Source organism: Cervus canadensis, chromosome 24 (assembly GCF_019320065.1).
Source record: "Cervus canadensis isolate Bull #8, Minnesota chromosome 24, ASM1932006v1, whole genome shotgun sequence".
Lineage (NCBI taxonomy): Eukaryota > Metazoa > Chordata > Mammalia > Artiodactyla > Cervidae > Cervus > Cervus canadensis.
The window spans coordinates 45737916-45810004 of record NC_057409.1 but is presented as its reverse complement, the minus strand read 5'-3'; the positions used below and the strand labels follow the sequence as shown (position 1 = coordinate 45810004).

The 72089-nt window shown below is 39.2% G+C and overlaps 1 long non-coding RNA gene and 1 other non-coding gene across 2 annotated transcripts; one reads left to right on the top strand and one right to left on the bottom strand.

Moving 5' to 3' along the window:
* Window positions 1-2865: 2865 nt before the first annotated feature.
* Window positions 2866-2972, bottom strand: LOC122426989. The gene has a single exon (XR_006265332.1). It is a non-coding gene; the product is annotated as a U6 spliceosomal RNA (small nuclear RNA).
* Window positions 2973-36641: 33669 nt separating this feature from the next.
* LOC122426857 lies at window positions 36642-54142 on the top strand. The gene is made up of 3 exons (XR_006265250.1): window positions 36642-37029; window positions 46512-46580; window positions 51703-54142. It is a non-coding gene; the product is annotated as an uncharacterized LOC122426857 (long non-coding RNA).
* The last annotated feature ends 17947 nt before the right edge of the window (window positions 54143-72089 follow it).

Genomic DNA, 72089 nt, shown 5'->3' with positions numbered 1-72089 from the left:
GCTAGACACTGGAGCTAGATTATATAGTTTCAGATCCAGACTTTACCTTTAACTTCCTAAACAAGCCAGGACAAATCTTTTCATCTTCCTGTGCCTTGGTCTCCTCATCTGTAACAAGGGGCAACAATATTACCTACCCTCTCCCTAGAACTGATATGAGGACTAAATGAGTTAATAGAGATAAGGCATAATATCTAGCACATAGTAAATACTATTTAAATGCAAATTACTGCATTGTAAACAATTATTAAAATGATAAATGTTCGTTAATTTCCACCTAAAATCATCTTGCAGTACATGGTGATGGCATCATCGGCTCAGTGAACATGAGTTTGAGGAAACTCTGGGAGATGGTGAAGAACAGGGATCCTGGCGTGCTGCAGTCCATGGGGTCGTGAAGAGTCAGACACGACTTTGGGACTGAACATCAACAAATATTCCACACTAACACAGGTGATAAATGACTCCCTTCCTCATACTTCTCCTTTGAAGATTGAGATTCTTCAAAAAGTTGTGCTAGGGACTTGGTTATGAACTTGGTTATGACTTGGTTATGAACCAATGAACATGGTGGTTCATTGGTTAAGATTCTGCGCTCCCAATGCAAGAGGCCCAGGTTCAAGCCCTGATCAGGGAACTAGATCCTAAATGCCGCAACTGAAGACTCTGCAGTCTGCAACAAAGAGCCTGCGTGTGGCAACTAAGCCCCAGCGCAGCCAAAAAATAAAAAGCTACATTAGATCTTTAAGCTGCTAGAATACAATTCAGTTTGAAACTTCTCTTGCAGAGGAAGCTCAGTAACTGCTGTCCCCCAGCCTTCAGAGGTGAGTGGGGAGAAACATGGGTTTACAATATGCAGTGAGGAGCAGAGAGGGAAAGAGAACTTGATGCTTGGAATTTCTCACTGGCCCAAAAGAGCTCTCAGGGAAAAAAATAAGCATAAAATGTCTACCTCTTTTTGTGTTCATTTCTCCTTAGCTCTACTTCTAAAACTTAAATAGAAGTTACACTCCAAACTGAACGGACCTTCTAAACATCAAGTTCAGAGTACAGGTTCATTATAAGCTTGAAAGAGATACTGGCGCATTGTTGAGAAGCTGATTCCTGGAGGCAATTTTATACAGAGAGAGTCTGGTCCAGGGTCTTAATATAATAACTATTACACATTAAGTGTGCCTAGTTATCTGTAACGTAAGAATAATCCTATGATTTAACTGCTGATAATACTTGTTTTGTGGATGAGAGCCATGTTACAACTGCGTCTGAAAAGAATTTTAAATGAACCCTACTGTGGGCAGGGCCGTTGGTGGGCACTTGAGTGCTGGTTTGAAGGGAAAAAATGTGTATAAGAAGCATGTGATGTTTTTGCAGTGGTTTGAGGGCTGGGTTTGGTAATTATACTCTCGAATGCGAAAATCCAATGTGGCCTAATGAAAAACACACCTCTGTTCTGCTTCCAAAACTCATTCCACACACAGGACAGTGTTTGCCCAGGCTGATTGTGTTCTGTGAAGGGTGCGTTCACTCCACTTCTGTCTGTGAGCACACCAGGGCAAAAATAAGATGCCATAAAAATGCGTGCTGCCTCCTCCCTTCGGCTCCAGTTAACTCTTCCTTTAAGGTACCTTCTTCATTTCTCTTATTGCTTCATCGACTTATTTGAAAACACAGACCAAATCACTCTTGACAGAAGGAAAAGTGGTCATGTGGGTAACAAATCAACTGTGTAGTTCATATCATCATTACAATAAAATATTGTTGAGTAAATACCCCACAGAGATATAAAAAGGATAATTTGTATTGGGTAGGAATAAAAATCCAGCAAGGAATTATGCAGTTTAATGTGAAAGTTCTTTTTTTTGCTACAGAATTCCTTTCCACACCCACCCTGCGACATTAAACATTTGACTACAAGAATTCAAAGGAACCAAAACTTACCTCATGGATTTTGAACTGAATGTAATGAACATGCATAACATCTTTCTTCCTTATCTAGTAGAATTTGCTAATCAAGAAAGGGGAGACACTTACAATCTTTTTTGTATGAGAAACACTCCATGTAAAAATATCAAGTACTGCTCTTAGTTGCCCACATGCAGGCTTGTATTGTTGACTGCATGTTGCTGAGGGCCTTATCAACTAGGTCATAGGGCATTGTTCTCTTTATGTTACTCAATGGAGAAATTTCTCTTAGAATTCAGTATCAGGAGTGATTATAATTTTCATGAACAACTTCTGTGAAAAGGCTTCACTCTTTTTGCTCTCTTTACTAAGACGCTAACATTCCTACCCTTATTTCACAACTTGTACTGAAACTTTAGGTATGCATTTTGTGTAATAATGTTATCTCTGGCTTTATCTTATTTATCCTACTTTAATCTTTCCCTTTCCATAATTTCTTCATCTACTCTTTTAATCTTGCACTGTATTTTTTTGCATGTAAGCAATCTCAAGTCCACTTTTGGATAAGGCATGGTTTAAATTTCTAAATAAAGTGTCCAGAAAAAGAAGTGACTGTACTTCTTCAGCAGTTATGCTGACCAGAGAAGAACCATTGCTTTCCTCATCATTTGGTACACTGGTCAGCCTGGTTGTCTGAAATTCCCACTAAATCTAGGCAGTCACCATGGCCGACAGGCTGCTGCATCTGCTTGCTGACATAGGTCCCAGGATCTCACTTACTATTGCTGGAACCTAGCCTGACTTCAGTGCCTAATAAGAATATCATATGGTACAGGTGAAAAGAGAGTGGTTACAATCAAAACTACATCCTGGATATATTTTGGTTTATCTTTTCTCTTTTTCTGTCTTAACAACTGTTACCATTTATTGAATTCTTACTGTGGTCCAAATACTTTCCTCCCCCCAAATATGGAATGCTTCACAAATTTACACGTCATCCTTGAACAGGGGCCATGCTAATCTTCTCTGCATCATTCCAATTTTAGTATATATGCTGCTGAAGCGAGCACTATTTTGATTTATCTTAAACATTCCAAGTAGGTTCTAACATCAAAAATTTGTTTTGCAAATACAATTCCTTTTGGTTTGGTTGGTTAGTTTCTTCCCTGATACATCTTGATAGGATTTATGTTCCTCTTAACCTTAGTCCTCCTCACTTATATTTCTCTTACCTCTAAACATTAGGTTTTCTTGGCTCTTCTTGCATATTACCTCGAAACCAAAACCATAAAAAGGCAGCTAGATAGAAATTTTTAAAAAAAATTTTTTTGAAAGAAACAAAAAGGCAGACATAAGGCCAAACCAACCAAACAACAAAAAACAAAACAAACTTGCAATCGCCACCAGCAGCACTATAATAAAGTTAGAAGACAAAATCAAATGAGGAAAAATATCTGCAATATATGAACACAGGTCAATTTTGTTAATATATGAAGCTTTCTTAAGAGTCGATGAAAAGAAATAATCCCAGAAGAAAAATGAATTAAAGGCATGAACAAGCAGTTAACTAATAAGAATATAAATGAACAAAAAACATGAAAAAATATTTAATCTTACTAGTGGTTTTTAAAATTTTTTATTTTTTAGCTTATTTTTATCTAAATAGGTAGCTAGTGAGAACCTGCTATAATTCACCTGAAGCTCAGCTCAGTGCTTTGGGACTACCTAGATGGGTGGGAATGGAAGGTGGTAGGTGGGAGGGAGGTCCAAGAGGAAGGGGACATATGTATACATATAGCTGATTCAAGCTATGACAAACCTAGACAGCATATTAAAAAGCAAAGCCATCAATTTGCCAATAAAGGTCTGTATAGTCAAAGCTTTTCCAGTAGTCATATACAGATGTGACAGTAAGACCATAAAGAAAGCTGAATGCCAAAGAATTGACACTTCTGAACTGTGGTGCTAGAAAAGACTCTTGAGAGTCCCTTGAACAGCAAGGAGATCAAACCAGTCCATCCTAAAGGAAATCAACCCTGAATATTCATTTGAAGGACTGATGCTGAAGCTGAAGCTCCAATACTTTGGCCACCTGATGCAAAGAACTGACTTATTGGAAAAGACCTGGATGCTGGGAAAGATTAAGGGCAGGAGGAGAAGGGGGCCACAGAGGATGAGATGGTTGGATAGCATCACAGACACAATGGACATGAGTTTGAGCAAACTCTGGGAGATAGTGATAGGGAAGCCTGGAGTGCTATAGTCCATGAAGTTGCAAAGAGTGAGACATGACTTAGCAACTGAACACAACAAAAATATAGCAGAAACCAACACAACGTTGTAAAGCAATTGTACTCCAATACAAATTATGAGACAAAGTTAAATGCACATTAAGATGTGATGAGAATTTTTTGCTTATCAGATTGGAGAAAAAGTACAAAAGAATTATAAAAGCTGATGGGAATGTGACTGGATATTCCTGGAAAAAATATTGATGATAAAGATAAAAAGCTGTACAATATGCTTCATTAACTCTCATGCAGATCCATGCAGAAACTAGTACAGTAGTGAGCAGTGGGAAGCAATGTGGAGGTCCATTGTTAGTGTAATAAAGAAGCAAAATGAACTGGAAATAGAACTGCCATATGACCCAGCAATCCCACTTCTGGGCATACACACCGAGGAAACCAGATCTGAAAGAGACACACCCCAATGTTCATCGCAGCACTGTTTATAATAGCCAGGACATGGAAGCAACCTAGATGCCCATCAGCAGACGAATGGATAAGGAAGCTGTGGTACATATACACCATGGAATATTACTCAGCCGTTAAAAAGAATTCATTTGAGTCAGTTCTAATGAGATGGATGAAACTGGAGCCCATTATACAGAGTGAAGTAAGCAAGAAAGATAAAGACCATTACAGTATACTAACACATATACATGGAATTTAGAAAGATGGTAACGATAACCCTATATGCAAAACAGAAAAAGAGACACAGATGTACACAACAGACTTTTGGACTCTGTGGGAGAAGGCGAGGGTGGGATGTTACGAGAGAACAGCATCGAAACATGTATATTATCTAGGGTGAAACAGATCATCAGTCCAGGTTGGATGCATGAGACAAGTGCTCGGGCCTGGTGCACTGGGAAGACCCAGAGGGATCAGGTGGAGAGGGAGGCGGGAGAGGGGATCGGGTTGGGGAATACATGTAACTCCATGGCTGATTCATGTCAGTGTATGGCAAAAACCACTACAATATTGTAAAGTAATTAGCTCCCAACTAATAAAAATAAATGAAAAAAAAAAAGAACCAAAATGCATGCATACAGTGGAATGCCATACAGCGATTATAATAAATTAGCTATATTTTCATATAACGTGATCATATCTCAGATTCACAGAATTTAAGTCTAACATGTGAAAATCAAAATGAGATTTTTAGCACAGCATCACTTATATTTCTTAAAAGCACATATACACATCACCACAGTTTTCAAAGATACACATATTTCTACACAGAAAAATGGACAGTGAATTTAAAGGAAAGATATCTGGGTATCTGGGAGAGAGGAAGATGGGGGTAAAGAGAATAACATGAAATGACATATAAGAGATGTCTTACTTGGACTCGTGAGCCATGAACTGAAGTGTGGGAGAAACTCAACTAGGGGCAGCTGAGAGGCCTGTCTACAGAACCAGAAACTGTACTTCTGATAGAATTTATTCTAATTGACAGTACGCTTTTTAAAAAGCTGGAGTAAAACATATTTCACAGTCAAAAGTCATAAATGCAAAGCTTGATGATTTTTCACACAGTGAACACACTCACGTAATCACCTCTGTAATCAAAAAATAGAACATTTTCAACTCCTAGAAGTTTTTTGAACCATTAGTGTCCCCCATCAAAGGTGACCACTGGGCCGTCCCTGGTGGGTTAGGAGTTAAGTCTCTGGGCTTCCAATGCAAGGGTTGCAGGTTTCATCCCTGGTCTGGGAACTGAGATCCCATATGCTTCACAGCATGGTCAAAGAAACAAACAAAAAACCAGAAAATGTAACCACTGTTCTGATCGCCCACACCACAGATCAGTTTCACCTGTTTTACCTTCCTATAAATGGTACTTCTTTTGTACCATTTTTGTACAATTAAATGACTTTTTAATGGCAAAATTAACTCACCAAAAGAAATTGAATAGTAATCTTGTACTATTTATATTAAAGAAGCTACCCTCTGCTGTTCATGCACTGAGGCATTAGAGATGGCTGTATTGTGGTCAGTTGATAACTAGAAAGATACACAGTATAATATTTTAATGTATAAACATCACAAGTTATTCCTTCTACTATTGATGAACTTCAAGTTGCTCTCTGTTTTTATTATTATGAAGTAAGCTGCTGTGAACATTCTTGACTGTGTCTTTTTGGACAAATCATACTTTCTCTTTGGGGAAGAGGCAGACCAAGGAGAAGAGTTGGGTTGTAAGGTTTGTATACGATAAGCTTTAGTGAACACTGCTGATCAATTTTCCAAAGTGACTGTACCAAATTTTACTCCACCAGCAGTCTATGAGAGTTTCGTTTGTTCCACATCCTCACCATGCCAGTCTTTTTAATTAAAACTATTGTGGTAGATGTCTTATTCTCAGTATTTTAAATTTAAATCAGCTCCTGGATTTAATTTCTCTTAAAATTCAGATTAGATTTCACAGTCTAACACTTCCATCTGTCTCTGGATAGTCCCAAGACCCAGTGTCATCTTATCCCTACTATTGGTCAAATCTCAAGTGCAGAGCAATCATTTTGCCTTCCACCTCACCTACTATTTACCCCTGAAGGGAATTCTGTAATGGTACAGATTCGTACCTTTGTATATCGGGGGCCAACCTTGGGTGGGCTCTCTCCATCCCCACTGCTACCCTCCTAGTCCAGCCCATCAGGACTCCTAGTCCAGCCCATGTATGCTTGAGCAATCTCCCGGCTCTTCTTTCATCTTTTCTGGAGAAGGATCTTTACAAAGCACAAATGTGATCACAATATTCTCTGAACTACTCTTCAAGGGCTCCCATTGTCTTTAGGATGAAGTAAGATTTATTTCAGATCTCATCTTTAACACTTCTTGTGCTGTCTCCCTGATACCTTCCTGACATTATAGTTCAGTGTTTCTCACATATTTTTGACTTGGTTCCTACACATAATGAAACAAAAGCTTTTAAAACAAGGTTTAACCTTTTTACAGTGATACACTCTGGTATTCTCCATTCTGTTTTATTCTCTCTCATTTTACATGAAACTTTGGTAATAACTAAAGGTATTGGTTTCATAACTAGTGGGTTGCAACCAGCAGTTTGTAAAACATATTAGTTCTACTGGAGCCTCTTTCAGATTCTGTCAGCCAGTTCAGTCAGTCAGTTCAGTCGCTCAGCCGTGTCCGACTCTTTGCGACCCCATGAGCCGCAGCACACCAGGCCTCCCTGTGTTAGTGTTAGCACACTAACTCCCAGAGTTTACCCAAAGTCATGTCCATCGAGTTGGTGATGCCATCCAATCATCTCATCCTCTGTCGTCCCCTTCTCCTCCTGCCCCCAATCCCTCCCAGCATCAGGGTCTTTTCAAATGAGTCAGCTCTTCGCATCAGGTGGCCAAAGTATTGGAGTTTCAGCTTCAGCATCAGTCCTTCCAATGAACACCCAGGACTGATCTCCTTTAGGATGGACTGGTTGGATCTCCTTGAAGTCCAAGGGACTCAAGAGTCTTCTCCAACACCACAGTTCAAAAGCATCAATTCTTCAGTGCTCGGCTTTCTTTATAGTCCAACTCTTACATCCATCTATGACTACTGGAAAAACCATAGCCTTGACTGGATGGACCTTTGTTGGCAGAGTAATGTCTCTGCTTTTTAATATGCTGCCTAGGTTGGTCATAACTTTCCTTCCAAGGAGTAAGCATCTTTTAATTTCATGGCTGTAATCACCATCTGCAGTGATTTTGGAGCCCCAAAAATAAAGCCAGCCACTGTTTCCACTGTTTCCCCATCTATTTGCCATGAAGTGATGGGACCAGATGCCATGATCTTAGTTTTCTGAATGTTGAGCTTTAAGCCAACTTTTTCACTCTCCTCTTTCACTTTCAACATGAGGCTCTTTGGTTTCTCTTCACATTCTCCCATAAGGGTTGTGTCATCTGCATATCTGAGGTTACTGATATTTCTCCCGACAATCTTGATTCCAGCTTGTGCTTCCTCCAGCCCAGCATTTCTCATGATGTACTCTGCATATAAGTTAAATAAGCAGGGTGACAATATACAGCCTTGACATACTCCTTTTCCTATTTGGAACCAGTCTGTTGTTCCATGTCCAGTTCTAACTGTAGCTTCTGTAAAACCCTCTATTTCTCCTCTGCAGGAAGCTTTTGCCATAAATCTCTATCAGTCGTTTTTCATCTTTCAGGGCTCCAGTCCAGAAGTGCTTTTTGATCATCCCTTTTTTGTACTCCAATTATGCACATACTTTCTTATATAATTGTCTGTTTACTTAAACTTTCCAATGCACTATAAGATCCTTGATGCCAGGAGATAGGATTTTTTTTTATCATCATCATAACTCTAATGCTTGGCATATAGCAGGTACATAAATATTTATTGAATGAATGAATGATGTGTGTATATATATGTGTATATGTATATACATATACACACACCTATATATTTATTATGGCATTGTTTTTATATCTATATCTATATATACACACAAAAACACATATGTGAATCAGTACTTACTCTTCTAACAGTATAATATTGGAAACAGATTAACTAGTCAACATTTGGATATTTAAGAATGATAGAATATTATTGTGATACACTGTAGGAAATGATTTAGATGAATACTTATTGCTATGAAACAATGCAATTGATCTACTGGGAAGATTAAATGAAATAGAGCAGACAAAGTGGTCTTGGCACTTTGCAAGCACTCATCTAAGATTCAACCACTTTTGTTGTGAATTAATGAGATATATTTATAGCTGACATAGGATAAAAGAAAACTTGGCAGTAAAGAAAGGAGGTCAGCTCCAAGAGTCCAGGGAAGAAAGAGGAAGGAGGGAGAGGCAACATCTCTGGAAGATGTCTTTGTGATTTTAGCTTTACATGCCCATTATACAGATGGGAAATAGAGTCCAGAAAGCATAGAGAGTCTATCTTTGGACATATGACTAAAACCTAGGTCCTGATTTCCAGTCCGAGACTCATTAAAATACCAAACAGAAGAGTACCTGTGAACATATCTTTCAAACAAAAATTATTTCTGAAAGTGACTGAGAGAACTGACAGGAACTTCTTAGGAGGGCTTTGCAGAAATTTCATCTTTATAAAAATACAGAGATTTGCAGGATTCAGCACATTAATATACCATATTACCTTACTTGTACTCAGATAGAATACAATACAATTATTTTTACCCAGGCTTTCTTGATTACAACCGCACTTTAGTCCTGCCTTCTTGGAGGTCCCTTTGATTATGTTTTACATGCTCTTTTTAAGAAACTAATTAATCTCTTTAATTTTTTTGGCCATGCCATGCAGAATGTGGGGTCTTAGTTGCCCTACCAAGGATTGAATCCATGCCCCCTTCAATGGAATCGTGGAGTCTTAACCACTGGACTGCCAGAGAAGTCCCTGCAGGCTCTTTGTATTATTATTATCTAAAATGATTTTATTTGTTTACTCATTTTCGGCTGTGCTGGTTCTTTGCTGCTGCACGGGCTTTTCTCTAGTTGTAGCGAGCCAGAGCTCCTCTCTAGCTGCAGCGTACAGGCTTCTCATCGCAGTGGCTTCTCTTGCTGTGGAGCACGGGCTCTGGGTGCACCCACTTCCATAGTTGCAGCTCCCAGGCTCTAGAGCACACGCTCAATAGCTGTGGTGCATGGACTTAGTTACCGTATGGCATGTGGGATCCTCCCAGATCAGGGATCGAACCCGTGTCTCCTGCATTGGCAGGCAGATTCGTTACCACTGAGCCACCAAGGGAAGCCCCTCTGTATGCTTTTTAAATCACATACTTACTGACTTCCATTGGGACTGGGTTATCAATGACTCAGCTTACCTTTTACAATTTGATTTCTTCTAATTTCAATCTGAAAGCAGTCTTATTCTTCATTTCAATTTGTAATTACTTTGTCAATGCCCCATTTATAATACAAACACTATAGTATAATATTACCAGTGTTGTTTTTACACAGAGCTTGATAAATGACAAAGATTATATCTTTCTATCGACACGTGCGTATTAGACATTTGTATTTCTGAGCCTAGAAATGTAATTAGATCCACGAACATAATGTGTGAAATATTTAAGCTGGGTATTTTAGTTTAGTACGGTTTTTTGTTTTTAATTTTGGCAGGACCTATAACACTGGTTTACATAGCTTTTAAAATCCAATCTGCAACTGAAAGCAACAGCATTCAGAAAATGTAGGAACGTTTAAAATTAGCTTTAAAAATGATTTAAGTTCTGACTGTTTTTTATATTATTACAGTAATATAATAGGAGCCAACCGTAGCCCTATGAGAGGGGTAAGGTCGAATGCAATCACTGTTTAGTTTCAGTGGATGCACACAGTGTCGGCTCTGAGGACACTTTCTCTTGCTGCTCATAACCCAGGACTGGTTTGTGTCAGTATCTCCTTCCTGCCCCCCTGCCCTTGTCCTCATCTCCTTTGTTTCCGCACATCCATTCCTTCACTTCTTGTTTTGTCTTTGTACTTTTTTTTTCTTGTTTCCTCTTGATTTCTAAAATTTCCCTTCCTCTTCCTTCTGTTCTCTCTTCCACTTGTTCTGCCCCTCGTCTCCCTCCTGACCTCCCTTGGTGATTTGGCAGAGCCCTTGTTTGATCCTTAATGCAACCCTAACCTAACCCTGGGCTCTTATCTCAAGTTCTGAGCCCCCCTCCCCTCAGCAATCCACTTTCCTTGTTCAGATATAAAGACAGGTGGTTTTTCCCTTATGAGAAGACTTCTTGACACTTCAGGATGAAACAGTTTGGCAGACAACCATTTCATTCTCCATGTGGGTATTGTGAATGCGGATGAAAAAGCAGTTTAAGCTCTCAGGCATGTGCCCTAGGACTGAGGCAGGATGGTTCATTGCTCATTGCCTTTCTTTCTTTGGTTCCTGGCTGAAACATGAAACTGCTCTATTTAAAATAAGAACTATTTTTTGAATGAATGATTTCATATAAATGATTCTGTATAGGATTGATTCATTTACTTAAGTAGCCAGCCAAATCAGTTTAGCCAGTCAATATCATTGATTTTGTGAAAAGTGAAAGAAGTGTTCGTGTCTCAAGTACGTCCTGAGCTCCCATGGACTGTAGCCCCCCAGGCTCCTTTGTTCCTGGAATTCTCCAGGCAAGAATACTGGAGCAGGTAACCAGTCCTTTCTACAGGGGATCTTCCTGGCCCAGGGATCAAAACCAGGTCTCCGGTATGGCAGGCAGATTCTTCACTGTTTGAGCCGCCAGGGAAGCCCCGCCGATTTATTTAAATATAATCTATGAAGTGAAAAGTCAAAATGAGGGAGGGGATAAAAAGATTTTCATTATTGTACTATAGTGAAAAGATAAAAACTTCCAGTTCTATGAAGAAAATTCTTTCTAAACTTTTGAATCCCTGAATAGCGGGAAGAGGGGTGGGTAGAAACTCTGAAGACAATAATTTGAAAACAGAAAACAAACTAGTCCTTTAATTATAGCATAATCACCAGATTTCATACTGTGAATTCACTTTTGCTTTGGTCTTTTAAATAAATTATGCATGTTTTCCATATGGGGCCCCTCACCAAAACTCCTTTTTAATCTGGGAAAACATTTTCAAAATCCAAGTTAGTATCCAAGTTCTGGGATATTAATTTGATTTTGGATTCTTCCATAAACTTTCCATGTTTAGCAATCTTTTTGAACTGCCCCTTGGGATACATATGTTTGTATTACACATATTCTATGTCTTTTAATAGCAACATTTAGAAATTCAGTAGGAAAAAATCATGTCCTTGTAAATTTGATCTTTTTCAAACATCAGAACATGAAGTGCTCATTGGCTTACCCCCCACTAAGTTTACATTAATAAACCATCTATTAGCTCAACCATCCAATTGCAAAGAAACTTCCAACTTCAATATTATATGCTGTTTAATTGTTGTACATTTGACAAAGGATTAAGGCATAACTCATTTTTAGTAAACTAAAATATTAATGGCAAAAGGCTTTTAAGAGAAAGTTTTTAAAGAATTACTCATCATAAGCATGGTTTCAATAGAATTTGTTTATAAAGCTTAGAGAAAAAAGAATGAATAATTAAAACTTTTTTAAAATGTTCCCTTTTATATGAAATAGTTACCTCATAGATAACAGCAAGAATACTCTTGAGGGTGATGTACTAACTTCCAAGCACTGAGATTTTCTATTTTTCCCCAAGTTTTTGTGAAAGAGCTTGTATTAAATGCGTACAGCCTAGACTGTGTTTAGCCAACCAGACTCCTTAATGGACCACACAGCACCATCATAAATGCCTTTCTTAGCAGCCACTATGAATCCTGAAACTGCAGCTAATGAGCTGATGAAGAGTAACAGAATGTGAACCAGAACATTGATCAATTCAGTACTCTTAACTCTACTGTCTACACTACATAAAGTAAGGTCAAGATTTTATCCTTTGTTGGTGATAGCATTTCAACACTGGCAATGGAATAATTTTTCATAGCTTTGAAAAATTTGAAGCCAATTAATCCAATTAGAGTTATATTTGGCTAAATTTTAATAGAAATCGACCAACAGTGGCTTAGCAATAAAGCTTTGTTTCTCATATAAATTAGAAGTCCAAAAGGAAGCATTATAAGCATTAAATGAATCACTGAAAACTGAGGCTCCTCCTAGTTTTCTGTTTCATCTTCCATGGTGTTTGATTCCCATGATAACAAGATGGTGGCTCCTTTTCTAGGCATCATATCTGTGGTCTTAGCTGGAAGAAGGAAGTGCATGTGAGCTGAGTTTGTCCATTTTTAACAAGGAAAACATACCATTCCTAGAAGCTTTACCAGTAGAATTCTGCTTATATCTCAGTGTCCAGAACTGTCTCACATGGGCTACCACTGGTGGAAAGGGTAGCTTGAAAAATCAACTTCATTTATGTTGAATGCTTTTGCTTCCCCAAATAAAATCAGCTTTTCACCGATAAGGATGAAGGGAGGGAAAAAGACATTGAGTTGACAAGTAAGAGTGCTTGAAGGCAGGAGTGCTTGATGTGACTTATTATATTGACCAAATAAATGACCCATTTTCTACTTTACTTCATGTTGTATAGATTCAGCCTCAAATACATTCTCTTAAAATCAGAAGACCCAAAATACTATTTATATCACAACACCACCTTTGACTCTCAAATCCTCCATTCTTTCTCATATGCCTAGCCACAGCCTCAGGGACTTCCCAGGTGTTTGCAAGAGAGTTTGCAATAAAGGCAGAGCTTGTCAGAATGGGTCAAAAAGATGTTTTTGGCTCATTTGTCTTAGTCATTCTTACTCTATAGCCTGAATCTCATCTCATTTGGTGCAACATATGGAAAGCCAATAACTACACACTCCTAATTTCTGGCCTACTTATGTTTCTGCATTTACTAGAAAACCTTCTTTATCCCTCAGTGCTTCTATATCAGGTACATCCACAATATTCTTGTGGCAATGAATGACCTAGACAGATTGCCGACAGATTAAGGGTCTGCAAATTAGAGTCCAGAGTTAAATCTGGCCAGTTGCTTTTTTATAAATAGAGTTTTCTTAAAACATAGCTGTGCCCATTCCTTTCTGTTTTGCAGATGGCTGCTTTCATACTGCCAGAGCAGAGCTGAGTACCTGCAACAGAGACCATCTGGTTTGCAAAGCCCAAAATATTTACTATGTGGCCCTTTACTGAAAGAGTTTGCTGACTCTTGATCTAGATAGCCAACCTATCAGTTCAGTTCAGTCTCTCAGTCATGTCCAACTCTTTGCGACCCCATGGACTGCAGCACGCCAGGCTTCCCTACCAATCACCAACTCCAGGAATTTGCTCAAAATATGTCCATCGAGTCGGTGATGCCATCCAACCATCTCATCCTCTGTCGAACTCCTCCTCCTGTCTTCAATCTTTCCCAGCATCAGGGTCTTTTCCAATGCGTCAGTTCTTCACATCAGGGACCAAAGTATTGGAGCTTCAGCTTCACCATCAGTCCCTCCAATGAATATTCAGGGTTGATTTCCTTTAGGATCGACTGGTTTGATCTCCTTGCAGTCCAAGGGACTCTCGAGAGTCTTCTCCAATACCCCTCAATTCAAAAGCATCAGTTCTTCGGCACTCAGCTTTCTTTATGGTCCAACTTTCACATCCATATACGACTACTGAAAAAACCATAGCTTTGACTATACAGACCTTTGTCAGTAATGTCTCTGCTTTTTAATATGCTCTCTTGGTTTGTCATAGCTTTTTTTTCCAAGGAGCAAGCATCTTTTAATTTCATGGCTGCAAGTCACCATATGCAGTGATTTTGGAACCCAAGAAAATAAACTGTCACTGTTTCCATCATTTCCCCATCTATTTGCCATGAAGTGATGGGGTTGGATGCCATGATCTCAGTTTCCTGAATGTTGAGTTTTAAGCCAGCTTTTTCACTCTCCTCTTTCACCTTCATCAAGAGGCTCTTTAGTTCCTCTTCACTTTCTATCATAAGGGTGGTGATTAAACGAAACAAAACAAAACACCTCACTAGTCTACTGCCCCACTTAATGAACCAGTGGGAGAAACAGATGTCAAGACAAATTGTTACAGTATAATCTACCAAAGTCTTCTAGGAGCCCAAGGAAGAACATGTTTAAATCTTCTTTGTCAGCCTATAAAAGTAAGCAAATATTTGTATTGTGTAAGGATCACATCCTCCTAAACATGTGACAAATACTTTTTTCTTCCTGTTTTCTCCCCTACCCACTACCCAGGAACAGAAGCAAAGGACTATGATGCAGCCATGGACAAAAATATTGGGAAGTGAAGCATGGAAATTAATTAGCTAGAGAGTTTTGAATGGATGACTCAATGAAAGGAGAAGTTTTGAACAGTTGAGACTACCCATTTCAGTCACTGGAGTATTATGGTCAGTCCTCGTTTACAGATTAGGAATATAATTAAGATTTAAGCCCTTTTGCAAAATATAAAGAGTGAATTTCCAAGATTATAACTTCAAAATAAAACTCTCCCAAGGGGAAATAATTTAGCTTTTCCCTGCAACTCCAAGCAAATTTAAGCATTTTCTTCCTTGGGCTCCTAGAAGACTTTGGTAGGCTATACTGCAACAATTTGTCTTGACATCTGTTTCTCCCACTAATTCATTAAGAGGGGCAGTAGACTAGTGAGATCGTTTTTTGTTTTTTGTTTTTTTTAATTTCCATGGCCCATCAGGGTGCATGGGTTATAGTAAGGGCTAAAAACATAATTTTTATCAGAATAATTAACTATTTGAAGTCTATTTTAGTGATTTATGGATAGTGCAAAAGAGATTTGGTTATCAATAGTCTGTAGTAAGGGATTAACTTTGTCCTAACAAAGATTTGGCCTTTGTACACAGCTCTTGGGAAGCAGCCTCTAGCCTTGGAACGTCCTGCTTGATGAGTGTTTTTGTTTATTTGGTCCCTTGAATCACAACAGTCTCTGCTAACAACATAATTTATGATGAGGGCCCTTTAGCCAGGCAGTACCAGCTCGACCTCTGAAAAGGCTAGAGGTTAAGGTCAGTGATGGAGCCAATCAACCATGTTTATGTGACTGATTCCTAATAAAATCTGTGGACACCAAAGCTCAACTGAGCTTCTTTGGTTGGCAATTATTCTGTGTGTATTTCCATATATGCAGAAGGAGAAGGGGGCATCAGAAGATGAGAAGGCTGGATGGCATCACCAATGCAATGGACATAAACTTGGGCAGGCTCCGGGAGATGGTGAGGGACAGGGAGGTAGAGGCCTGGCATGCTGCAGTCCATGGGGTCACGAAGAGTCAGGCATGACTGGGCAAATGAACAACAATAATTGCCGTATATAGTTGCTAGAAGAAATAAGTACTGTTGTATAACTCCACTGGGAGAGGACAACTGGAACCCTTACCCTGGACTCTCCTTGATCTAAGCTATGCATCTCTTCCCTTGTCTGATTTTAATCTGTATCCTTCACTGTAATAAACTGTGAGTATAACATCTTTTCTGAGTTCTGTGAGTCCTTCTAGTGAATTACTGAACCTAAGGGTAGTCCTTGGGATGCTCAAACTTGCAGTTGGTGTTGAAAATGAGAAGGTCTTGGGAACTCCTGAACTTTGTAAACGATAATAGCAAAGACTTGATAGCTACTTTCCATATGCAAGGGATGGAAATTCAAACTGCTTCATTGATTTCATAGACTTAATTTACGAGTTTGACCATTTGACCCTATTTTATAGATATAGGAAAATTGAGGCTTAAAGATCAAATACCAAATCCAAAGTCTGAGGAAGTAGAGATGGCTCCAAGGTCAGGCTCCCTGACTCAAGAGCAAGTCACAAGTGTGCCAAGACTGTGCTTCTTCCTTCATGACACAGAGAAGGGAAGCCAGAGTTCACCTTTAGCTAGGTCTCCATGCCTTCTGCACACGGACGGGGACCACAGTGATTACAGTGAAGGCCATTGGCTTCAGAGCAAGAATGCTCTTGTTTTTTTTTTTGGTGGTGGTGGTGGTGGTTTGATTTGGTTTGTTTGGTTTCTTAGTTTTTTTTTAATTGAATCATAGTTGTTTTACAACATTGTATTAGTTTCAGGCATACAGTAAAGTGATTCAGTTATATATATTTTTTCAGATTATACTCCACTTTAGGCTATTATAAGATATTGAATATAATTCCCTGTACTATACAGTAAATGCTTGTTGATTATCTATTTTATGTACGGTAGTTTGTATCTGTTAGCTCCATACTCCTAATTTGTTCCTCTTTCCCTCCCTTTCCCCCGTGGCAGCTGTAAATTTGTTTTCTATGTCTGTGGGCCTGTTTCTCTTTTGTACAGAGATTCATGTATTATTTTTTAGATTCCACAAAAAAGTGATATCATATAGAATTTGTCTTTCTCTGTCTGACTTATTAAGTCTAATATTCTCTAGATCCATCCATGTGGCTGCAAATGGCACTGCTTCACTCTGTTCTGTGATTGAGGAATAGTCTAGTGTCCACACTGATTTTGATTTTTGACAGCTCCGTCTCTCTTTGGCCCTAAGATCATCTATGACAACTGGTTAATAATTCATCCTAATCAGTTGTCTCTTTTGTAGAAATAATGTTTCTCCTTTGTAGAAAAACAATAGCCATTTAGGAAGCTGGTCTCATTCTTGCTGAATGAATATCCCGACAGTCCAAGGTGGAAGGTGAAGAATTTGCCTATCCAGGCTGGGAGACTCGGGACACCCGCAGTCATAAAGTGGGGGCTTGATGAGGGGGCGTGATTATTTTCTTCTCCTTTTGGTAACTTCCAGATCGCGGTGACTGAAGAGGAAATGGGGCTGGACTCCGCTGACCTGACCCTCAGTGCAGCCCTGTGTAGACACAGGGCTGGCCCTTGAGCCAACTACAACAGATCAGCCAAGGATGCCCACAACTCTGCACTCAAAAACTACCAGCTTAGAGTTACAACCTGTAACGGGCACAGGCGCGCTGCTATATGCATGCTGCTAGGAGACTTAACTTTCCCGTTCTCACCCTGGGAACCCAGGGGTTTCTCGCTCAGCATGTGAGTCAGAGGCAAGCCCACGTGACCCAGAGTCCGAGCAGATCACAGGTGCATGAAAACAGCTCTTCGAAGAGCAAATTTCAATAGCACTTGGGCTCTAATAAAATAACTGCTCTGTAAATCTTTAGGTTGAAATACTAAGATTTACTCCAATTCTTTCCTCCACTTACATGGAGCACAATGAATCTTATGCCACCCAAGACTAACAGACAAATTCAAAACAAGAGGACATAATAACTGCTATTCAGGTAGTCTAAAAAGCAAAATGTGGGGACCCTGATTTTCATATCCATTTATAATTCACTTTTAGACCAAATGGATTTCTCCTCTGTTGTTACACTGAAATTCAAATATTGGCCATTTGGAATATAAACCTAAGTGGCAAATTTCCAGTGTCAATATGCCTGAGTAGAAATTTGATCATCACGTTTTCCTGAATGAATCTTTTCTAGCTATCCAGGAAGAAAGGTCTTTGATTTATTAGGATTGAGTCAGCCACATAAGGCCCAGCAACCATGACAGACACAGGCCCGATGGATTCATACTTGAGATGCTTCCAAGGCTGAGGAGTTCAGAAGCTGTCATCAGATTGGCACCCTTCGAACAAACTTTGCCTTGAGTCCTCCTTCAAAACATTTATAAGGGCTTCTTCAGTCTTGTCTTTGTGCCCTTGAGAACTATTTTATTCAGTTTCATCTGTCCAGAGCTATGGGTTTGTCAATCTCACCACGAGTGATGGCTTTGTTTACATTCCAGAAACCTGAGATTGTACAAACACCATTCCCACTGACTCTTGCTGTGCACATGGGGTGGTCTCCATCTAAGTCATTGGTCGCTTTGGGTCAAACGTCTGACTTAATATTTTTTGAATTACATTTCTAACTCGTATGCATTTTTTAAAATGGCACAATTTAATTAAAGATAACTTGTACTTACAGTGGCCACACTGAAGAACTTTGGACTTGAAACAGAAAAGGAAACCAAATCTTAACTACCTATGGGTCTTTGTTTTTTTAATTGACATAGGAAAACTTACAAATGCAATTAGGATTCTAAAGTCGTCTCTAAAGGATTTTCCAATTGCCAAAATTTTAGAGGAAAAGTTTGCTTAAAAGTATAGACTTATCATGGATATATTTTAAAGCTGCTCTGAACTCTACAGAAAAGAAAAAGGAACTTGAAGCTTCTCTGGGAAAATAAAGAGGCTTCAAGCAAGACCAGCACCCAATTTCCCAATGAATCCCTTAAACCAGCAAGGAGAATTATCTCTAATGACAGGAGAACAGAAACAAACCTTTTTAGTAGATTCAGGCACTGCGCTTTCAACTAGAAGTCCTGCAGTGATGTCTATACCTGTAATCTCAACTTGTATACTTAGCTAATGTTGTTTTTTGTTGTTGTTTGGTCGCTTAGTCGTGTCTATTTGTGACCTCATAAAGTATAGTCTGCCATGCTCCTCTGTCCATGAAATTTTTCAGGCAAGAATACTGGAATGGGTTGCTAAAGTCGATCTTCCCAACCCAGGGATCAAACCTGTGTCTCTTGCATCTCCTGCATTGGCAGGCAGATTCTTTACCACTGGGCCACTTGGGAAGCCATACTTAGGTAATAGGGACTTTTAAACCATTCAGATCCTCCCTTTCAATACTGTGATTTCTGCCATATTTATCTGTAACTGGCTCTCTTTCACTTATTTTTTTTGCCTGTCTCCTTGGAAACTTTAAACATTAATTACTTTTAGAAATTGTCATTATGTGTCACTCTAGTAATATTTACTTTAAATGGACCTAATCAAAAGGAAAAGATTTTAGAAATTAGGTTTAATGGTCCAAGTTCTTATTGACTTTTAAAAACAATATTGATATATTTAGGTTTTGAAAAAAATCCCAAACTACATGGCCTTAGCTTCTGGGTAGCAAGAAGGAAAGCAAAATGCCAAGAGCATTTAACTATGATTTATAATATTCAAATTTTTGGCTATAAGTACACATTTGCACACATTTGTAAATTATATTTTAAAATTTCCTGTAATATTCCTATCAAAATTATTCCTTCAGCAAATAGTTGATTTAATAATTTCAGGTTTAAAAACTGCTTTATGTTTTTCCCCGATTTCATTAAAAACAACATTAGCAAAATATTCTAGTTTATACCAGACTTTATTTTTTATAAAAAAGTCTAATATGAGGGACTTTCCTGGTGGTCCGGTGCTCTATGCTTCCAAATCAGAGGGCCCAGTTTCCATCCCTGGTCAGGGAACTATATCCCAAATGCCACAACTAAAAAATTCTATGTGCTGCAACTAAGACCCAGCACAGTCAAAAAATAAAGTCTAATTTACATTTCCTAAATTTCCTTTATTGGTTTTCCTAGTTAGTCCTTTGAGATTATAAAATTGAATATTGTGTATTTAAGTACATTTTATCATAATAGGAAGAGGCTTTATGAAAAGAGATAAATTTATATAAAGCTACAAATCATAAGATTTCTTGAGACTCTCAGTTTAAACCCTTATTATTATTTTGATTTTACTGAGAAATAATCTTTATATACTTAAGCACATAATTTTGACATATTTGTGTTATTATTTAATACATGCAGAGCAGTCTTCAATTAAGAGATTAAAAAAGATGCACAAATATGTTTGATTTATTTTGACATACATGTTTGTTTTAAAATAAAAGTATGCAATGGTGGAAGATGTTTCCACAGAGTAATGGATACATTTTAGTTTATTATTTTTTTTTAAAAGAAATAATTTTACTCTAAAGTAAAAAATATCTGGTTATGTCAGAATAAAAAAATAATAAAAGACAGATTTTAAGCATATTTTAAAAGTGTAGAAAATCTCTCTTGAAGAGTAAACTCTATGTGCTTGGGATTAGAATATCTATAAATACGGAGTCAGAAAAAAAGTGCTAAAAATTTTGACCAAGCTCTTTAAACTGATGGGTTTATTCAAAAGAGAAAACTATTTACAGATCTTTATCTGATCATGGATGATATTTTTAAAAGAGCAAACTAGAATGGATTTTCTTTCTGTTAAAAATGTCTAAGTTATTCTATGCTTAGTCAAAAGTCCATCTAGTGAAAGCTATGATTTTTCCAGTAGTTATGTGTGAATGTGAGAGTTGAACCTTAAAGAAAGCTGAGTGCCAAAGAATTGATGCTTTTGAACTGTGGTGTTGGAGAAGACTCTTGAGAGTCCCTTGGACTGCAAGGAGATCCAACCAGTCCATCCTAAAGGAGATCAGCCCTGGGTGTTCATTGGAAGGACTGATGCTGAAGCTGAAACTCCAATACTTTGATCACCTGATGCAAAGAACTGACTCATTGGAAAAGACCGTGATGCTGGGAAAGATTGAAGGCGGGAGGAGAAGGAGATGACAGAGGATGAAATGGTTGGATGGCATCACCAACCCGATGGACATGATTTTGAGCAAGCTCCAGGAGTTGGTGATGGACAGGGAGGCCTGGAGTGCTGCAGTCCATGGGGTCGCAAAGTCGGACACGACTGAGCGAGGGAACTGAGCTGAACTCCTTTTGCTGTTGATATATTTTAAATAAAAGCTTTTGGGGCTTCCCTGGTGGTCCAGTGGTTAAGACTCTATCTTGCAATGCAGGGGACACAGGTTTGATCCTTGGTGGTGGAACTAAGATCTCGTACACTGCAGAGCAACTAAGCCCAGGCCACAGCTAGAGAGTCTACGTGCCATAATCAAAGATCCACGTGATGGAAGAAGGTCCTGTGTGCTACCACTAAGAACTGACAAAACCAAATGAATTGTATATATATATATATATATATATATATATATATGTATATATGTATGTATGTATATATAAAAGCTTTTACTTTTGAAAAAGTTTAATTTCTTAATGATGACCTTCACTTATCACTGTTTTAAACTTATTGCTTGTAACTATTACTTGCCTTAGGCATGTCTTGCCTCCTGTGACAACACATTTTGATTTTGTCTTTTTCAAATTTAGGCACCAAATTAGAATAATAAATATATCATGATAGCTTTTACCCATGAAATATCTTTGCATTTCCTAAGTAGATACAGGTAGCATAAAGATTTTCTCCTTTATCAAAGTAAGGATAATAGGAACGACTCCATTTGTTCACCAGTTTTAATTAACTCAAAATTATTGAGAGCTTTTTTCTTTCATAAAGTGAAAGTGAAAATTGCTCAGTTTTGTCTGGCTCTTTTCTCCAGGCCAGAATACTGGAGTGGGCAGCCTTTCCCTTCTCCGGGGGATCTTCCCAACCCAGGGATCCAACCCAGGTCTCCCACATTGTAGGCAGATTGTTTACCAGCTGAGCCACAAGAGAAGCCCTTTCTTTCTTAAAACTAGGGCAAATTTATTTTAAGTTGACTAATTCAAAGAAAAGTTCAGCGTTTCTATGTTATGTATAAATAAAATTGTTCTAAATATATATCAATTACTGTGTACTCCTCACATTAAAAAACATATAGATACAGTGTAAATGTATGTATCTAGAGATACACATAGATACAATAACAACCCACACAAAGATTTTGTCAGATTTACATAGGAAATGTAAATTGGCGATTTTCATACTATTTATTTTGGGTTTCCCTGGTGGCTCAGCTGGTAAAGAATCCACCTGCAATGCGGGAGACCTGGGTTCAATTCCTGGGTTGGGAAGATCCCATGGAAAAGAGAACGGCTACCCACACCAGTATTCTGGCCTGAAGAATTCCATGGACTACAGTCCATGGGGTTGCAGAGACACAATTGAGTGACTCTTACTTTAAAACAACTGGACATTTATCACTGTCCTCACTGTCATATGTTCTTCTTCCTAGGAAGAAGACTAAATCTCTATAGGCTAATTTTTTGTGCTATCCCAAACAAGAATTCTACTCTCCTCCATTTAAATACTGTAGTGTATGAAAAATTACTGTTTACTTTTCATTCTTACCACCAAAAGATATCAGCAGGCTTCTTTGCCAGCTACCTAATCAGCTTCAACATATTAGATAAGGTGATTAGGTATCTTTGGAAATACCATCAGATAACGACTTCACTTAAACTTCATCAGAAAAGAATTTATCATGTACTATTAACATCTAACACAGCATTAAGATTCCAGTGATAGATTTTCCAGATGAAACAACATCATCCATTATCCAGCATTAAGAATTTTAAAAACTACACTTAATGGAAATGTAAAACTGAAGAATCTCGGAAAGCAGATGGTTTGTGAGAACAGCTAGCTAGATCACGATTTCTAGAAAAAGCATATTTGATTCAAAACCATTCCTTCCCACTAAACCAGGGGCCACAAGCCACTACTACTGCGTTTCTTTACACATTCGTTCTATACCCTCAGGGGTTCCCTTGTGGCTCAGCTGGCAAAGAATCTGGCTGTGATGCGGAAGACCTGGGTCTGATCCCTGGGTTGGGAAGATCCCCTGGAGAAGGGAGAGGCTACCCACTCCAGTATTCTGGCCTAGAGAATTCCATGGGCAGTCCATGGGGTCGCAAAGAGTCAGACACAACTGAGTGACTTTCACTTTCACTTTTTCACTTTCTTTACCCTCTAAGTCATTTCATTCTCCCTTGCTGGTTCTACTCCGTTATTTGGGCCAACAACCTTATCCTTGATAATTTCCAGATACTGGACCACTTCTTCACTTACTGGAAAAACTAAACAACCCATATTCAAATTAAAGAGGAAAAAAAACCAAAAACACTTGATCATCTAAGGAAGATCCAAATAGTTTGTGGGACATTTGGGACATGTTTCAACCATTAATAATAATCCTCGTGTCCATGCTTCTCTCTGTTATCGTTGCCAGTGTGTAATCTGCAGAGTCTCAAATAATGCTGCATAGTCACTGTCATGCCAGATGATTCAATAAACAATTATCCAACAAAAAATAACTAGGGGGTATAATGCCTACAGTTTTCCAAACAACTGCCATTACAAATATTCAATCTTTTTTAATAAATTCAGATACTATACATTTTATTATTTTTTTATTTTAAATTATTTCTTGTCATTCTTTCTTTTTTAAAAATTGAGATATAATTGAAAAAATTATATATGTTTAAAATGTACAGTCTGATGATTTGTTGTGTATATACATTGTCAATTGATTACTACAATCACTTCATGGCAAATAGAAAGTGAAAAAGTGGAAGCAGTAATAGATTTTCTTTTCTTGGGCTCCAAAATCACTGCAGACAGTGACTGCAGCCATGAAATCAAAAGACATTTGCTCTTTGGAAGGAAAGCTATGACAAACCTAGACAGCATAACAAAAAGCAGAGACATCACTTTGCTGACAAAGATCCATATAGTCAAAGGTATGGTTTTACCTGTAGCCATGTACAGTTGTGAGAGTTGGACCGTAAAGAAGGCTAAGCACTGAAGAATTGATGCTTTTGAATGGTGGTGCTGCAGAAGACTCTTGAGAGTCCCTTGGACAGAAAGGAGATCCAACCAGTCAATCCTAAAGGAAATCAACCCTGAATATTCATTGGAAGGACTGATGCTGAACCTGAAACTCCAATACATCGGCCACCTGATGCAAAGAGTGGACTCACTGGAAAAGATCCTGATGCTGGGAAAGATTGAAGACAAAAGGAGAAAGAGGCAGCAGAGAATGAGATAGTTAAAGAGCATCACCCACTCAGTGGACAAGAGTATGAGTAAACTCCAGGAGATGGTGAAGGACAGAGAAGCCGAGTATGCTGCAATCCATGGGGTCACAAAGAGTTGGACATGACTTATCAACTGAATAATCACAATACCACAATTGAGTGAATTATAGACATCACGGTTTTGTGTTTTTTTTTTCTTTTTGAAGAGAACATGAGATCTATCTACTCTCTAGCAAATTTCATTTCTCCTCTTTTTTCTTTTGAAATATAGTTGATTTATTTTTTTTTTTTTAGCAAATGTCCAATATACTATACAGTGTTATTAACTATAGTCAACATGCTGTACGTTAGATCCTCAAAACTCATTCATCACTTAGCAAGTGTTTGTTAGATACTATACTTTCAAGAGAGGTGCAGGACTAAATTGATCATATTTCCAAAAGAAAATGATCTATCACCAAGAAAATGAAAAATGTCCTTACTGGTAGTTAGACTGGACTGGAGGGAGGGAGATACTGAGCACTGAGACAGAAGGTACACCTTTCAAAACTGCAAAACAAGCTGCACCAAACCATCTTGGGCATCACAGAGAGTCTAGGCTCAGACTTTCTTACCACAAGATCATTCAGACCCGTACAATCTGAGATAAGATCGTGGACAAACTTATCTAGCAGTAACTTCTCACAGACTCACGGGTTTAAAGACCATGGACTGTTTCAGCCACTTACTCTGTCAAAGCCATCTTTTGATTAATTCAACCCCCCACTTTTTTTTTCTTAATTTCCAAAGTTTAAAAATCCATACAGAGGAGTACAAATATTAAAGCTATAATCACCATAAGAAATAAAAACAAATTATTAAAAATAATTGCCATTGAGGAACTAGACAATCATTTGAAGGGAGATGTTTTTATTGGTTAATAAGCTGCTCTGGTCTATTTTGTCTTTAAATATGTACACATATTCCTTTGAAAAAATGAAAATAACACAATTGTGTATATTCATATCTATTAAGCTAGGCTCTATTCGTTTCATAATTTACCTTCATTCTGACCTTGTCACTACAGGTTTCTTTTTTAAATTTCTTGTCTTTTTGATTACAGCCATGTAAACAGGTATGAGGAGGGTGGTGTCTCTTTGTGACTTTGATTACATTTCCATGACAATTAGTGATGTTGAGCATCTTTTTGTGTACCTGTTGGCCATTTGTAGGTCTTTCTCAGAAAAATGTCTATTATTTAGCTATTTATTTTGCACTATTGAGTTGCATGACTTCCTTATATATTTTGGATATTAACCCCCTTTTTAGATAAATGGTTTACAAATATTTTCTCTTAGTCCAAAGGTTGCTTTTTCATTTCTTAGACCATTTCTTTTTCTGCACAAAAGTTTCTCAGTTTGATGTAGTCTCACTTATTTATTTTTGCTTTTGTTGCCTGTGCTTTAGTGTTTTATGCAGGAAATCACTGTCAAGGTCAATGTCAAGGAGCTTTTATCTACATTTTCTTCTAGGAATTTTAAAGTTTCAGCTCTTATGTTTAAGTCGAATTCATTTTGAGTTTATTTTTGTGAATGGTATATGACTGGGATTCAGCATCATTTTTCTGCATGTGGAGGTCCAGTTTTCCCAATATCATTTATTGAAGGGCTGTTCTTTCCCCACTGAGTATTCTTGGCTATATCCCATGTACTAGATCTGCATCAATTCCAGACATATTTGAGGAGCAATTTTTACCTTGTGTTTTTATAAGAAATTTTGCTCTGTTTTGCAATTTAGCTTCATATGACACATGTTAGGGACCTCCCTTCCATGACTCAGTGGTAAAAATTTGGCTGTGATGTAGGAGACACAGGAGGCAAGAGTTTGATCCCTGGGTCAAGAAGATCCCCTGGAGGAAGGCATGGCAACCCACTCCAGTATTCTTGCCTGGAGAATCCCATGGCCAGAGGAGCCTGATGGGTTACAGTCCATGAGGTTGCAAAGAGTCTGACAAGACTGAAGCGGCTTAGCATGCACACAGGGAGCTTGAAACTGTCTCCGGATTAACCAAAATGATGAAATTTGGAGCCTAAGGGTGGGGAGGGAGTTGGCATTTGTATATCATTAATATCCTTGGATGTTTAAGCAGGCACATCTGTATAGCATAGGAGTTAAGAACAGTGACATTAAGCCCTGACTTGAAAGTCAAACTAGGTTCAAACCCTAGTTCGCCCAGCTGAGAGACTTTGGGGAAACTACTTAAAACTCCTTGTGCCTCAGTTTTCTCAACTGCTAAAGGAGATCTTGATATTAAGAGCACCCTTACCTGATAAGGTTGTGAAGTTTAATCCTCCTACCAATGCAGAATCCTCCTGCCAATGCAGGAGATGCAAGAGATGCAGGTTCAACTCCTGGGTAGGGAAGATCCCCTGGAAGAGGAAATGGCAACCCACTCCAGTATTCTTGCCTGGAAAATTCCATGGACAGAGGAGCCTGGCAGGCTACAGTCCATGGGATCACAAAGATTCAGATATGACTGAGCAGCTAAGTACACACATGTGTGTTAGTGAGATCAGTGACTAGTAGCAAGCATTTGCTATTATTATGCTCCAGGCTTCAACTTTAAAAAGCCTCATATAGCTTCTTTGCATACAAGAGTTTAGAAAAAGAATCTGAACACTTATTTGCATTATACCCTGTTGAGCATCATGTCCATGAAGGACTGTTGAACAAATAACTTTTGATAATAAAACATTCTAAGACTTTGCTATCTTATTAAAAGAACAGAGAGTGCTGACAATAAATATCACAAGGCACTCTAGAAGCTATTTTTGCTCTTCTTCTCAGGGCAGTTGTATATTCTGAGATCTCATTCATTCAAGGTGGATCCAAGCATCTATTCAGAAGACGTGGAACTTAACCCTCTGTCTCTCTCTGTGGGTAATACTGACAGGAGACACAAGCAGCATGTTCCAGGCTGTTTAAAGGGGAGTGTTTGGCAGGATGGGTAAAGGATTTAGGCATTTATGAGCCACCTTTGTTTGACAACGAGCCCCTTGGAGTAGAAGCACTAGGGATTTGAAGAATTCTTAATTATTTTAAGAAAGATCTCCAGCAATCTGTTTCCCCTTTCAACCACACAATCGTACATTTGTGTAAAACTTCAAAGTTTTTAAAGTAAAAGATCCATTGGCATCAAGATCTTTCCTTGTTCCTTTCTTCTTCCCCTTCCCTACTCTAGAAAAGTTTGAGGAAAAGAATATAATGACGAGAATGATAAAAGGACAACTCAAGCTATAGGTGAATAGACAGAGCTCTAAGAAAACAAAACCTCCACCCATAAAACATGAGTGAAATTGAGCACATTTTGTGGAGATTTAAATTACTCATGTCCAAAAGAGTTTCTGAGGCCAACGGAATTACAGCTTCTAAACGTTTAGCTAAAGAGTATAAAGAGCATATATTCTCTTGTTGAAGGAACCTTTGAAAAAGGACAAGGAATATGTCTATCATTTTAAAACTTCCCTTTTGCAATTGGGTTGACTTGGCCTAATATATAAATCCCTCCATGTGGGGCTAGATCATGGCATATTGTGAACTATGAATTGAAAAACACAGACCTATGGGGCTGCCTACAGACTCTTTAGTAGGGCTAATCTGAAGGCCTGAGGCTGTAGTTTGCTACTCATTACAAAACTTCAAAGGTCGGCGTTTCTTTGCTATTGCTATGCTATTCTGGTGAACTTTCTTTTTTCTTTTTATACATCAACATTCAAAATACATACATTGAGATTTTACTGTATTTGAAGTTTTATGAGACTTCTCTTTGGAGAATGCTTTAACAGTTCAAAGTTTGATTACAGCTTTTTTAGGGTCATAAGTAGAATATCATTTCCTAGTTTGGATTTCTCTTGACTGCTATGATGGCCTTTTACTTGTTTCCTGGCCTTGAATCCTGTCTATCCATGCCATCATCATCTTTCATTCTGTTGTCAGAGTTCTAAAGGACGGACTTAATCACATCACTGTTTTAAGTATATTTCTTGTCTCCCTGTGGGCCTGTAGGATGAAACCCTCATTCCTTAGGAAGATATCCAAGGCCCTTTGTCCTTTCACTTTTCTCCAGGAAGTCTTCTGTCGTCTGTGCTCCATGCAAGCAAGAAACATGGCCATTTTGTTCAGCATTTACCCTAGACAACAACAGTTCAGAGGTGGCCAGGTATGTAACCAGAAGGAGAGGAGAGGGGGATGGGGGTGGAGACAGTAAGGGGAAGGGGGTGGGGGAGGGGGGTGGACTGGCAAGCTCATGCCTTTTTCACAGAGGGAGGAGGCATAGGAGCTGCTACTCAGCTCCAGTCATTTGTTGCCATGTGGGAATGTGGGCCCAGTGTTGCCAGATCTTCTGGGTTTTTTTTTTCCAAGAGAAGCCAGAAATCTGGAATTTTATGAGAAATCTTCCAATTTTTAAATCTTGGCAACTAATTCAAAATATTTTTAAAACACTGTGTGGGCCAAAAGAGGGAAAAAAAAAAAAAAGATCTCTGCCAGCTAAGACTGTGACCTCTTTGGGAAGAGCCTGAATGTATTATCTACCTAGCCTTTTGGTCCACACACATGGCACTTCCTGCCATTCGCCCAAGCGCATCATGTGCTTCGTACCCTTCTTCAGCGTTGATCTTGCTGCCAGCAATGCCCTCCTCATTCCTCTCATAAACTCCTACTCATCCTTCAGGACCCAGCCCCAGTGTCGCCCGTCCCTAGGGAGGTTCACCTTGCCTGAGCGGCGCAATCAGACTCTGCCCAGACTCTATGGCAACACGCACCAGGGATGTGGCTGTCCTTACAGCCCGGCAGGGGCTCTCTTAGGACTCTTCTCTGGCACACAGAACAGGGCCTGGCACATAGTAGGATCTCAGTCGACGTTTGTTGAATGGATGTGTTCCCATCAGAGTGAATATATGTGATTTCCTGAGGAAATAAACACGTTTCATTTCCTCTCCTCTTTGCCATGTTGATTTCAATGTGGTAGGCAAATCCATCTGTGGATGTTGGTGTCCTTTTTCAGTTCTACACTATGTGCAGACTGTACTCTTTTTGGAGCTCTCCACTGTTCCCATGCTCATTGGCTTAGGGTTAAAGCGTATGTAGGCAGATGGCTATACCACTATTTGTCTGAAATGGGCTAAATTATTCAGACTGGTTTTCAAGAACTTAAGGTATAGAAGAGTTGTTCTTTAATGACCTGGGGGTCAGTTTTCTAGACATAAAATTATTACATGCGGGTCAGGTAGTTTCCATTTAAAAAGCATACACACACTAATGTAGTTTTGTAAGCTTACCTTCTTTGTGAGAATTTCATTCCTTAAAACTGTTTTGAATTCATGTTTGATGTATATTATGAGACTAATGCCTGCTTAAATGATTTCATATGAAAATTGAAAGGCACTTCGATCCATCCTTACCTCTGTTAAAGTAAAACCATAAGGGCTTCTGATTCCTAATTTCCTGTATACACCCCATACTTCCCCACAAACAAACCCATCCACATAATTTGACCACATATCCACCCACACAAAAAAGCCCACAGAGTCCATACACATACATACATATAAACAGAAAAATATACCAAGTAATTTACATGTGATCATTCCATCTACACAATAATATTCAAAGTAGACTTTCCTCTCTGGAATTTGATGCTCTCAGATGTTGATTAAGAAATTGCATTCTCCTGGCTCCATAAATCCGTATACTTGTTATTTTATTTTTCTGAAACTTCTACTTATTCCAGAATTCAGACATAACTTGTCTGAAAATGTGAAAAGGTTTTGGACAAAGGATAAAATGTTTTTCTAAAGTTATCAACAAAAGTGTACTCTCTTATTCAGGAGCTGACTAATTAGCCGAATCAGGTAAGGTTTGAAAGGATATGTCCTTATCATGACTACTGTCATTCCTATAAGAGCTCAAAGATAGAAAATCAGTTTCTAAAAAAAGACAAAATATTTTTTAAAAAAGATAAAGACAGTTCAAATCTAACATGATCCAAAGGATGACTAAAATTCATGAAGCAGAAAATTCCAAATAGCAAAACATGAAAAGAATAAAACTTTCAAATGATTTGTTTTCCAAGTCAGTATGATATATCATTTTTACACAATGGTTGACAATAGATTATTATAATATTAAGTTTACCCTACATGATTATGGAGAAGGAAATCGCAGCCCACTCCAGTACTCTTGCCTGGAAAATCCCATGGATGGAGGAGCCTGGTGGGCTACAGTCAATGGGGTCGCGAAGAGTCGGACATGACTGAACGACTTCCCTTTCACTTTTCACTTTCATGCATTGAAGAAGGAAATGGCAACCCACTCCAGTGTTCTTGCCTGGAGAATCCAGGGATGGGGGAGCCTGGTGGGCTGCCGTCTATGGGGTCGCACGGGGTCGGACACGACTGAAGTGACTTAGCAGCAGCGGCAGCACGTGGTTATGGAACATAACTACTATATTTTCTCCGAAAAGACACCACTAATAGGATTACTCAATTAGGGTCTTGAGAACTCCAGACAAAGGTCAGGGTAACACACAATGCTTTGCTTGGCAGTGAAGCCAAACCACAATCCCAGTCTCCCTCCTCTGCCCTTGCATGCAAAACTCCAGAGGCTAAAAATATGCCAAGTCATCAACTAACTTAAATGGCCTCCACAATAGTAGGAATTCAAATGAAGGAGGAAATGGAAGCACTAGGCAATGAACTCAAAGGTCAGAAGTTTGAACTTCAAAACTGAGGAGACCTCAGTCACTGGCTCTCACTAAGCATCAGTTGCCTACCCACTTGTTTATGCTCTCTCATAGTCTCCGTGGGTGCAAAAGTGATTAAGATGTAGGCTCTCAGAGCTCAGGGCTCCTAATCTGAAGAAGAGCATTTTTAGGAATCATTGAGATGGCAAAAACATCACTAATGTCTACCGTGTCAAAGAGAAAATATAATATTGTACCTGCAAGTCAAGGGTCAGAAGGAACAAGGATGTAGTGGGGTTAGGATGAACTTAGCTATCAGCGAAAAAGGAAAAGTCCTCTAACTAGGAATCTTGTGCTCTCAGTTAATTGGTGCTTGGTGCTTGTCCATAGTTTTAATTTGCAGAGACAATAGGGGAAAACCGACAATGAAGGCAGTTAGAATTTCCAGATGGGAAACTATAGCAGGTCATTTTTAGACTAAAAAACCTTGCATCTTTCCTTTTAAGGAAAAATCTTTTGATATGGTGCAGTGGTAGACATGGCTCGCCATTAGGTTATAAATTTTTAAAACCTTATTAGGATCCCCAAACCAGGAATATAAAAGTACAGTTTATTCCTTTCCCCCTACAAACATATTTATTGGCATCTACAACCAAAAAAAAAAAAAAGACTTCTGAAAGTCCTAAATGTATCTAAATAAGCAGTTAAGAATACACAATGTGCATATGCCACATCAAAAGAGGTATTGTAATTTAAGGACTGTAGGGTAAAAATAAAACCCAAATCTGCCACAGTTGCATAGAAATGTGTTTAATCCTCTGTCTGAGTTATTTGGTAGGAAACATTACCCCACCCCAACAAACCTTGACACAGACTTCTGTGGAAAGTTAGCCAGGCCACTGGTTCCTGCAGGCTCTGTGGTAGGGTTGGCCAGTCTACACACCCCTCCCAGGGCTACCATGCTTTAAATAAACTCATCTGACTTTAAAGGAATGTTATGCAGACAGACAGATTGTTTGTTTTCCCTTGTATTTCTGAAATGGAGATGCTTCTTTTCATCTTGTTGCAGCAAGACACTTCACTGCAAAGAACAGTCAGGGAAATCTCATCTGTAGCTGGTACAGAGTCCCTGGGAGTCCGCATCATAAGGCTCCCTTCCTCTGCACCTACAGTTGTCCTTTGGCTCAGTCAGGAACTCTGGGCCCATGAGGCCTCCACATGGTACTCAAAGAAATTAGAGGCATTTCCTGCAAAATTGTATTAGTCATGCTTCGGTGCCAAACGAGTGATTTTTTAGTTCCAACTGCACATGCATATAATGATCATAATGCTAAGTAAAAATTATTGACAGCACTAGAGCTAAAATTGGTCTTTTCCACACTGTCACGTGTTTATTAAACATCTACTTCAGGCCAGGCCTTCTTGCATGCTCAGTTACTCAGTCACGTCTGACTCTTTGTGAGCCCATAGACTATAGCCCGCCAGGCTCCTCTGTTCATGAAATTTTCCAGGCAAGAATACTGGAGTGGGTTGCCATTTCCTCCTCTAGGGGATCTTCCCGACCTAGGGATTGACCCCGCATCTCCTGTGTCTCCTGCTTTGGCAGGCAGATCCTTTACCTCTGAGCCACCTAGGAAGCCCAGGCCTTGTATCGACTCAAACAGAAACCTGAAAAGAGCCTGCACGCAGGGCATTGAATAGTTCGCAAAGCTCTAGACAGTGAGTGTTGGAAGGGAATGCAAACCACAGGAGGCAACTCAGAAGAACCGCGAGAGAATCTCAATCTAGCCCAAAGGCAAGTGTTTCAGTCTGAGAGCCAGAAAGCAAGGCAAAAATCTCAGTAGATTTCATCATCTTTGAGGTCTTTTATAAAGTGCCGTGCTGGTGCCCATGTGCCGTCTCTCAATAAATCATTCTAGACATAAAATCCATAAATTCGTAGAGGTGGCTGTTTTCCCCATTGAGCACCAAGTGAAAAAAGTAGCTTACATTTTGAACTCACATTGCACAAGAAATACATATATTTAAACACTATCATTCCATTTAGTGTGGTGAGATGGCCATCCCATGAAAGCAGGAGGAAACCCTCAAGTGAAGGAAGAGAAGAGTCATACCTCCTCTGTCATTCACTCTGGAACCTGGTATCATTTGGTGAAATAGAACCTACGTTCTGTCTGCAGCATTTCAGTATTTAAATTGTAATTTCTATCATCCTCAACTTTTCTCTCAGGTACTAACGGTTGATGTCTAGAAAATTAAAGGTGCGTGTGTGACCATTATTACTTGGCTAAGAGTCATTAAAGGTGTTTAGCATGACCAGATTAATGTGGTTTACTGTGGTGGATAGTGGCTTAGAAGAGGTATCTGAGGAAAAGGTATAGAAGATATGCGTGGATACTGTTGCAAAGGCAACATGAAAAAGGCAGAGGTAATGGAGATGAAAAGAAGAGATTTCAGAGAGAAGATGTGGATGGTAGAATTGACAGGGGCTGGTGATTACTAAGATAAAAAGGATAAAAAGTAGGAGTTATAATAAGATTGAATTTTGACAGAGTACACAATAAAAATCTGAGGGTTTCCCAGATGGTGCTAGTGGTAAAGAACCTGCCTGCCAATGCAGGAGACTTAACAGGCTCAGGTTTGATCCCTGGGTTGGGACGATCCCCTGGAGGATGAAATAGCAATCCACTCCCATATTCTTGCCTGGGAAAATCCCATGGACAGAGGAGCCTGGCGAGCTACAGTCCATAGGGTCACAAAGAGTTGGACATGACTGAAACAACTTAGTCCAAATATCCGATGTCATTTCTATAAGCAATTTATAACATGGGCTAATAACCCAATATGCATGTGTAATCAGTCATTCAGTTGGGTCTGATTCTTTGCAACCCCATGGACTATAACCCGCCAGAGGTACACATAAAAACTTAAGATCTATGGTGTGGACTTGGCAAGGTTTTCCCTATATCTCTTCTGTGATGTTCATATAAATGAGGATTTCCTGATTTGTATCCCAAATTTTTTATGTTGCTATTACCTAAAGCTATGAAATAATTTTTTTTTAAAAGAGACAGATTAATATTGATAACAAAATATCAAGCTGTTTCATGGAGGTACAGTGCTGGTGACTAAACATGTTTCCCGTGAAAGCCTGTCATTGACAAATCAGGGAAGTATGGATTCCACCAGGGATAACAGAATACTGTTATTAGCAAGAAGTAATTAGGGTCAAAGATTTTAGATGGTCATTTAATACAGCACTTTTCATAAAAGCAAAATTGTCAACCATGAATCTAATTTAAGGAGACATGCCATTACAGACGTTTTCTTTTACTGTGGTTTATTTCTAGCATGATACTGAATCCTTTTGGATTAGGATCTGATATTTGTACTTGTGACTACAACATGCAGAGAATTTAAAAAAATCAATAAAATTCTATCTCAACGTTCTGACCAGTTAAACTTAATATATTACCCATATTAATATATTATATCATATTGATGGGAACTATCTCCTCATTCTTCCTGTATATGAGCCCATTTAGGAGAGAGCATGTGTGAGTGTTTGTGACATTGTCCATTACAGTCAAAGTAAAATTAATTTTGTTTGTTCAATTTATTTCTAGGTCTTTGGTGATTTTAGCTAAAGAGACATGAATGACTACATCTTACATTAAGCAATAATGGTGCATGGCATTGCTGAAATATTCAGGTTCTTGTCAGATTTCCTTTCACAGAATTTTGTCTGAGGTATTCCATAATTTCCCTAAGGTAAAACTTGCCATGTATTTACCCTTCTGATTATTATAATACTTCATATGGCCTCATATTTTAAATTCCAAGACTCAGATCTTTTTAGAATTGAGTGACACTTACTATCAAATCTTGCTACAAAAACTCTTTTAAAAAAATACTTCATCTAATGGTGATTATAATAATAGGTAACATTATTCCCTAAATTAATCAAAAAAGGCTAAAATTTAGGAACAAAAGCAACAGCAACAACAGAAAACCTTAACCAGTGAGGAATATTAAGACCTGAAATAACTGCATCTGCTATTTTGATGTATCAAACTGTTTTCTCTTCATGAAGGCATGAATATATTGAAATTTATTTAACACAATGGAAAAAAAAATCTGTTTGGCTTTAGTAAATACACTATATTCACAACCCAATCAAAGAAGACCTAAATAGACATTTCCCCAAAGAAGACATACAGATGGCTAATAGGCACATGAAAAGATAATCAACATTACTAGTTAGTAGGGAAAAGGAAGTCAAAACTACGATAAAGTACCACCTCACACAGGGCTGGATGGCCATCATTAAAAAGTCTCAAATAACAAATACTGGAGAGGGTGTGGAGGAAAGGGAAACCTCCCACACTGTTGGTGGGAATGTAAATTGGTTCAGCCTCTGTGGAAAACAGCATGAAGATTTCTTATAAAACTAAAAATAGACTTGCCATGTGATTCAGCAATCCCAGTCCTGGGCATATACCCAGAGAAAAAACTATAATTAAAAAAGATACATGCACCCCAATATTCATAGCAACACTGTTTGCAATAGCCAAGACACTGAAGGAAACTAAATGTCCATCAACAGATGAAAGGATATAAATATATACAATGGAACACTGCTCAGGGATAAAAAGAATGAAATAATGTTATTTGTAGGAACAGAGATGGACCTAGAGATTAGCAAACTAGGTGAAGTAAATCAGAGAAAGATAAATATCATATGATATCACTTATATGTGGAATAGAAAATACGACACAAATCAACTTATTTACCGAGCAGAAATAGACTCACAGACACAGAAAACAAATGTAGGGTTACCAAAGAGGGAAGGGGTGGGGGGAGGGATAAATTAGGAGTTTGGGATTAGCAGATACAAACTACTATATATGAAATAAACAACAAGGTCTTATTGTATAACACAAAGGAACTATATTCAATATCCTGTAATAAGCCATAGTGGAAACGAATTTTTTAAAAAAGGGTATGTATATATATGTGTGTGTGTATATATGTATATATATATAACTGAATCACTTGCTATATACCTTAAACTAATACAGCATTGTACATCAACTATTGTTCAAATAAAAACCAACACACAATGAAACCTAGTTGTGAACAACATGTAAATGAGAGCACGGCTGACAAAAAAACCACACTACATTCAAATAAACATTCTCTTTCTATGATAGAAAATGACATTGTCTTAACTCCATAATGGATGCCAAATTAAAATATTGTATATACTCTATACGCAATTATTCTCAGGTACAACCAATTTTTATTTTTACTTTTTAGAAAGAATATGTCTCATGTCTGAAATATTGAATAAAACCATCTCCAGGGGGAAAAAGAATGTGTTTTTGGAGCATTTAAGTTTGGTAGGAGAGCTGGAGAAATGTCTAGAATCTGCTCAATAGTGGCACACCCAAAAAGAGGAATCTTAGTTTTGACTAAGCCCTTATTATGAAAAAAAGAAAAACCAAAAACCCCAGACATATGTAAGGAGAGAAACAAGCTAGAAACATGTGAATATAACTGAAAAGCTTTCCCTGTGTGTCTGGCCCCTGGCCCTGCAACCCCCGAGGCCGCTCGAGAGGATGCAGAGAAGCCTCCCAAGGACAGCGCGTGGGGCCCCGTTTCTCCCGAACTTCGGCAGGTCGTGTTTTCCCTGGAAACCGGGGCCCAACTCTCAGCTGGCTCCTCTGAGGATCCCATGCCCTAAGTTTTCTCTGCAATGCTAGAAGCTGGCCTGGATTTCCAACATTTCAGCATTCCTAATTAAAGGAGGATTGTCTTTATCGGGCTGGCAGATGGTGTTCGGCAGTCTGCTAAAACAGAAACGTGTTTGTGAGGCCTTCTCTGTCGAGTTTCATCAGAAGTAAATGTAGCAGGCGTACCTTGCCTGTTAGTAACTGGGTGAGTAGACGGATCCTGAAAGAGGGAGAGAGGGAAAGAGAGAGAGAAAGGGAGCGGAACAAGGTGCAGACAGAGAGGGAGGCGGGGATAAACATAGGACTGATATGACAACTTCAAGGTCTTTCCAGCTTGAGGCCCTCTTACAGTTCCCTGCAGGAGCCAGTTGAAGGTAGGAGCTAATATCAGAGACCTGAAGTCCAACAGACTTTACCTTGAATCCTTGGTCAGCCACTTACAGAAGGGCAAGGTCTTTAACTTCCCCACATGTCCGTTTTCTGATGCATACAATGGGGACAGCCCAACTCCCCCAGAGGGATGTGGTCAGGACCACCCGAGGTATTGTATGTGAGCAGGTTATTTTACAACTAATGTTGACACTATGAAAAATTTTATACTGTTAAATGTAAGTGAATTGAGTTTACCTCTATCTCAGATATTGGGGATGTAAATTAACTCATTTTTATAGAGTGTTGGCCCAAGTATTGATTTTGCTAGAAACAGAGATGTAGCTTACCAGAATGTGCTGTTAACACAGCATAAAAATACTGGATTGATTGGTTTCTATCTGGGGTATAGCCTTAATTTTTTCCCTTGCAGTTTTATTGAAATAAAATTGACTACAGTATTATATAAGGTTATAGTATACAGAATAATGATTTGATTTACCTACATGAGATGTGATTACAAGTTTAGTGAACATTTATCATCTCACAGAAATATAAAATTAAATAGAAAAACTTTTTCTTGTGATGAGAACTCTTAGAATTTTCTCGTAACAACTTTCACATATAACATCCTGCAGTGTTAATTATATTTATCATGTTGTACATTACATTCCTAGTACTCATTTATCTTATAACTGAAAGTTTATGCCTTTTGACCCCCTCCACCTTCCTCCTTTGGTAACCAAAAATCGGATCTCTTTTTCTACAAGTCTTTGGTTTGAAGTATGATTAACCTACACCACCATTGTTCATGCCTGATAAGCAACATAGTGATTTGATATTTCTATATACTTCAAATCAATCACCACAGTAAGTCTAGCTACAGCGTCACCATAAAAAGATTTTGCAGAGTTATTGACTGTATCCCCCATGCTCTATGTTTCATACCCATGACTCATTTCTTTTGCAACTGGAAATCTGTACCTCTTAATTTCCCTCACATTATTTCTTTCCTCCTCCCACCTCCCTCCTCTCTGGCAACCACCTGATTCTGTCTTCTTCCGTATAAACTTACTTTTGGACCTAGCAGCCAGATGTTCTGTTTTCAAGAAAATTCACTCTGTTCTTAAAAGATCGGTTTCAAGTCTAAGTTCTCTAGCAGTCTATCTTCTTTCTGGCTTTAGTGCACCTTGATAGACCAAGGAAACATTCTAGGAAAAAAGAAGCTATAAAATGTTGAGGCCACAGACTGGCAGTTAGCCCAAGGGTGAGATGATGGTGTTCTTCTTCAGCCCCACTCCTGACATCTTTTCTGTGCCTCTCTTTGGAATTAAAATCAAGTTCTCAACCATCACGTCATTCCCAAACTGTCAGCTATGGTGGAACTGAAAAACTAGGTCTTTGTTTTTCAATAGTATCGTTTTGAAGAGCCAAAGACTTCAGGAGGCAACGGAGGTCATCTTCATTGGCAGCAAACCTAGATTAGACGACTATAGTAGAATAGTAGACTATGGTAGAATTGAGGGTCCTAAAAAGGCAGTTCCTCAAGGTATGTGACTGTTACTACTATGGTAATCCACCTAAGGATGGCAATACTGGTGCAAATGGAAAGCCCGAGAAGTCTCAGGGGCACTGAAAGATATAAAAGAAATAGGGGACCAAATCCCTCTTCTTGCCTGACCTTCTAGCTCTTATACACATAGAAGAAAAGTAACTAATGGTGATGCACCTAAGGATGGCAATACTGGTGCAAATGGAAAGCCTGAGAGGTCTCAGGGGCACTGAAAGATATAAAAGAAATAGGGGACCAAATCCCTCTTCTTGCCTGACCTTCTAGATCTTATACACATAGAAGGAAAGTAACTAATGGTAATGCACCTAAGGATGGCAATACTGGTGCAAATGGAAAGCCTGGGAGGTCTCAGGGGCACTGAAAGATATAAAAGAAATAGGGGACCAAATCCCTCTTCTTGCCTGACCTTCTAGCTCTTATACACATAGAAGAAAAGTAACTAAACTCATTTCTTAAGAAAGGCATTATTAGCAGCAAGTGTTGACAAGGATACAGAGCTATAGGAACTCTCATATAGAGGTAGTAGAGACATAAATTGTCACAGTCACTTGGAAGATTGTTGGGCATTTTCTGCTAAAACTAGACTACACATACCTTATGACCCAACAATTCTGCTCCAACAGTAAGGCAGACATGCTGCTCTTGCTGTTTAGTTGCTAACTCATGTCCAGCTCTTTGCAACCCCATGGGCTGTAGCCCTGCCAGGCTCCTCTGTCCATGGGATTTTTCAGGAAAGAATACTGGAGTGGATTGCTATTTCCTTCTCCAGGGGATCTTCCCCACCCAGGGACTGAAACCACAAATCCTGCCTTGGTGGGTGGATTCTTTACCACTGAGCCACCTGGGAAGCCCTAAGGTACACATCTGCCCACCAGAAACACATAAAGGAAAGTTTCCTTCATGCATAACAGATAAAAAAGGAAAGTAACTTAGATGTCCATCAACAGTAGAATGAATAAATTGTGGTATTCATAAAATGAAATACTGCATGCCCCCAAAAGTATTGCTATACACAACACGACAAATGAATTTCATGAACATAACTGAGGGGAAGAAGTCAGAAACCAGACGGCACACACATCATCTGACTCATCTTCCCTGAAGTTCAAAACCAGGCAAGGCTAATTTATGGTGCCAGAAGCCAGACACCAGAAGGGTGGCCCCTCTTAGTATAATAACGACCAGAAAGGGACACAAGGCAGATGAGGGGGTGATATTTTGTTTCTTGACCTGGGTATTTGATCACATAGGTCATGCAGGGTTACCCTATGTGAAAATGCATCAAGTGTACACTTATTTTTGTGTACATTTATGTTATTTTTGGGGCTTCCTTGGTGGCTCAGATGGTAAAGAATCTGCTTCCAATGCGGAAGACCTGGGTTCGATCCCTGGGTTGGGAAGATCACCTGGAGAAGGGCATGACAACCCACTCCAGTATTCTTCCTCTGAAGAATCCCCATGTTCTGAGGACCCTGTTGGGCTACAGTCCTTGGGGTCACAAAGTCAGATACGACTGAGCAGCTAAGCACACATACACACATGTTATATTTCAATAAAATTTATGTAACAAAACAAAACAGTCTCTTGTACAAAAAAAGTGGAATACAGTTTGGAGAGATGCTTTGCTAATTCTTCTGGTTTTCTGAGTAAGAACATGAGAAGTATGGTCAACAGTCCATCAAAAGATTTGAATCAATTGTCGTTCCTCTCTTGACCTCACTTTCCTCTTCTGAAAGAGAGAGGATATCACCAGAGGTCCCTAAGATTTCTCTTGGCTCTAACAAAAGCAGTGACCTTTGAGCCAGTGTACTTCCCACCAGACCTATTGCCTGTCTAGACAGGATAAGAGGCAGAACCCAGTTTCTAAAGTGTTCCCAAAGGTGAAGTTTGCCTCTTCCTCAAATAGATTCTTAGGCAGTTTGATGGAAAATTACACTAGAACAAATCTGTAGAAAAAGATGTTTTATTGCCCCCACCCGGGTAGCTTGTATTCTGTCAGTATTGGGTTTCATTAAGAAATAATACTCTAAAAAGAGTTTATACTTAATCCTAATAGAAGTGAAAGTGTTAGTTGCTCAGTTATGTTTGCCTCTTTGCAACTCCATGGACTGTAGCCTGCCATGGTCCTCTGTCTGTGGGGATTCTCCAAACAAGAATACTGGAGTGGGTTGCCATTCCCTTCACCAGGGCATCTTCCTGACCCAGGGATCGAACCCGGGTCTCTTGCATTGCAGGCAGATTCTTTATAGTCTGAGCCACCAGGGAAGCCCTAATAGAAGTGAGAAGGGTTAAAGCAAGAATTAGAGTTGGGTGGCTATCATGGTAAAGTATTTGCCTGCCAATGCAGGAGACACAAGGGATGCGGGTTCAACTCCTGGGTCAAGAAGATCCTCTGGAGAAGGCAATGGCAGCCCACTCCAGTATTCTTGGCTGGAAAATTCCATGACAGAGGAGCCTGGCAGGCTCCAGTTCATGGGGTCACAAAGAGTCACAACTGAGCAAGTGAGCAATCAACCTTAAAGACCTTAGTAGGCTGTTCTGAGACGGGTTATGTTCTTGAAGCTGCCAAACACAGCATTTGAGTTTTGATTGCCTACTGCCTCTGACCTCCTAATAAACCGGGGTTATCAACCTTCCCTTGCCAACCAAATTCTAATGAGGAGGTCTGAACCTAAATTAAATGCAGATAGTTTCAATGAGGTTTCCTTTATTATGCTAACCATACCCTTCACTGGGCCAAAAGCTCCCCTAAGCTGAGATCCTTGCTTTGTGATGGCATTTCCCCAGCACCAGTGAGGGGAGAGGGGAGAGGCCCAGTTCATCTGATTCCTTCCCCCCCGGGGGCCCTCTTCTCCTACCTTGAGACAATCTAGAAAAGTTATTGAGATGGAAAATGTTTAGCTGAATTTTTTTTTTCTTTTTTTGCCTATCATTTCCGAGAATTTTCCAAAATAGCAAAGGGATGCTGACTTCCCACTAGGACTCAATAGACTGTAGCAAATCAAACAATTTTCCAAAAGGCATTTTCCTACCACTCCTCTGACCACATTTCCCACCCCACCAGAGAAGCACTGTGGTTGCAAGGGGAATTCTGTCTAAGATCCTCAGAGTGAAATAGGTGTATTTTCACATCGTGGAGAGAGAAATCTCAGTACTGAAGATTTTTGAGTAGGGTGGGAGTAGATGACAAAGAAAAGACGAGAGTGTAATCAGAAAAGAAAAAATTCACTTGCTTTCTGTAACTGGGCAGAGGTGGAGATGTCGGCGCCTTGAAGAGTGTGGAGAGTTGCTTCTTGAGCAACCCAGAGAACAGTTTCAGATTCTGCTCCCAGTGATCTGCGGGTCTCGTCTAATCAGGGAAACTTTATTTTTCATCATTCCTTGCTGAGCTGTGACACATGAAAATAATTACTGAGGTTAGGGATGGAAAATATTTATTAGGTCAGCTCGACCATCCTTTCCACTATGTAGGCCGGCTCCCTGCTGGGCCTGGAAGACAGAGCTATGACAGCAAGCTGGCATGTCCCTGTCTCCCAGCACCTGAAAAGCGGGTTATCTGTCCCTTCTTAATCTCTGCTGTGTCTATGAATGCCAAGGAGGAGAAAAAAGAAGATAGCAAGATGTTCTACAGCAACAGAAGGGCCTATCCAAGCCACTGACCAACTATTAACGCAGGGAGTTGTCAGTTTTTCTTCAAAAGGTTGAAATCCAACTCCTCCTTGAAGAGTCCATTGCTGTTTGTTCACAGTAGATGCACAGGCCACTGTGAAGGTTGGGACATTTTCTTCTCATGGGTCTCATCCTATGCTCAACGCTTCTCCCGGGTAAGGCCTGGCTCCTCAGAGCTGAAGCTCGGCAGATCTTTGCAAGGGGCCTGCATGCCCCACTGGCTGTTTCTGAGCCAAGGAAGAGAGGCTGGTCCCCTCTCAGCTGGCCTGGTCAAGGCACTCCCCCTGAGCCTTCTTCCTTTCTGCTGTTTTTCTTCTGCATGACTTCCAGCTTGCTGACGTGGAACCTGTCCTAAAGAGACCAGGGCTGGGCTCAGCAGCCTAAAGGTGGTCTCCTCAGAGCCATAGAGACAGGGCTACCACCGGTGCTAGGCCCCCCAAATAAACGGCCCTCCTCAACCCCCCACCAGCTGCAGTCTATGCGCCCTTGTTTCGTGCGGAAGTCAAGGGCTGGTTCTCTACAGGACTCAGTGCACAGAGGCACTTAACATGTGTAGAATAGCACTTTCTGCCACACCCCCGGCCCCCCACCACCAAGCGACCAGGTAGCGTGAAGGCCAAGGGGGCTTCCATCTCCTCACACACCAACAAACAGCTCAAGGGCCCCACACAGAACAGGTCTCAGGAAAGAGCCCGAAAGAATTGATTCAAATTCCTATTCACTTTCCTATTCAAGCCCCAGAACATCTAAGGGCCAAAATGGAGCAAAGCTCGCTATAAAATCAAGGAAGTGACTGAGGAAAAGGTTATAATGATTGAAGATATTCACACTGAGGGCCAGGGTTGCTTGTACAGGTGGTGTGGGTGGGAGTAAGCACACACGGAAAGACAAATGATCCATACAGTCTACTTGTCCACGCACAAGAAGGGCCTATACGGGATGTTTTTAAGGTAACTGAAAACCATCCACAGTTCTCCTGGGCAATTCCCTAGGTCTGTGGAGACGGAGATCTTTTCCTAGCACCAGATAGGGCCCTAGTATTAACACAAGCTGTTTACATCTTCCACGTCTGCCCGGCAGGAGCCGTGATAATTGAGCCCTCAGCTCTGCACTAAGACGCTGTGTTTTGTGGTGAGTAGGGTTTTACTGAACAGATTTTCTCACAGAACTTGGAGTATGCTGAATTTTAATCAAGTCATGTCACTGGCCTCCTCACTCACGCGTCCCACATTGACTGCCCAAACACAATTCACCCAAAAGCCTTCGAGTCCTGTCCGCACTTCAGCCTGGAATGCAGCGTCCTCAGAGGACGTCCTCCTTTGTCCTCAGAGGACGTTCTCCTGGCCAGAGAACTGAGCCAGGGGTGTTGAAGGCTGTGTCTACCTTTACTAGAAAGACTGATTGATTTACTTTTAGAAAGTGAGAGAGATCTTCTTTGCTATTAAAAAAGCAACTTATTTTTACTACACTAATTAGTTAAGATTGTTAATAGGTATTATGATCATGTAGACATTCTGAGAAAAGCATAAATATGAATAAGATGCCAAAAGTGATTGGATAATGTGTAATTAAAGGTAAAAAGTTTTAACAGTTTCTCAGATTCCAGAAATAATTTAAAATTTAATTGTATTTCAAGAGTCTTCAACTTTGTGTCAGAGTTGAATCGTATTTCTTTGGTTTTACCTTTAAAGTCTTTTATTTTTTTAATTTTCATTGCTCCATATACACTGTGGGGAATATGATATGGGACTTGCTAGCTTCATTTCAGTATATTTTTCTTATTCATTTTAATATCCATAAACACTTCAATTTTCTTCCCTATTCCACTGGAAAAAAATTCATGCTTTTTACTTTTTGGAAAATAAATTAACCAAAATGTAATATAATATTTAAGTGAAGAGTGCCAGTGACATTCAATGGTCCACGTGGCATTACATTATGTTTTCTGTTTTATTCTATGCATCTTTCTAATACAGGCTAACGCTGATGTTCATGTAAATTGCTCTGATTTTATAGAAGAGAAGGCTGCATTCTTTTTGAAACCCAGGGCTTTCGTGCAGTAATAGAAAAAAAAGACAGAAACAAAACAATGGGCACTGGCAATCAAACTATCATTATAGGTACATTATGTGCAGGGTGCTAAATTGGTCGAAGTCCTTTATTTTTAATTTCTGCTCATCTGTTCACCATTATTAAGCGAGCTTACACACCAGAGGAGATTTAAGAGTGACAGAGGGTAATTATACACTTTAAAAAAAGATATTTTTCATCACAGGGTTAGAACCACACTGAGAGAGAAAGCTCCTTCAGAATTTCACACAGAGCCCCAATGTACTTTTATTTTTGGACAGGTACATAATTTTCACTTTATATTCTAGGTTGAATTCCACATACTGCTAGTCCTATTAGATTTTTATAGTATGGCTATATATTATTTTATATTTGTTTTTAAAAGACATTTTAAAATAAATAATTGTTTATTTGCACTCTATATTTAAAAATAATTCACAGTGCAGTTAATGAATTTTCAGTTTTCCACTTATGGTTAGTGTCATTGGGATGAAAATGTGAGCATTTGAAACATGATTGGAGACTTTGGTTAACTTGAATGATTAAGGGCACAAAGTCATAGGAACTATATAAAATTTTTTAGTGACTTCATGATGTATAACTGACACAATAAACAGCGTTTATTTAAACTCCACATGTGTATAAATTTGGGTATATATATTTGATAAATAAATGATATATGCATAAATATATCATAGTGAAACCATCACCACAATCACAATCAAAATAGTAAATGTAGTTATAACTCCCCAATTTTTCTTCTGCTCCTTTCTTGGAATCCCTCTTTTGCATCCCTCCCTACACTCTGCTGAGGTAACAACTTATCAGTTGTCACTATAGATTAGTTTGCATTTTTCCACAGTTTATTTAGATGGAATCAAATCACACATTATGTACTCTTTTTCTGGCTTCAAACATTCAGCATAGTTATTCTGAGATACATCCATGTTGTTTCATGTATTAATAGCTCATCCCTTTTTATTGTTGTTCCATTGTATGTATATCACAGTAAGTATGTCTATTCACCTCTTACTGGACATATGGATTATTTCCAGTTTTGGGTTATTACAAATAAAGCTGCTTGAGACAGCCATGTACAAATCACTATATGGATATATGCTTTATTTTCTTTGGGGTAAATAGTTAGGAATGTCATAGATGATTCATATGGTATGTGGCTGCTTAAATTTTAAGAAATCGGCCAGCCGTTTTCCAAATAGTTGTACTATCTTATGTTGCTACCACGGTCCATGAGAGTTCAAGTTGTTCCTCATTCTCAACACTTGGTAAGGTTAGTCTTCTAAATTTTAGACATTATATTGGTGTATGGTGATATCTCACTCTGGTTTTAATTTGCATTTCCTTAATGGCTAATGATGTTGAGTGTCTTCTCACATGATTATTTGCCATCCATATGTTTTCTTTGATGACTGGCTGATTGATACTTTTGTCCATTTTTAAAAATAAGGTTGCTTGTTCTCTTACTATTAAGCTTTGAGAATGTTTTTCATTAAATAATCTGGATACAAGTCCTTTGTCAGATGTATCCTTTACAAATATTTTCCGAGGTTTGTTTTTTCGTTCTTTTAATAGTGTCATTCAAAAAGAACTTCTTTGGCTTCTCAGTGGCTCAGTGGTAAAGAATCCGCCTGCCAAGGCAAGAGACATGGGTTCGATCCCTGGTCCGGGAAGATCCCACATGCTGTGGAGCAACTGAGCCCGTGCCCCACTATTGAGCCTGCGTTCTAGGTCCCGGGAGCTGCAACTACTTGTGCCTGCAACCTTAGAGCCTGTGCTCTTCAACAAGAGAAGCCACTGAAATAAGGAGCCCTTGCAACCCAACTAGAGCAGAGATCCTGCTCATTGCAACTAGAGAAAAGCCTACCCAGCAACAAATACTCAGCACAGCCAAAAATAAACAAATAAATAAAATTACAAGATGAAGGTCTTGATTTTGATGAAGCACTTTTATCTTTTTTTGATGAAGTCTTTTATTTCTTCTGTAGATCATACTTTGGGTGTTATACCTAAGAAATCTTTGACTAATTCATGGACAAAGGTGAAAACTTTTCAAGGTAAAAATTCAAAAAAATGTGTTAATGATACTTTTCTAGAATTTTTTTTATAATTTTATGTTTTACATTTAGTGGTCTGAGGTCCATCTTCAATTAATTTTTGTATATATTATGAGTTTGGATGGAAATTCATTATTTCGCATATAAATTTTCAATCGTTTCAGCCTGATTGCTGAAAAAACTCCATGTTCCCTGATGAATGCATTCAGTTCAGTTCAGTTCAGGCGCTCAGTCATGTCCGACTCCTTGTGACCCCGTGAATCGCAGCACACCAAGCCTCCCTGTCCATCACCAACTCCTGGAGTTTACTCAAACCCATGTCCATTGAGTCGGTGATACCATCCAACCATCTCATCCTCTGTCGTCCCCTTCTCCTCCTGCCCTCAATCCCTCCCAGCATCAGGGTCTTTTCCAATGAGTCAGCTCTTCCCACCAGGTGGCCAAAGTATTGGAGTTTCAGCTTCAACATCAGTCCTTCCAATGAACACCCAGGACTGATCTCCTTTAGGATGGACTGTTTGGATCTCCTTGCAGTCCAAGGGACTCTCAAGAGTCTTCTTCAACACCACAGTTCAAAAGCATCAATTCTTTAGCACTCAGCTTTCTTCACTGTCCAACTCTCACATCCACACATGACCACTGGAAAAACCATAGCTTTGACTAGATCGACCTTTGTTGGCAAAGCAATGTCTCTGCTTTTTAATATGCTCTCTAGGTTGGTCATAACTTTCCTTCCAAGGAGTAAGCATCTTTTAATTTTATGGTTGCAGTCACGATCTGTAGTGATTTTGGAGGCCCCAAAATAAAGTCAGCCACTGTTTCCACTGTTTCCCCATCTGTTTGCCATGAAGTGATGGGACCAGATGCCATGATCTTAGTTTTCTGAATGTTGAGCTTTAAGCCAACTTTTTCACTCTCCTCTTTCACTTTCATCAAGAGGTTCTTTACTTCTTCTTCACTTTCTGCCATAAGGGTGGTGTCACCTGCACATCTGAGGTTATTGATATTTCTCCTAGCAATCTTGATTCCAGCTTGTGTTTCCTCCAGCCCAGCGCTTCTCATGTTGTACTCTGCAACATCTTTCAGGACTTGAAATAGCTCAACTGGAATTCCATCATCTCCACTAGCTTTGTTTGTAGTGATGCTTCCTAAGGTCCACTTGACTTCACATTCCAGGATGTCTGGCTCTAGGTGAGTGTGAGTGATCATACCATCATGATTATCTGGGTGGTGAAGATCTTTTTTGTACAGTTCTTCTGTGTATTCTTGCCACCTCTTCTCAATATCGTCTGCTTCTGTCAAGTCCATACCATTTCTGTCCTTTATTGAGCCCATCTTTGCATGAAATGCTCCCTTGGTAGCTCTAATTTGCATTGTGGTTTAAAAAAATTAATTGCTCATGCATGTGTGCACCTATTCCTGAGCTCGCCCTTCTGTTCTAATCATCTGTTTATCTTTACAGCAACACTGAGTCTTTGACCCCATGAATATGGTTTGTCTCTTCATTTATGTAGATCATCTTTAATTTCATTCAGCAATGCTGTGCAGTTTTACTCTGCAGGTCTTTCAAATCTGTTGTCAAATTAATTTTTTCTAAGTATTTCATGTTTTGGATATTACTGTAAGTAGTATTGCTATTTAGTTTCAAGTTCTGTTTGGTTGTTGCTAATATATAGAAATGCAATTTATTTTAACCAACCACCTTACTGAATTTGCTTATCTAACTCAGCAGTGCCCACAGGATTGAAAAAGGTCAGTTTTCATTCCAATCCCAAAGAACGGCAATGCCAAAGAATGTTCAAACTACTGCACAATTGCACTCATCTCACAAGCTAGCAAAGTAATGCTCAAAATCCTCCAAGCCAGGCTTCAACAGCACAGGAACCATACACTTCCAAATGTTCAAGCTGGGTTTAGAAAAGGCAGAGGAACCAGAGATCAAATTGCTAACATCCATTGGATCATCAAAAAAGCAAGAGAATTCCAGAAAAAAAGTCTACTTCTGCTTCATTGACTATGCTAAAGCTTTTGACAGTGTGGATCACAACAAACTGTGGAAAATTCTTAAAGAGATGGGAATACCATACCACCTTACCTGCCTCCTGAGAAAACTGTACGCAGGTCAAGAAGCAACAGTTAGAATCAGACATGGAACTGATTCCAGATTGGGAAAGAAATACGTCAAGGCTCTATATTGTCACCTTGGTTATTTAACTTATATGCAGAGTACATCATACGAAATGCCGGGCTGGATGAAGCACAAGCTGGAATCAGGATTGCTCGAAGAAATGTCAATAACCTCAGATACGCAGATGACACCACCTCTGTGGCAAAAAGGGAAGAGAAACTAAACAGTCTCCTGATGAAAGTGAAACAGAAGAGTGAAAAAGTTGGCTTAAAGCTCAGCATTCAAAGAACTAAGATCACGGCATCGAGTCCCATTACTTCATGGCAAATAGATGGGGAAACAATGGAACAGTGAGAGACTTTATTTTCTTGGGCTCCAAAAATCACTGCAGATGGTGACAGCCGCCATGAAATTAAAAGATGCTTGCTTCTTGGAAGAAAAGCTATGACCAACCTAGACAGCATATTGAAAAGCAGAGACATTGCTTTGCCAACAAAGGTCCATCTAGTCAAAGCTGTGGTTTTTCCAGTAGTCATATATGGATGTGAGAATTAAACTATAAAGAAAGCTGAGAGCCAGAGAATTGTTGCTTTTGAACCGTGGTGTTGGAGAAGACTCTTGAGAGTCTCTTGGACTGCAAGATCAAGAGATCAAACCAGTCAATTCTAAAAGAAATCAGTCTTGAACATTCATTGGAAGAACTGATGCTGAAGCAGAATCTCTAATACTTTGGCCACCTGATGTGAAGAGCTGACACATTGGAAAAGACCCTGATGCTGGAAAGGATTGAGGGCAGGAGAACAGGATGACAGATGACGAGATGGTTGGATGGCATCATGGACTCGATGGACGTGAGTTTGAGCAAGCTCCAAGAGTTGGTGATGGACAGGGAGCCCTGCTGTGTGCTTCAGTCCATGGTGTTGCAAATAGCTGGACACTGGCAGAGCGACTGAACTGAACTGAACTGAATGTAGATTCATCAGTTATAACAAATACACCTCTCTGGTGGAGAAGGTTGATAATGGTCAAGCTTTGCATGTTTGGGAGTAGGGAGTTTAGGGCTTTCTCTGTATCTTCCACTCAGTTTTGCTGTGTACCTAAAACTGCTCTAAAATATACACTCTGTTCTTTAAAAACAGTTCCAGAGGTGGATAGTTATGCAACAGTGTGAATGTACTTCATACCACTTAACTGCAAATGTACTTAAAAATGGTTAAAATGCTAAATTTTATGTTACATATAGTTTACCACAATAAAAAATTATTATAAGGTGTTTTATGCATATAAAAGAATATACCATATATTATGTAGAAATAAAAACCAATACCCATATACTCATCACTAGATTAGGAAAGAAATCTTTATATATAAGTCTTGGGCTCCCCTCTGAATGATACCATCTTCCTCCCAAGGATAACCACTCTTTTGATTTTGTGTTTACCATTCTTATGCTTTTTAATCTTGATATCCTTAGATAATATACTGATTATTGTATGTTTCTAAACTTTAAATTTGGTATTCTTGAAGTACTCCTTACTCAAAGCTATGATTATTAGATTTATCCACAGTGATACAATGTATGGAGGTGTAGTTCATTCATTTTCATTATCCTCATAATGCATTAAGCAAACATATAACATTTTACTTACCAAAAATAAAGCTGTTACTTTAAATGATGTGATGTTATTTTGTTAAAATGCACTATCTTGAAATTTATGCCTTGGTTAACTCTCAAATGGTTTAGAATGCAGTAATCTATAAGGAGAAATATCAATAACCTCAGATATGCAGATGACACCACCCTTATTGAAGAAAGTGAAGAGGAACTAAAAAGCCTCTTGATGAAAGTGAAAGAGGAGAGTGAAAAACTTGGTTTAAAGCTCAACATTCAGAAAACTAAGATCATGGCATCTGGTCCCATCACTTCATGGCAAATAGATGGGGAAACAGTGGAAACAGTGGCTGACTTTATTTTTTTGGGCTCCAAAATCACTGCAGATGGTGATTGCAGCCATGAAATTAAAAGATGCTTACTCCTTGGAAGGAAAGTTATGACCAACCTAGAGAGCATATTAAAAAGCAGAGACATTACTTTGCCAACAAAGGTCCATCTAGTCAAAGCTATGGTTTTTCCAGTGGTCATGTGTGGATGTGAGAGTTGGACTGTGAGGAAAGCTGAGTGCTAAAGAATTGATGCTTTTGAACTGTGGTGTTGAAGAAGACTCTTGAGAGTCCCTTGGACTGCAAGGAGATCCAAACAGTCCATCCTAAAGGAGATCAGTCCTGGGTGTTCATTGGAAGGACTGATGTTGAAGCTGAAACTCCAATATTTAGGCCACCTGATGGGAAGAACTGACTCCTTGGAAAAGACCCTGATGCTGGGAGGGATTGAGGGCAGGAGGAGAAGGGGACGACAGAGGATGAGATGGCTGGATGGCATCACCAACTCGATGGGCATGAGTTTGAGTAAACTCCGGGAGTTGGTGATGGACAGGGAGGCCTGGCGTGCTGCGATTCATGGGGTCGCAAAGAGTTGGACATGACTGAGCGCCTGAACTGAACTGAATAGAACTGAATCTATAGGATCTGTAGAATTTTTCAATAAAAAAATTTAGTTTAAAGTAAAAACTAGTGTTGAACTCCTGAAGCATTTATTGTATGTGGTACACTCTTTAAGTAATTGTACAGTGAATGTATTTTTTTTAACTTTTTTTTGGGGGGGGGGGTAACTCTTTATTTTAATATAATTATAAACTTATAGAAAGCAGAACAGTACAAGGGATTTCTGTAACCTATCCAGATTTGTAAAATGTTTGCTTTATTTTTTTTACAATTTCTTCTTCTCCCCTCACCCCAACTCCATAAGCATACATACATATATGTTGTGTTTGTATTGTTTTTCAATTACAGAATTTATTTAGTATTTCTGCCCCAATTAAATGATACGTCTTTCGGCAGGAATCACATTTAACCTAGCTTTTGTGTTTCTCTCAGCACCCAGAACAATTCATGGCTACCAGGACACAGAACCTCAACAGCAGATAACTCAATAAAGACAGTCCCTGGTTGAGATGGAATGACTGAATAAGCTAATTCCTTTTCTCAGCGCCCTTCAACATTGCTGATTTCAGGGTTGGACTTCGGAGAGTGATGAGAAGAAAATAAAAATCTTCTTTACCTTTTCCACATCAAAGTCTTTTGTCTCCATGCATAAAAAGTAGCCAGGGGAAAATGAGTGGGAGCAGCTGAAAAGTCAGAGATGGGGACAAGTGAAGTGGGCTTTAGGAACCCCTGCCACTGACTGACTGCTCTTGAGATTCAGATCACATGTAGAGAACCAGGTATCACATGTGAACACTAGTGTGGCATTGGCAAGATTAGATCACTGTTGTTAGTCTATGTCTATTGAATTGATACTCATGCTTGAAAAGTAACAGTTAAGAATTGCTGGCATCTGAAAACTTCTTTTCTTGGATACTGAATAGGAGTCTAGAAGACTGAAGAGGCAGGACATCTTACGTCTGTGCCACACTAAGTCACTTCAGTCCTGTCTGACTCTTCGTGACGCTATGGACCAGTAGCCCGCCACTCCCCTTGATCCATGGAATTTTCCAGGCAGGAATACTGAAGTGGGTTGCCATGTGTTCCTCCAGGGGGTCTTCCCACCCCAGGCAGACCCAGGGATGGAACCAGTCTTGTGTCTACTGCACCGGCACCTGGGAAGTTCCACCACCAGTTCCACCTGGGAAGCCCATATCCTACGTAAAGCACAGTCCTGCTTGTACGGGATTACATTTCTTCTGTTCTTCTGTTCTTATTGAAAGGGAAAGTGTCAGTCCCTCAGCCACATCCAGCTCTTTGCAACCCCATGGACTGTAGCCCACCAGGCTCCTCTGTCAGTGAGATTCTCCAGGCAAGCACATGGAGTGGGTTGCCGTTTCCTTCTCTGGGGAATCTTCCTGACCCAGGGATCCAACCTCCGTCTCCTGAAACTCCTGCATTGCAAGTGGATTCTTCACTGCTGAGCCACGCCCGTAGGTGGTGGTGGGTGGGGGGCGGGGGGTACAATTATAATAATAGGCATGGTTTATTCTTTTACAATTCAAAAGATTTTTCAGTCCTAGCAATGACAAAAAGTCATTTTAGTATGTAGAAATTCACACTAAATTTATCCTAGCTATAGGATACTGGATGAAATCTTGGGGCAATCTGCTTTGTATTATAATACTTCCTTGTATTTGTACAATATTATTTCCTTAAAATATGTGATTACAAAGCATAATACATATAAAATATATAATATATATGAATGGCTAAAATAATAATAAAAACATCTCCTGCACCCACTATTAATACTTTGAAATCCTATGTAGCTTTCCCAAATTATATTCCCCTTTCTTTCTCCTGAATTTTGTGTATAGGGTTCCCTCAAGTCTCAGCATATAGGAATGTTCCTAAATGTTATCCTTTTTGGCTTGTGTGGTTTTGAACTTTTTATAAATTGAATCATTATGTCCTTTAACTGTATGTTAAGTTGTGATGTTTGGCTCTGCTGATACGCTGTCATGTCCCTTATCCACAGGATATACTTCCAAGGCTCTCAGTGAAAGCCTTTAAACCTCAGATAGGACTCCACCTGATATTTACTATATTTTTCCTAATATACATACTCGTGCTAAAGTTTAATTTCTAAAATTCGGTACAGTAAGAGAGTAACAATAACTGGTAATAAAATAGTACAATTATAACAATATATTTTCATAAGAGTTATATGAATGTGGTCTCTCTCAGAATATCTTATTGTACAAGTTTAATGTCTTTTCCATGTCAACTAAGCCCTGATTATGCACTGTGGCTGTAACTTTTGCAGTCTGAGGTGCGACAGCAGACAGCAAAACTAGCAATTCCTTTTTCCTTCTTCACAATTTCATGGCTGGAAGATTTGTTCTCACCATAGATCTCAGCAACCTCTGTGTACGATGGTTTTTCTTTCCTTATTAAGTGGAGTACTTTCACCTTTTCAGTTGATGATGTCTCTTTGGCTCTCAGAATTGCCTGCGTCACAACTCTTGTGCTTTGGGGCCATTATTGTTAAGGTGAAATAAAGGTGACTTGAACAGAAGCACTGTAATGCCTTGGTGGTCATCTGGATCTCAGAGCCCAGACAGATGGCTGCTAAGTGACGAACAGGAGGGACCGACGGGAAGATTCTCCACCAAGGCAGGACCTTGGGAGATTTCACTGCCACTCAGAGCAGGGTGCAACTTAAAACTTGTGAATTTTTAGTTTACCCCTGGAAGTTTCCACTTACTATTTTTGAACTGAGGAAAGCAGAATGGCAGATGAAAAGGGGACAACTATAGTTAACTGCGGTTCATTCATTTTTCACTACTATTCATTTTGCACTTCATTATTATATATATCACAAGAGGCAGTTTGGAAATAAAGTCACATTTGAAAAATTTTTTTATTTTATTAATGCTTCTTTATTGTGCTCAAGTTAGAATGCTTCAAATCCCCCAACCATTTCCTTCTTGAAAAACAGTACAGGGTTTGTGGTAAAGAGCCACTTCCAAGGTTGTACCAGAGTGACTTTGGACTGGTAACCTCTCTGAGCCTCAGCATCCTCACCTGTATCATGAGGATAAAAATAGTATCTGTCTCATAGAGAAGTTACAATAATTAAATGGGCAAATACATGTAAAGTATTTGGAACAGGGCTGGTTCATATTTAAGTGCTCAGTAAATATTATCCACCATAGGAGGGAGAGATTTGGAACAAAGTCTAGATGTTTTTGCAGATTTAAGTGTGTAAGGGAAACTGTTTTAAGATTTTTCAATTAATGAGCTAATGAAAAGAGCACTGTTTCTAAAATTCCTGAAGAAAAGATGACAGCTCTCATCTCTTTCTCGTACTGTCTGTGCTGTTAAAGACAATGCTAAATGGACCAAAAAGAAAGGAAAAAGGATGAGCTTCAGGTAAAATTATTTTACTGTGGTTCAGCTCTTAGGTAGAAGAGATGAATATCTCTTATCTATATTGTAATCATAGACATCGTGTAGCAAGTCCACTAAGATAAATTTATGATTTTCTTTAAAGAAAAGTTATCCTCATGAAGACTTCTAAGTGAATTGAAAGCTCAGTGAGTAATTGGAGATTAAATCATCATCTATGGAATGAGGCCAGTTTACAACTAAAAGAATACAGCTCTTTACCCTTACGGAGAAAAAACAAACAGAAGGAGGGGTGTGAGGTAACTTTTGACTACAGGAAACATTCATCTGACATTTGTGCAGGAAAAGGGAATATTCTTAGCTGTTCCACGCTGGGGAATAAAATTTAGGATTTTGAAAGGAGACTCTTTTTTTTTAATTACTAGTTATAATTTTATTTTGAGTGCAGAAATAAGCCTCACAAGTAAATATTCATCTTTATTTTTCAAAATCTGTTATTCTTGCTGTTCAATAGAAGGTAATAGAATTACAGAAATGGCAGTGATCCCGCTTGTGGGGCATTAATTAATATATTGTACTGCTAACCACTGAGAGACTGTGAGTGACCTGATTCCAGGGACACTAACTGCCTTGGCCCTACTGCAGCTCCAGGTCTAGCAGAGTGTATGATGCATTGGTCCATGGATGATGCCCAGTGAATAACAGTGGAATAAATAAATGAACAAGTTCCTGCGTCACCTTGAAACAATAATGTTCTCAATTATTTAATTGGTCTAGCAAAGTAACTCGGTAATAAAGAATCTGCCTGCCAGTGCAGGAGATGCAAGATATATGGGTTTGATCCCTGGGTTGGGAAGATCCCCTGGAGGAGGGCATGGCAACCCACTCCAGTGTTCTTGCCTGGAGAATCTCATGGACAGAGGAGTCTGGCAGCCTACAGTCCATGGGATTTCAAAGGATCAGACATGACTCAGAGGTTAAACGGCAAACAGCAGCAGCAAATTGTTACAATGCTTGTCAGTTAATGATTCTTATTGCTAAGAAGTTCATTTTGTGCCACACTCACATCCCAGTGCTATATTCAAAATCAGTGGTTCTCAATCCTTTCAAAGACAAAGGCCACCTCTCAATGGCAAACATTTCCCACCATAAAAAAAAAATCACATTTTTATACTTAGTATTTAATAAAATAAAATAAATTTGAGAGTCTTTAAAAATAATTCAGTAGTAACCTCCCCCTCCCTCTTTCCCACCAGTTCTTTCTGAAGTCCACAAATTGGAAATCAAAGTTCTCGATTCTGCTCTTCATATTCTCATTCTGAACAGAAAGAGAAAATAATTGTTCGGTACATTCTGCATAAAAAAGTCTTCTATGTGATCACTAATCACAGCATCAGTCACCCTTAAGCTTTTTTAAAACTCAGCAAAAATAAGTCCCTTTAATCTTGGCCTCTCAGGCTTTATTTTTCTAGTGCTTTTATTTTTCAGAGTCTCTGCTGAACCGTCTTCAACCTTTCCACATTTTCAAGTTGCAGAACCCACAAGTGGTCGCAGCACCCTGGTAGCACTCATTTAATAAGTGTAACAAAGTGACAGGCTATTTAGAAAGATGCACTTTTATATATAGGAAACAATCAATAAAAACCCAAATCAAGAAATAAATATCACTGAACAGTTCTGGCCCATGATATGTAGTGAAAACGATATCACAATATAATCCACAGAGTTACTGTGTTTTTTGGACCTTATCTCCCCCATACTGATGCTATTCTGCTGTGTAATGGGATACACAGTTCATGCCTCTAACCCATAAAAATACAGGAATGAGTCCCATATGTACCTTTGCCTAGTCTTTATGATGCAGAAGCTGATTAGCCTCCGGGCCACACAAGTTGAGTTAACGTGTCTTTCCAAACAATTCTGTTATATTTCACTGCTTGACTCCTGTTGGCAGGCTGATGAATCGAACAGTTGTTGTTCTCCTAACCTCCCCAGTCCAACTACAGGAACTTGGACTATGTTCCTGGGACCTAAACTATCACTCCCATGCTCAGTCTTTTAAAGCAATAATAAAACACAAATCACATCTTTTTTTAAAAAAATATCAGTATAGGTGGGAATAATGAGCTAACTAGAGATTTCCCCAAATCCTGAGTTGGCTGCAAATTGATGTGGTGATTTATCAAAATCTGAAAGCCGCTGCACTGTGGAAGAAGTGGGGAATATGTGTTCTTGGGTTTTTAATTCAGAGTAAGGCTGGGAGTCCCAGAGGACAGACGTGGCAATCCTGAGCTGGCAGCTTCCTTGGGCTTCCCAGGTGGCTCAGTGGTGAAGAAGCCGCCTGCCAGTGCAGGAGACGTGGGTGCGATCCCGGGATGGGAAGATCCCTTGGAATAGGAAATGGCAACCCACTCCAGCATTGTTGCCTGGAGAACTCCATGGACAGAGGAGCCTGGCGGGCTACAGTCCATGGGGTCACAAAGAGTCAGACACGACTGTGCACGCAAGCATGCACCATCATTGTCCTCAGCCTGGGTTTATTTCTACCAGTGCTTTCTCTGACTCAATCTGAATTTAACAGAAAGAGCAACAGACTTGAATCACAAGATGCATTCATTTCTGGCTTCCCCCCTCATCATCTGTGTAGTTTGGGGCGAGTCACTACTCCTCGGAACTTATTTTCTTTTCTCTAATATAGGAATAATGACATTTGCTGTAAGCATTATTTTGAGGATCAAATGGGACAAAGTCCAAGGATAATACTGGGTAAACTATAAAACAATAAAAATGGAAGGAATGATTGTAGTTTTCCTCAGCAGCATCTCAAGTCTGATGGTTTATGAGTGACTTTATCTTCCAGTGATTCCATAAAGGCATTGGCAGAGTAAGCCCAGTGGGCCAAATCCATCCCATGGCCTGTTTTGGATCAGTCCATCAGCTGAGAGTCATTTTTACATGTTTAAAGAGTTGTAAAAGTAAAACAAAACAAAAGCAACATGAAGAAGCAGCAGCGACAGAGACCATATGTCATCCACAAAATCTGAAATAATTTACTATCTGGCCGTTTACAAAGAGTTTGCCAGCCCCTAAGATAGTAGAAATATCAGTCTATACCCCACAGTGTCCCTGCCAAATCCTGAATAAACCACCCTCTGCCGTTGCTTCCACTTCATCTCTTACTTCAAAATCTCTCCCAATTCTGTACTGAAGGATATCTATGAGCACAGTCCATGATTGTGTTGTTGATCGGTACACATAGAGATTCTTCAATCACAAGTGAAAGATTGAAAATAATTCTCAGATCTCATGGTTTAAAAGCCAACAACTCTATTTACTCAAAATGAGCTGTGGGCACAAATTATTTTAGAAAAGACCAAAGGATTTCACATTTCATATTTTTGTTCCCCCCCCACCACCAATAATCCACTGCAAATAGAATTATCTCATCTATCTTTTTTCCCTCCTATCACCACAATCTTCAAAACCTCTCAATCCAAATTGATACTGATGGCAAAGATCCTCTGACATAATTAAATTGAACCATATGGATTCTGGATCAAGATTAAGAAAAAATTAAAGTGTTTATTGTGTTGAAATTTCTTACGCCAATTTTCTGCTAAAAAGGAAGATTCAAAAGGTCAGGGATTTTGCAGCACAGACTTAGTGGTATATTAGTTACAGTAATTCAGCCTGAAAATTCCAGCCGAAATAAATACAATGGAATGCCATGAATTACAAGAGACCACAACTTTAATCAGCTCATGGGAAAAGAAAAACATGCATTTGCCTATTGACAGTTGATAAACTGAATCCCAAAACTTGTTTGGAGGCCAAGGAACACCAAGGATTGTTATGTTGAAGCAAACTTTCGAATTTCCATTTTCCCCCCCTGCTGATTGTGATATAAAGACACAGATAGAACCTTATCTGCATTATTCTCGGAATTATTGATTATACACACTTAGTAAGTGTTCTCTGAATCAGATGGAGCTTCCCTGGTGGCTCAGACTGTAAAGAACCTGCCTATAATGCAGGAGATTCAGGTTCAATTCCTGGGTCAGGAAGATTTCCTGGAGAAGGAAATGGCAACCCACTCCAGTATTCTTGCCTGGAGAATTCCACGGACAGAAGAGCCTGGTGGGCTACAGTCCATGGGGTTGCAAAGAGTCAGACACGACTGAGTGACTTCCACTCACTCACTCTGAGTCAGACCATACCCACAAAGCATCAGAACCAATATGGTTAGATGTAGGTACCTGAATGACAGGAACTTTATGAGTTATTTTGCTCTGATTTCAGATGCAATGTTATAAACCATAACACGAACTTGTGCATTCCCATGTCATGAATCTTATTCACAACAATATATGATAGAAAACTCACACTGAGGAGAATACTATATCAGACATATAAACATTTGTTGAAAAAGTTTTACTTCAAGAATCTTACAGAATTCTTGCACTTTTATTGAAACTCAGTATCCAAATTTCATATGAATTTTAACCAATAAAAATAATGCCCAAATTTACAAAGCCTCTCGCTTCTTGAGATTAGCTAATAATGGCAAAGAAAATATTTTTGCTTCCTTAACAAAATATTTGAAAATTGATACAGAAGATAAATACATGGTAATAGTCAAAAAAATTTCTGCAAAAGAGAAATTAGGGTGGAAGAATTATACTTCCACATCGTAAAACATACTTTTAAGCTTTAGTAATTAATATGGTGGGGCACCAGTACAGAAATGGGGAGATAGTTCAATGGGACAGAATAATCTAGAAATACATCAAAATATATGCAGGAATTTGTGGGGAAAAAAGCAATATTTCAGACCAGTAAATTGTTTGTAGACAAATGACAGAATATGGTGAGAAAATGTTCAATGAGATATAAAATATATATAAGCCGTATATATTTTCAGACCATATATAAAGAAAATTATTATATTTATTTTAATTATGCAATTATAAAAGCAAAAGTATATAAGATCACTTTTAAAAACAATACTTGAGTATTGTGACCAATGCCCAAAAGCCATAAGGGGAATGATGAAAAATATTTGATAACATAAAAGTTCTAAATTGCTTATGGTCAAGGTGCCACAAACAAAGCTGAAGAACAAACAGCAAACAAGGGAACAACCAAAATACATTTGACAAAGATGTATTTTCCTAAATATATCAAGGTCTCTTACAGATCAACTAAAGAAAAGATGAACGTTATGATAAAAAACTGGACAAAAGCAGGTACAAGCAAGTCACAAAAGACCTAAAAATGTATAAAGAGATGCTCAGACTCATTGATGACTAGAGAAATATAAATTGGCAACAATGAGATAAAAAATGTTGCCTTTCCCAAAGGCAACTCAACAGTATGTATTAAAATTTGATCTAGAAATTTTACTCCTGGAAATTTAACCCAAGGGAATTATGAAACAAATGTACAATAAAGTATGGTTGCATGTGATGATCATAAAAATTAGAACAAAGAATTATTCATAAAAGGTTACCTAAGCTATACAGCACAGCCATTTAAGAGAATGATAGAGACCGTTTAGATATGAAGAATGAACATCTGGAATTACATCCACTTAATATTAACACTCATTATTTCTATGTGGTGCATTTTTTTTACTTTTTCTTTAACAGTCACCTGATTACCTGGTTTAAACAATAATGCACACGAATCATTTCACAACAAAACAAAATCTGTATGAACTCTCATGGAAATATACCTAAGATTTTTTAAGTGAGAGAAGCAGATTACAGAGCAGGATGTGTATTGTGACCACATTAAAGTAAAAGTAAGGAAGAGGCCAGGAGACACATACCAGGCCATCTTTAGGAGGAAGATTATAGGTATTTTCTCCTACTAGCTTTTTTTATTTTCTTCTTCTTAGTTTGAAATCTATCTTGTTCTTGTAATAATAAAAAGCAGAAACATCATTTTTTATTTAAAATTGAATATTTTAACACATAATGAAGGTATCTATCAACATGCTTGGCACACAGTAGGTCTTCATTAACTGTTTTGGTTTATTTGTTTAGAAGTGTGTGTATGTGTGTATGTGTGCTCAGTTGCTAAGTCGTGTCAGACTCTAGAGACCCCATGGACTGTAGCCCACCAGGCTCCTCTGTCCCTGGGATCCTCCAGGCAAGAATACTGGAGTGGCGTGCTATTTCTCCTTTCAGGGCATCTTCCCTATCCAAGGACGGAACCTGTGTCTCCTGTGTCTCCTGCAATGGCAGGCAGATTCTTTACCACTGCACCACCTGGAAAGAGATACCCTTAAAATTAAATGTTAAATCATCAGAAAAGCTCAGGCTTCAATTCTATCTCATGCCTCTCTGTTTACCTCTCAACTGTGAAATGGGAATGGTATTATTACCTAAACTATTGGGTAGCTGCAAAGATTGAGAAAATAAGTTTCCATAAGTATAAAGTTTTACCTAGTTCCTTCTTTAAATGAATAACAATTGTAAAATTAATAAATGACAAGCTTTCTCATTATATACCACTGCTGTCCAGGGCCTTCCAGTAACTCAGGCCAAATTTTCATTATTTTAAATGGGAAACATCTTCAGAAAAGACTGAAATGTTGGCATAAGAATCATTTTTCAACATGTTCCTTGTTGGGTAAATTACTTTGTGAAAGAATTAATAATTGGCTCCATGTCTGGAGTCCTGAAAGAAGGGCTGTATATAGCCTGCAGTGAAATCTACAATGCTAATGCTTGTTTATGCAGTTAATAAAACGAACATGCTTATTATCCAATAGCCCATTAGAGCTCCTTTAGAGCCACCGCTGTTGCTTTTGAATCTGCAGAAGCCTGAACCGTAAATACATTTTGTTTCTTTACAGAACAGAGTGAGTTTTGAATTGTTACAGAATGTTATTTAAATTTCTACCTAGGCTATTCAAAAAATGGATGTCTGGCTAAAAAGAAGTAATAATTTTTCTGTTCTATTGTGTAAATATAGATATTGGCACCTCCCTGATACCACAAATGAGCAGCCAAACATCACATTAAATGGTATCACATTAAATGGTATCACAGAGCCTGTACTATGGAAACTCAGTCCAGGTAGTGATTCTCCATGGCCACAAAAATTATAACTGACCTGACCTTATTTGAAACTATAAAGTTTATTTTGGTTCAGTATCAGAATATTTTGGTCCCTCATCATGTTACCGATAATTAAATACCTCTTTGTTTAAGGTATCTTTTTTTGAAGACTTACCCTCTCTCCAATCCAAAAGTACTTTCATTCTCTGCCTGTGCAGCATTTGGAAGTGAGGGCATTGAGAAGGTGGTGTGTTTTTTGTTTCAGTTACAAAAATAAGTGTATGCACCAGCAATCCCTGGACTTCTTAGAGATTTACTGGTGTTACCCAAGGAAGGAAATGATGAGGAAAGAGGAAAGACTCAATATCCATCTTCTTAGGGGATTAAAGGTGAGTCTGCGGGTAGTATCAAATGGAAAATGGACTTTACACTGGGGAGATTTCACAACTACCTATTGGAACAGAGAATAAGCACAAATGAACCAGGGCCACAAGAATAATCTTTGTCAAGTTGAGTAAACGAAGAGGAAGAAGAAGCAGACGGGGGAGGAGCAGGAGGGGAGGAGGAAGGAGGAGGAGGAAGGACCTGTGGTCTTTTCTCTTTCCCAGTGTGGAGGCAAAACAAAGAATTTTCTTTTAAATGAGATGTGCTGTAACTTTTCTAAGCAAGAGATACTGCCATTACTCAATCCCATTTATTGAGCATCCATTTTCCCTCCTCTTTCAAGTTGTACAAAGTCATCAGCCTCAGGTAAGGTCAAATACTCAAACTCTATCAGGTCCAGAATTCAGATATGTAAAAAGTTTGACATCTCATCACCAAGGACGGGAATATAATAAATAAATTCTGTAAAAATTCATGGTAGAAAGCATGTTTCAAAACTGCTTACTCAAGGGACTTCCCTGTGGTTAACAATTCACCTACCAGTGTAGGGGATGTGGGTTCAATACCTGGTCTGGGAGGATCCCACAAGCTGTGGTGCACAACTACTGAAGCCCACACACCCCAGAACCCACGCTCCACAACAAGAGAAGCCACCGCAGTGAGAAGTCCTTGCTCCGAAATTAGAGAGTAGCCCCCACTCACCAACTAGAGAGAGCCCGCATGCAGCAGCAAAGACCTACTGCGGTTCCCCTCCCCCCAAAATAAAGCTTTTAAAAAGCTGCTTACTCAAGACATGATTGGGAAGTTGAGGAGTCATGACCATGTATTATGTATTAGCTTCTTCCAAAGTGTCCCTCTTGATCTTGCTTGCTACGGATCAGGAGCCTGTGATCTTCCACTTTAAACTCTGCCTTTCAGAATTTGCCTTGTAGCTTAGCCAGTTCCTCCTTTCCTGTACTGAGCCCTTGCTGCCTGACAGCCCTGGTGACAAGTGCGAGTGTATCTACAAAGCAGAATGAAGCAGAGCTCTTGTCTTACATTTTTTTAATGGGGAAAACAAGCTCATAAATGGGTTAAGCTCAATCTCTGTGATAGCTGCCATCAGAGCTTAGAAGGTCTTTTTCACCATTCATTCCTGAAGATCTAGTTTCAAAGCAGTCATCTCCTAGAACCCTTCCAAAGCTTCCCGGATACAGGTGGAATTACCCACTTCCGCACACTTTTTCTTTCCATAGTACTTTATCCTGTTTCTAGCAGAACACAGATTTTGTACAATGGTTAATGATACACATACAAGAATTCTGGGTAGACAGTGAGCAATCTGAGATCAGACAGGGGCCAGGTAGCAGGCGCTCTGTACCCAGATGCTAGGACAGCCTGCCACAGACACTCAATAGATGCTCCCTAAATTGAACCCAATTCCAGTGTCATTTATTTCCCAGTGTACTGGGTCATTACTTTGACTATGTGTTCCCTTCAAAGCTGCTGTACAGATTCACAATGACCCCAAAAGACTGGAAGACAAAAAAAATGAATCCTTGAGGGAAAAAAAAAAAATCTGTGGTCAACAGTGTGTCAACAGATTGAAGTTGCTGTCATAGCTTTAATACTGTCTTCCTTCTGGTTAATGATGAGCAGGCCTTCATGGTAGGGAGGGTGAAAGTGGTCACTGAGAATTAAGGACGTGGATGTTTCCCAGTTATGGCTTTAATCAAATGTGAAACATTTTCTCATGGTGCTTTAGCTTACTATTTTAGGATTCGTCTTCAATTTTCTTAAAATTGTTGTTTTATGAAAGAGTTACTCTTTCCAAGTGAAAATTTTTAAAAAATAACGTGAGAGTTTTAGATAATTCTTTTAAAAAGCAAATCATATTGAGAATGTACTAATATTAATGCTTGTTTTATGTAGTACTTTTAGAAATAGTGTCTTACATAGAACTATTGATAAAAAATAAAAAGTCTAATAAGAAATAGCCAATTGTCAGGAAGTCTGTTTTTCATTGACAGTCTGTTTTGACAGCTCTATAACTTCTGGCTCCTCATTGTTACCAAACATAGTTACCAAAAAAAACAAAATTTGGGAGTTAAGCATAGGTTTTGTCCCTTTTATTTTATCAAATAAGAGCTTTAAAAAATAAAAATCAACAATAACTATTTGCTTAACAAATTATTCATTATTCATAAAAGATTCATAAAATTATTCACATTATTCATAAAAGAAAGGACTTGTCACATACAAAATATAGAAGACCCTAATTTCCAAAGTCAGAATTTAAACTGAGTAAATGTGGGTTTCAAAAAACCCATTTCATATCTTTGTTCTTCTCGTTTTGCTGTCAGTTCGTGAAAATTTTGGCATGAATTTGCAGGCTTCACTGTTAAATCTTTGAAGTTTCTGCGTCTTATTCTTCTGTGTAATTCATACCTACATCATTCCATCAGCCAGCAAAGCCAGTCAAGGCCCTCACACATGCCAGGAGTCACGGTTAGAACATTCATCTTTTGTGTTCCTATAGCATAATTGGAGCAGTCTACCCCAATCAATTAGGACTCAATAATCTATAGTTCTATTTCATGGAATCAAACTGGATAACTATCCCCCAAAAAGCTGATCATTTTAACAAAAATTTCACAAAGAATTAAACCCACAGCATTATCAGTTTGCTTAATGTAGAAAAAGATGACAGAATTTTTTTTGGAGTTTAAGTTAAAGAAACGCAATTGTGCCTATGTGTTAGCAGTGTCATATTCTAGAAGAATTAAAATAATAGAACATATCTTACTGAAGAGATTTAATTTTTAAAATCAAGTAATGTTAGAGGCAATATCTGTAATTTGCACATCGAAAAAAAAATTCAAGCAGTATGAAAGAGCATATGGTGAAAAGTCTCTCTCCTTCTTTTGAACCCCAGTTTCTCAGATCCCCTCCCCAGAGAAAACTACGGCAACTATGGTTACCAGATTTTTGTGTATCTCACTGTAGATAGTCTATGATTATGCAAACACATATATACTCATTTTTTCCCTTCTTTGCAAAACCAATAGGACACCATACATACTATTCTCCATCTCATTTTTTTTAATTTTATTTTTTAACTTTTTATTTTGAATTCGGGTATAGCTGATTAAAAATGTTGTGATGGTCTCGGGTGAACAGCAAAGGGACTCAGTGATACATATACATGTATTCATTCTCCCCCAAACTCCCCTCCCATCCAGGCTGCCACATAACACCAAGCAGAGTTACATGTGCTATACAATAGGTCCTTGCTGCTTACCTATTTTAAATATAGCACTGTCCATCCCAAACTCCCTAACTATCCCTGCCCTAAACATCCTTCACCCAGGCAACCATAGGATCGTTCTCTAAGTATGTGAGTCTCTTTCTGTTTTGTAAGTAAGTTCATTTCTATCATTTCTTTTTAGATTCCATATATAAGGGATGCCATCTACCTCACTTTTTTAAGTTAATAGTTTTCTCTTCAGGCTGATCCACATTAGCAATGACAGATCTGCCTCATTCTTCTTAACCTTTTGTAGTATTTCATTGTGTGGTTATGCATAATCTGTTTAACCAATTGCCTTTTAAGGTTATTTACAGTTCAGTTCAGTCGCTCAGTCATGTCTGACTTTTTGCGACCCCATGGACTGCAGCACACCAGGCCTCCCTGTCCATCACCAACTCTCAGAGCTTACTCAAACTCATATTCATAGAGTCAGTGATGCCATCCAACCATCTCATCCTCTGTTGTCGCTTTCTCCTTCTGCCTTCAATCTTGCCCAGCATCAGGGTCTTTTCCAATGAGTCAGCTCTTTGCATCAGGAAGACAAAGTATTGGAGCTTCAGCTTCAGCATTACTCCGTCCAATGAAATTCAGGACTGATTTCCTTTAGGATGACCTGGTTGGATCTCCTTGCAGTCCAAGGGACTCTCAAGAGTCTTCTCCAACACCACAGTTCAAAAGCGTCAATTCTTTGGTGCTCAGCACTCTTTATACTTCAACTCTCACATCCATACATGACTACAGGAAAAACCATAGCTTTTACTAGATAGACCTTTGTTGGTAAAGTAATGTCTCTGTTTTTCAATATGCTGTTTAGGTTGGTCACAGCTTTTCTTCCAAGGAGCAAGCATCTTTTAATTTCATGGCTGCAATCACCATCTGCAGTGATTTTGGAGTCCAAGGGTATAAAGTCAGCCACTGTTTCCACTGTTTCCCCATCTATTTGCCATTAAGTGATGGGACCAGATGCCATGATGTTAGTTTTCTAAATTTTGAGTTTTAAGTCAACTTTTTCACTCTCCTCTTTCACTTTCATCAAGAGGCTCTTTAGTTCTTCTTCACTTTCTGCTGTAAGGGTGGTGTCATCTGCACATCTGAGATTATTGACATTTCTTACAGCAATCTTGATTCCAGCTTGTGTTTCATCCAGCCCAGCATTTATCATGATGTACTCTGCATATAAGTTAAATAAGCAGGGTGACAATATACAGCCTTGACGTATTCCTTTCCCAATTTGGAACCAGTCTGTTGTTCCATGTCCAGTTCTAATTGTTGCTTCTTGACCTGTTTACAGATTTCTCAGGAGGCAGGTCAGGTGGTCTGGTATTCCTACCTCTTTCAGAATTTTCCACAGTTTTTTGTGATCCACACAGTCAAAGGCTTTGGCATAGTCAATAGAGCAGAAATAGGTGTTTTCCTGGAACTCTTTTGCTTTTTTGATGATCCAGCAGATGTTGGCAATTTGATCTCTGGTTCCTCTGCCTTTTCTAAAACCAGCTAGAGCATCTGGAAGTTTACGGTTCATGTACTGTTGAAGCCTGTCTTGGAGAATTTTGACCATTACTTTGCTAGCATGTGAGATGAAAGCAAATGTGTGGTAGTTTGAGCATTCTTTGTCATTGCCTTTCTGTGGGATTGGAATGAAAACTGACCTTTTCCAGTCCTGTGGCCACTTCCGAGTTTTCTAAATTTGATGGCATATTGAGTGCAGCACTTTCACAGCATCATCTTTCAAGATTTGAAATAGCTCACCTGGAATTCCATCACCTCCACTAGCTTTGTTCCTAGTGATGCTTCTGAAGGCCAACTTGACTTCGCATTCCAGGATATCTGGCTTTAGGTGAGTGATCACACCATCATGGTTATCTGGGTCATGAAGATCTTTTTTATATAATTAATTTTTCTGTGTATTCTTGCCACCTCTTAATATCTTCTGCTTCTGTTGGGTCCATACCGTTTCTGACCTTTATTGTGCCCATCTTTGAATGAAATGTTCCCTTGGTATCTCTAATTTTCTTGAGGAGATCTCTAGTCTTTCCCATTCTATTGTTTTCCTCTATTTCTTTGCATTGATCACTGAGGAAGGCTTTCTTATCTCTCCTTGCTATTCTTTGGAACTCTGCATTCAAATGGGTGTATCGTTCCTTTTCTTCTTTGCCTTTACATCTCTTCTTTTCTCAGCTATTTGTAAGGCCCCTCAGGCAACCATTTTGCCTTTTTGCATTCCTTTTTCTTGGGGATGGTTTTGATCACTGCCTCCTGTACTATGTCATGAACCTCCGCCCATAGTTCTTCAGGCACTTTATCTATCAGATCTAATCCCTTGAATCTTTTTCTCACTTCCACTGTATAGTCATAAGGGATTTGATTTATGACTAAACCACTGAATGGTCTAGTGGTTTTCCCTACTTTCTTCAATTTAAGTCTGAATTTGGCAATAAGGAGATGATGGTCTCAGCCACAATCAGCTCCCAGTCTTATTTTGCTGACTGCATAGAGCTTCTCCATCTTTGGCTGCAAATATAATCAGTCTGATTTCTGCATTGACCATCTGGTGATGTCCATGTGTAGAGTCTTCTCTTGTGTTGTTGGAAGAGGGTGTTTGCTATGACCAGTGTGTTCTCTTGGCAAAACGCTCTTAGCCTTTGCCCTGCTTCATTCTATAATCTAAGGCCAAATTTGCCTGTTACTCCAGGTATCTCTTGACTTCCTACTTTTCCATTCCAGTCCCCTATAATGAAAAGGACATCTTTTTTTTGTTGTTATTCTAGAAGGTCTTGTAGGTATTCATAGATCTGTTCAACTTCAGCTTCTTCAGCATTACTGGTTGGGGTATGGACTTGGATTAATGTGATATTGAATGTTTGCCTTGGAAATGCACAGAGATCATTCTGTCATTTTAGAGATTGCATCCAAGGGTTGCATTTTGGACTCTTTTGTTGACTATGATGGCTACTCCATTTCTTCTATGGGATTCCTGCCCACAGTAGTAAACATAATAGTCATCTGAGTTAAATTCACCCATTCCAGTCCATTTTAGTTCACTGATTCCTAAAATGCCGATGTTCACTCTTGCCATCTCTTGTTTGACAACTTCCAATTTGCCTTGATTCAGGGACCTAACATTCCAGGTTCCTATGCAATATTGCTCTTTACAGCATCAGAATTTACCTCAATCACCAGTCACATCCACAATTGGGCATTGTTTTTGCTTTGGCTCCATCCCTTCATTCTTTCTGGAGTTATTTCTTCACTGATCTCCAGTAGCATATTGGGCACCTACCAACCTGGTGAGTTCACCTTTCAGAGTCCCATCTTTTTGCCTTTTCATGCTGTTCATGGGGTTCTCAAGGCAAGAATACTGAAGTGGTTTGCCATTCCCTTCTCCAGTGGATCACATTTTGTCAGAACTGTCCACCATGACCCATCCGTCTTGGGTGGCCCTACATGAGCATGGCTCTTAGTTTCATTGAGTTAGACAAGGCTGTGATCCATGTGATCAGATTGGTTAGTTTTCTGTGATTGTGGTTTTCAGTCTGTCTGCCCTCTGATGAAGAAGGATAAGGGGCTTATGTTAGCTTCCTGATCGGAGAGACTGACTGAGGGGGAAACTGGGTCTTGTTCTGACAGGTGGGGCCATGCTCAGTAAATCTTTAATCCAATTTTCTGTTGATGGGGAGGGCTGTGTTCCCTCCCTGTTGTTTGACCTGAGGCCAAACTTCGGTGGAAGTAATGAAGATAATGGCGACCTCCTTCGAAAGGTCGCATGCAGTCACTGCTACACTCAATGCCCCCTATCCTACAGCAGGCCACCGCCGACCCACATGTCTGCTGGAGACTCCTGGACACTACAGGCAAGTCTGGGTCAGCCTCTTGCTGGTTACTGCTCCATCCTCCTGGGCCCTGGTGTGCACAAGGTTTTGTCTGTGCGCTCCAAACCTCTCTTTCCCCAGTCCTGTGTAAGTTCTGTCCCCTCTATGGTGGGTTAATGGCGACCTCCTCCAAGAGGGTTATGCCATATCCAGGTCTTCTGCACCCAGAGCCCCTGCCCCCGCAGCAGGCCACTGCTGCCCCATACCTCTGCAGGAGACACTCAAACACAGTTCTGGCTCAGTCTCTGTGGGCTCTCTGGGTCCTGGTGCATACAATGTTTGTTTGAGCCCTCTGAGCATCTCTGGTGGGTATGGGGTTTGATTCTAAATGTGATTTCACCTCTCCTACCATCTTACTGGGACTTTTCCCTTGCCGTTGGATGTGGGCTATCTTTTTTTGCTGGGATCCAACATCTCCTGTCAATGGTTGTTCAGAGCAAGTTGTCATTTTGGAGTCCTCGCAGGAGAAGATGAGCACAGGTCTTTCTACTCCACCATCTTGGAGTCAAAAATTTCGCTATTGCAACTAGTACTATGACCAGTATTCTGGTACCCACATAGGTAGGTACTTCTGTAGGATTTCTTGTCAGAAACAGGGCTCTGAGTTCAAGGCTGCTTACGTGTCTTGTACTCTTCCTGCCTTTCAACAACAATTTCGAGATTTTAAAAGACCCATCCTGCTCATCCTCTTGTCACTGGCTCTTCTCCAGGTTTGCTGAACCTGATTCCTTTATCCTAGAGATTCTTAACCCTGCCGCACAGCATCGTCATCATGGGGCCTTTGAAAATACCAGTCTCACAGACTTTGTTTTAATCAGCAATTCTAACATGTAACTGATGAGGTCCAGATCTCAGTCTTACTACTCCTTTTTAGGGCATCCTTCAGTCTGTCCTAGGCAGAAAGTAACACTAAATGATGAAGAAAGCACTGTTGAATTGTGAATTATTTACACGATAAATTTATAAATTATTTACATTCCTTCAGACAGAATAGAGGTTCCTCTTTCTTTCTCCTTGCTCTTAGCTCCCTCTTTTGCCTCTTAACTGGTTCACCTTGACTAGCCCTAGAGATATCGCCAAGTCCTCTGCTGCCTTATTAAATATGAGCCAAAGATCAGCATTAGTTGAAATGAGGAGCAAATCAAGAGTGGAGGACAAGAGTCCATTAATCTGAACTCCTTGCTACATAACTGTTAGAGATCCTTGGTTTTTCTCCTTTTCTCACACACACACATATACACACACACACACACATATTTTTCATTCTATCTTGCCTTCCTTCTCTCCTTTTCCTTTTTTTTTTTTTAATGCGTCTGTTTGTCACCAATATAGAAGCTCATTGCTATGAAGATCAGATTGTGGCTGATAGTATCCAGTCTCAATAATCCCCTAATTTTTGTGTCTAATGGGGTGAAGTCATTATGTAAACTTCCCTGTGCTTAATGTTGCAAAGCACCTCTCGTTATTCTTTGACAGTCATTCACGGTTAGAAGCTCACTGGCTCCAGAGGAAAGCTGGTGGAATCCGTAACCCTTTGCTTTAGCTGTTCATTTACAGATGCTGGAAGCTCCAGTTGGGGTGCCTTTATAAAGCTGCTCTATAACAATTAAGTTAGCTGTGGTAGGAAATTAGTTCCAGCGTGTTTTATGGGTAGCTACAGTTTTGGTTCAAAGGAAGGAGTGGGTAATTTCAGCAATTCCAAAAGAGTAATATTACAGGCAAATTCCGACACATTTCCATCTCGTGGTGGTTTCTGAGACCACTGACTCCTCGCATCCCTGTTCTTCCTCATACGTAATAAGTTAATAGGTTGACAATAATGGATGAACTGGGGAAGGGATGTGGGCGGAAGCTGTTCTCTGCTGGGAGTGGAACGATGTGCCCTTAGTATGATAAGCTGATTCCATTCCATTAAATCACAAATCTGTCTCCTCTCTGTGCATCCCACATGAACGGCTGAAGAAAAATCGTGGAATTGCTAACACTCGCTGCAGCTGTCAGGAAATGATACTAATTAGTTTAATTTGCAATAACACAAGCACTTAACTCTCCAAATAATCTAAGTTAGTGAGTCAGTTTTTATATTATGACAATGACATGTTTAAGAGACTCCAGAGTACTGCTTTTTTGACCTTTGACACACATTTCTGATAAAGGAGTACATCAAAGACGTTTCGTTTTCCTTCTGCATGATTCTTTCATCTGTTTCGGTGCCAATTATTTGATCAGTGAGACGGTTTGGTAGCCTTCCATAACAGAAAAGAATCTGAGACTGATATCTTAAGAGGCATACATTAGCCAAAGGATTATATTTGCAAAAAGAAACTATTACTATTCCAAGCGGGCGACTCTTGTTAGATCACTAAATCCCTTAGAATTCATGTGTTCACATTTAATTTTATCCATTTCTTCCCCTTTGCCCTCTTTTGGGGCTTGTCTGCTTGGGAGAGGTGAGCTCAGCTGGTGAGTTTCACTTTCTTCTCTTATTCCTTCTCTCCTCTGTTCCCAGCCTCTGCGGCTACTACCATTTCTGCTCCTTCCCCTGACAGGCAAATGTTTAGTGTCTCTCTCTCCTTTCCCTTTTCCCTACGTTTGGTAGCAACACCCCTTTCAGAAGCCTGAGAGGGAAAGGCTCTCAAAAACATTCTCCTCCCTGTTAAATGATCTTCATCTGGGGTGTCCCGGGTCCCTCCAACTCGGGAGCTCACAGTTGGATGCTCTTTCGTGCTTCTTCAAAGGAAGGAGTTGTTCCTTCCTTTGTGTCCTATCCATTTTCATTTCACACGAGGCCAGGGGTTTGTGAAGCACAGGAACAAT